Source organism: Chrysemys picta, chromosome 8, assembly GCF_011386835.1.
Source record: "Chrysemys picta bellii isolate R12L10 chromosome 8, ASM1138683v2, whole genome shotgun sequence".
NCBI lineage: Eukaryota > Metazoa > Chordata > Testudines > Emydidae > Chrysemys > Chrysemys picta.
In genome coordinates, this window is record NC_088798.1 from 35521317 (window position 1) to 35584179 (window position 62863).

General features: G+C 41.3%; 1 long non-coding RNA gene across 1 annotated transcript; it reads left to right on the top strand.

Annotated features, from left to right (window-relative positions):
- Nucleotides 1-27110: 27110 nt before the first annotated feature.
- On the top strand, nucleotides 27111-48980 carry LOC122172196 (uncharacterized). The gene is made up of 5 exons (XR_010589705.1): nucleotides 27111-28037; nucleotides 28213-28307; nucleotides 45989-46123; nucleotides 47091-47227; nucleotides 48510-48980. It is a non-coding gene; the product is annotated as an uncharacterized LOC122172196 (long non-coding RNA).
- The last annotated feature ends 13883 nt before the right edge of the window (nucleotides 48981-62863 follow it).

The window sequence follows — 62863 nt, forward strand, 5'->3', positions numbered from 1 at the left end:
TCTAGTATGTTATTGAATCTTATGTTTTAAACCATAAGACCCTTCTTTTTTCCCATAAGGAGGTTTACATGTTATTTTTGTCTCCTCCTTTTCAAATGTCAGTAGCCTCCATTGCTTTTCCTGGATCTCCTGTCATAGACTCCCAGCCACAGTAAATCCTAGCTGCAGCCCTGAAAGTGTTTGAATTCCTTGCTGTCTGGACAGATGCCTTTTCCATCACATGAGATCAATAGGAAAAAAATATCCATTGTCTTTAATTAAATTGGAAATTTCCACTTGCTGTGAGTATTCTGGTGATATATATGTGGCATTATTCATCCATAGTACTTGCAGCTTTTCAGCAATAGAATTGGCAAATAACTTAGTGAAGTGCCACAAACATTTTGTCTCTTGAAAACGGCAGGATTCTTCAGTATCCTGCAACCTTTCAAAATGAATGAAAACGGCAATAATTGTTCCTAATGTTGGTCAGTCTGAATTAAATCTACTAAAGGTAGCTCACTATGCTAGCATTTTTGTCTCCGTTACTTATTTGCATAGAAAAATGTAGTGTTGACAGAGTAATTAATAGAATATGTGCAGGTCCTTAAAAGGCAAATCCTGACCTTTCCATCTCTAGAGGATCAGAGGCCCCTGATCCAATTTCCCTCTCTGGATGACGGGGATAGTATGCGGTGTCTGTGCCTTTTGCTGCACAGCCCTTTGGGGGATCTCTGTACTCTGGGTTGAGGAAAGGTTGGAGGAAGCATTTCTGTGGATCTTGGGAGGCCAATGGATCTGTGACCATATCATTCCATTGGCCAAAGCCCTTCAGTTTCATCCACGTCCTGGGGTGGTGCAATACAGTTTTAGCAAAGCATTTGGGGGAGGATTGCACACTCCCTGGACTTCCCCCAAGCATGTTCTTTTTACTCAGTATGTTCGGTGCAGAATTTAATCTAGAGTGATTGAGTTGCAATTTCTGTAAGCACACGGTTTAATCCATTCTGATATTATCTTGTATTTGCTAGGCCCTAATGCTTATCAAAATATTCACATGTATCACTTCTCCTTTAAAACAACTACTTCCTGTAGTTTCTTAGCCCCTGATCCTGCAAAGACTCATATGCATGTGCTTACTTTTGCACACGTAAGTAGCCTGACTGAATTCAGTGGTAATAATACTCACATGCTTAAAGTTGAGCACATGTGGAATTGAGAGCCTTAGTTTGAATCTCTTGGGGCTGCATTTTTAAATCACTGAATACTTATGTTGTGAAGGCCAAGACTATAACAGGGTTAAAAAAAAGGACTACATACATTTATGGAGGATAGGTCCAACCAGGATGGGCAGGTATGGTACCCCTAGCCTCTGTTTGCTAGAAGCTGGGAATGGGTGACAGGGGATGGATCATTTGATGATTACCTGTTCTGTTCATTCCCTCTGAAGCACCTGAAGTTGGCCACTGGGCTAGATGGGCGTTTGGTCTGACCCAGTATGGCCATTCTTATGTTCTTATATATCTCAAATGTGATGAGTGTCCATGATTTAGGTGTCTGGTGGCCTAATTTAGTATATTTTTAACATGTCTAAAAAATTAACTAACTATATAATTATGTATAAACTTAAAGTGCCTTATGAGGCTATTAAATAGTATTTTAATTAGACTGGCAAAATTGCTTTTGGCTTGTCTTTAAAGTCTCTAGTATTTTATTTCTATTAACAAAACAGTAATCAACACATTAAATTCTAAAATGTAACCAAAGTAGGTCATATTTTTATTAACAGGAGACAGATAATGAACCTGCCCTATATAAAGATTTGGACGAAATCTTCTGAGATGCTGGAGATAGTGTTTTAATTAAGGTAATCCTTATTTGCATCTAACAAACGCTATTGCTACTTAGAAAGTTAAGACCTTAGTGATGCATAATAGTGCATTTCCTCAACAAATCTAATAGAGATTTAATACTTGTATTTGAAGTAGCAATCTGTCATAAATTAAGAGTATTTGCATAGTAAATTCAAAGGATGTTATTCTTTGCAGAGTTTTATATAATTAAGAACACAAACATTAAAATAATATTTTTTAGTGCTAGGAAAGTGAGCTTTGTTAAACTAATCCTCATTTTCATCTACACATGATACAGAAAAGTCCAGCTTTTACAACAGTGTAATGTATGTGCACTCACTGAGCTTCTTCCCTAAACCTTTGAATGCTGATTTAAATATTTAAGGACATCTTAGCATTCAGAATGAAACTTTATAGACAATTCCACTGAATTATAAAACAAGTTTTTAAATTGATTTTTATGCAGTTGGCAGAGAAGATATGATATATTTATAGCATAAGTTATTGTGAGTTCTGAGTTTGGAGCACATAAAGGTTCAGACCCTAAATATTCTGAAGTTGTGATGTAGGCAGAAGGTGCAGTTTTTAATAAAGAACATTACATAAGAACAGAAGAATTGGGTTGTACCAAAGGTCCATCTGGCCCAGTAGCCAATCTTCCGACAATGGCCAATGCCCGATGCTTCAGAGGGAATGAACAGAACAGGTAATCATCAAATGATCCATCCCCTGTCTCCCATTCCCACCTTCTGGCAAACAGAGGCTAGGGTACCATCTCTGCCCATCCTCGCTAATAGCTATCGATGGACCTTGTAACTGTGCCTCTGTGAGTCACAACTGAGAATACCAAATTCAGGACAAACTGCTGAGAAATAGGGCAGATACACCCCAAGACTGGTGGTTATTCTCCCTTAAGATATACCAAACCAGCAACAAAAGTAAACTTCTGTTTCATTACACTGGCTAACACGAAGTCAGAACAGCAGTTTCATTAGGCATTCCAGTCCTTGTATCACCACCAAAAACACTAGACTTTAAGATGAGTGGTTCTTTACAACCAATTTAATCAAATGAAAGGTTCTTCTGATCCTAAAGGACCAGCCACACACCCAGGTCAATATATAACTTAGATCTTACTCAGTAATCATGCTGTTGCCAATCCTTTAGTATCTAAAGGTTTATTTATAAAAAAAGAAAGAAAGGTCAGAGCTAAAATTGGTTAAAGGAGTCAAATACATACAATAAATACAAAGATCTTGGTTCAGGATTGTAGCAGTGGTGGAATAAACTGCTGGCTTAAGTCAAGTCTCTGGCTGCTTCCAAATCATTAGAAGGCCCTCAGTCCCTTTATTAGAATGCTCCCATTAGTATAAGTTCATAGTCCAGAGGTTTGAGCAGGAAAGAGGCTGCAGCAGGAAAGAGGCAAAATTGAAATATTTCTAGTGCCTTTTATAGCTTCTGCCATGTGGAGGGAAATCCATTATTTCAAAGCCCTCAGCACAGCTAGTGGAATATTACAGGTAAAAGATGGAGTTTGGAGTCACATGAACAAGTCTCGTATCCATGCATGATTTTGCTTAGTCATAGCAGGAAATTCCATTAAGAGAAGGTAGGTGTCTTCCATTGTGAGTGAAGTGTTCTTTAATGGGGCATTCTGTTTGAATGCTGGCTAAACATCTTGTTGGTGCTACGCAGAAGCAAATACCGTAGATATACAGGCACGTAGTTAATACTCCTAACTTCATCTACAAAAATGATACATGCATACAAATAGCATAATCATATTCAGTGAATCATAACCTTTCCATAGACACTTTACTTGACATAATTTATACAAGATTTGTTGCAATTATATAACAGTGGTAGCAACAATGATCTACATGGTCAGATTTTATCAGGTAGCGTCACAGACCTATCCTCCATCAATTTATCTAGTTCTTTTTTGAACCCTGTTGTAGTCTTGGCCTTCACAACATCCTCTGGCAAAGAGTTCCACAAATTGATATAACATTGTATTGATATAGACTGATTTTAATTAAAATGACAGATTTAAAAATTTAACTTGTATTAATGTATTAGACAACATAACTGTAGACATTTTGATAAAGCAAACATGGAACACACTTCATTTTTACAGTTGTTCTTTACTGTGGTTTCTAAAAGATATTACTTAATTTTTGAGCTATACATATTTTCTAATCAGCAAAAATAACAACTGCAAAATGGAAGAAAAAAAAGGAAAGGAAATAGTCTCTTCAGTGCCTTGGCATTACAATATTAATAGACTGTTTCTCCAGTACTATTTGGGATTACATTAAAAGAGCTTTTGAGAGACCCTTTGCAGAGATAGAGAGAGCTATGAGAAATGCTAATATTTAAACTATGAAGGCCTGAAGGCTGCACTAGCTTGCATTGGCTGTCTGTAGCCCTGAGGGGTTGTTAGATCAGCTGGGATGAGTGGTGAATAGGGACATACTGGCCATGCCCACTTACTCTCAGCCACAACCCCAGGGCTGCCCACAGGAGTGACCAGCTGCTGTGCTGGCTCTATTTCAGTGAAGGACGCCTCTGCATTGGTGTGATTCGCCCAATCGCCAGCTGCTGTGTCCACTTTGTGCCAATGGTATGATCTTGCTGTTAAAGAAAAATGTCCTAATATTCAACCTTAATTTACATATTTTCATTCCATTGTTCCTCGTTATACTCAAGGGACCATCCTAAACAATTCTGCTCTCTCTTTTCAGTATGGAGTACTGTACAGTACAGTACCCATCATACCTAGTATTTTTCTTCCTCATAGACAGAAAAAGAAACATACAGGCAGGAAAATCATAAGGAGTAGGATTTTCATTGTGCTGTTTCCTCCCAGCATAACCACCACAACCATAAAACAACATCATACTATAAGCTGACATAATAGAATATTCCTATTGGGAGTTTAATGTCATCTGTACTCAATCTTTCCTGAACCTTCTCTTCTGGCCGTTAAACAACCTCCCACCCTCCCGAAGCTCATCATGAGATGCAAGCTCTCCACGGACCAAGATCCACCAGCTCGAAGTGGCACAAGACCCTGCCAGAACAACAGGTACAAAACCTGCAGACATATCTCCACTGCTACGATGATCAACACCACGCACAACACACTTTTAAAGATCCATGCCTATCACAACTTATGGTATACCTCATCCAGTGCACGAAATGCCCCAATAATATCGATGTGGGTGAAACCACACAATTGCTATGCTGTCAAATGAACTACCACACAAAAATGATAAAAAAGACAAAAACACCATATCACTTTTCACAAAACGATCACTCCATATCTGATCTCTCAGTCCTTCTCCTGAAAGGAAACTGGCATAACACCTTCAAAAAATGAGCCTGGGGGCTTAAATTCATAACTTCGGTAGATGCTAAAAATCATGGTCTTAATAAAGATTTGTAGTTTATTACAACAACCTGCTAGACCAACCCTGTAACCCACTAACCCCCATATTTTGTCATATGACTGAAGAAGCATTAATGGGGGCCACTTTGCCATGAATGGTCTCTTAGAATACATGTTAACTACTTATGATAAACAATCTGTTCCACCTTGTACTTAACTGTGACACTCTGAGTACCTTTTCCAGACCTGAAGAACAGCTGCGTGTAGCTCAAAAGCTTGCTTTTTTCACCCACAGAAGTTGGTCCAATAAAAGATATTACCTCACCCACCTTGTATCCAGAGGTGAAAGTAAGCCGGTCCGGTCCGGTATGGCGTATCGGCAAGAGCCAGTACGCTGTGCCGGACTGGACCGGCTTCCACGGCAGTGATTTAAAGGGCCCACCCAGGGCTCCAGCAGCTGCAGGGAGCCCCGAGCCCTTTAAATCCCCACCACAGCTACGGCAGCTGGGCTCCAGCTGCTGCGGGGAGCCCCAGGCCCTGTAAGCGCCGCTGGAGCTCCGGCAGCCGGGCTCGGGTGGGGATTTAAAGGGTCCAGTGCTCCCTGCAGCTGCTGGAGCCCTGGGTGGGCCCTTTAAATCACCGCCGCGGAAGCCGGTCCAGTCCGGCACAGCGTACTGGCTCTTGCCGATACGCCATACCGGACCGGACCGGCTTACTTTCACCTCTGGATACAAGGTGGGTGAGGTAATATCTTTTATTGGACCAACTTCTGTGGGTGAAAAAAGCAAGCTTTTGAGCTACACACAGCTGTTCTTCAGGTCTGGGAGCCCCGGGCCCTTTAAATCCACACCGGAACTCCGGCAGCCGGGCTCGGGCGGGGATTTAAAGGGCCCAGGGCTCTGCGGTGGCTGGAGCCCCAGGCCCTTTAATTCGCCCCTGAGCCCCAGGGCTCCCAGCCGCCTCTGCAGCCGGTAGTTCCGGGGTGATTTAAAGGCCCTGGGGCTCCCAGCCACAGCTGGAGCCCCAGGGCTTTAAATCTTGAAAGGCCCCACCTCTTCCAGTTGAGGCCACACCCCTGCTCAGGACTCCAGCGTACCAATAAGTCCTTTAAATTACTTTCACCCCTGCTTGTATCTGTACTCAAGTAATTTAAAATATTTTATTTGTCATTGTGACTGAATGAATTACAGTATATTCCTATTATAGCTAGGATGATGCATATCATAGTAGTCACAGATGAATATGTCTTTGGGGATAGATTTAAACACTGACCGACTTTGCTATCCTATCTCAGACAGTATAATCAACTTGATATTCTATCCTGTATTTTAGTAAAGACATAAGTAGTACTGGACAGGAAGAGACTATGTAGCATAAAGAGCCAGTCTCCTTCAAATTCATTAGCTTACCTCTGCTTTGTTTTAAAAATTCTTCTCATTAAAAAGTAAGTTTGTCTTTTATACTGATGTGGGCTGTTTGCTTTCAGTGTCGTTAATTGTCAAATTACAATATTCTATCGGTTTACTGCTTCTTGGGTGCTGGAATGGTTCTGCCTTTATTCCCTGTTTGTTTTAGTATTCCGTGTATTGATGGTGAAAATTACATGTTATTGTTGATTCCTTCATAGGGAGACTAAACTCTGTCACAGAAGTGGTGACCTCATCTATTGAGGTCAAAAGTTGGTAAACTTCACTGGATAGCATGGCATAAAGTTCTGCTTTGATGACTGGCACCAGGACTTGAAATAAGAGTAGCAGGTCTAATAGTGTGAGTCACAGTGCTAGGTCTTATGTCTGCAGAGAATTTGTGTGAACTGTTGGCTGAAAGGATTGACAATTTTCCATTAGTAATGAATTACAGTAGTAATTTCATTAATTTCTTCACCTCAGTCAGGATATGTTAGTGTAAGTTGCTTAACCATGCATCAGAGGAACCATTGCATTTAACCTTTAGTCCTTTGCTGTGTAACCAGGGCCAGTTAAGAAGTAAATTAGCGTAACATCCCTTTTAAAAAAATTACTTTAGATAAGCAGCGGACATAATTTTTGCCTGTTTTTAATTTAATAGCAGGTTTATGGTTTTATGCAAAACCATTCATATTACATCTGACCCTTTGGGAGCTGGCTTTTCTCATCTGTGTAATTTGGTGACTTTAATAATCTGCTGTCTGTTAAATCCAGCACAGGCTAGATTAATGAATTGTGATGAACCAATGCATTAATTTACAGGTTTGGTCTAATACCCTAAAAGGCTACATCAGTGTTTGCAGATATTAATGCTAATAAACTGAAGAAAAAAAGCAATATGAGTAGGGGTAAGGGAAAATAATTGTCTTTATTCAGGCATTTATGGTTGGAGCTACTTTCCTTATAGAAGGGGTGTAACATCCCTGTGTACCACACAATATCAAATAGAGCAACCTGATAAAGCTGTAATGTGCGGTAAAGTATTTCCATTCATGGGTCTGTCTGCCACAATGCAACCCTTTTCTTCTTGCAAGTCATTATTCAATATAGCTTTTCGCATTGTATTTTCAGCTACTAAATAACACATAGTTCTGAAATCTACTGGTACTATATTTACAGCAGTGTAACAGTGTTGGGACTCACCACCGCGGCGCCTCCTACTGGTTACTCCGGGAATTAGTTCTGTCCAGAGGAGCGCCCCCTCCTGGTGGTGTCCTGTCTGTTGTCTTGCCCTTGGTTGGCTTCTGAGCCCACGTCGCTCACCAACTTGCGGCGTCCTCTTCTGGACCACTGCCCTCCGGCAGTGCCCCTTAGTCCTTCCACACCCCCTTCTGGGGGGTGTCAATCAGCAGTCTCTATGTCCAGCCACTGTGGTCAACCACGCACAGTCTAATCCCTCCTGTCAGGGATCTGGTGTGGTCTATAGTGGCCGCTCCCTATGGCCAATGGCTGGGTGTACTGCAAGGAGGGTAGGGGGGTACTCAGGCCCGCCCTCTACTCTGGGTCCTGGCCCAGGGACTCTCTAGCGGCAGCCTCACTGTCCTCCTTCTCTCCCCTCGTCTGTCCGCTTCCCTGGGCCGCTTCCCCTACGGCCCCTTGCAACCGCTAGGCCCTTCCCTTCAGGGCCTGCAGCCTGGCAGACCTCAGGCTAAAGCTCCCTGTTTGCTCCCCGAGCCTGGCCAGCACTGCGCTGTCCGTGGTGCTAGTCTCCCTCCTCTGGAGACAGACCATCTCCCCTGTGCAGCCTTCTTATAGGGCTGAGCCTGGCCCTGATTGGCTGTCTCCAACCTGGGCCCTGATTGGCTCCCAGTAAGCCCTTCTCCCATTGGCTGTATGTCTGCGCAGGTCCACTGGCCTGCCGCAGCCCATACTCTCAGGAGTGGGACAGCCGCCCCACTACAAGCAGAAACACTGTTCTGGCTAACAAAGGTCCCTTGTGCAGAGTTCTGGTAGATTTGAAACCAAGTTTTTCTGCATATAATTTAATTGTTTGATTTTTGTTTTGAAATAAGATTTGCTATGATATGGAAACAACAATCAAAAATTATATTAAAGCTTCTTGGATACCTTTTAAAGACCACTAAAAAAAATCTCCCACTATAATTACAAACTGATATTTTGTACGGTTACTGGCTATTCAGTTGTTTATTCTATTTATTCAGAGCAATAGGGTGCACACTGTTACAGTGGGGTCTCTAAGTCTGGAGCAGTGGAGCAAAAGGAACTGTAACTTTTTTCCAGGAAAAAAGTAGTAGCAGCAGGATAAGAAGGAGGCTCCAAGACATTATATTGGTATAAAAACCCTATGAAAAGTTTATTTGATACTGAACATTTAAATTCTGAAAGTAAGATCCCTGGTACAGAAGTTCAAAGGAAGGATTTTGTTTCATCAGCCCTTGGGTATTTTCATGAAGTATTTGAGCCTAGACTTTCTCAAATTATAATTCCAGCTCTGCCTAGTTATGATAAATATAATCTAAGAATTATTATTTTAGACATTGACGTATCCATCTTTTAGTCTGTTAAATATAAGATGACGTTTAAAGCCCATTTTAGCAGTCATGCCTTGGGCCTTTTCTTTCTAGTGGGGTGTAAGAATTTTCATTTGTCCTTGAGATAAATGACAGTGCTCTAGAACTGGCATCTCATTGTCTTGATTCCTGTATCTATGGTACCAAAACAACACGGGAAGTCATGGAATGGTATAGAGAGATCAATATTATTGTTTAGGTTGAGCAAAATATTATCCCCAGCTGTTATCTGTCACTTCCTTACTCTTAGGGGAAGAATAATCTCTGCTAGATCTCTTTGGTTTTAATAGGATTAGAAGTACATGATCACACTAGATATTGTACCTGAGGCAATCTCTAGACTGGTGATAATTACATGCAGAAGTCATTCAACAATAAGGCAATTAAGGTTGATGAACTTTAATAAAGTCATCTGTCAATGCAATAGATATTGCTGGCGAATTTCCTAATCCCATATTTTCAATTTTTTTGAAATTCCCTTATGCTTCATTCTATAATAAATTTCTGTTTTTAATGGCATAAGTAGGCCATGGAAATTTTATGATTAAAAACAAGCCTTGACAATAAGCTTTCTAAATCTGACACAAGTGTCAACAATGATGATAGAAGCCAATCTAGCTATCAGATTTACTCATGTGATGTGACAAGAGACGGAACAGGACATTTCCCTTAACTCTCCAGGCAGAAGATTTAAAAAAAAAAAGTGTTAACTAGAGAAAGCAGAGAACATAAGAATGGCCATACTGGGTCAGACCAATGGTCCGTCTAGCCCAGTATCCTGTCTTCTGACAGTGGCCAGCAAAGGCACTGACTTCTGCTCCCACTGGTGGGTGCTAGACCCCCCTCAGCCCCCAGGCCCTCCTGCCCTGCCCCCTCCCACCCCTTCCCCAAAGCCCTCGCCCCAACTCTGCCCCCTCCCTGCCCCTATTCTGACTCCTTCCCCAATCCCGCCCTGGCCCCGCCTCTTCTCCGCCTCCTCCCTTGAGCATGTCACGTTCCCGTTCCTCCCCATCCCTCCTAGCATGCCACCAAACAGCTGTTTGCAGTGGTCGAGTGGGAAGCTGGGAGGTAGGCGGAGGAGCCGGGATGCAGCACGCTCAGGGGAGAAGGCAGGGGAGGAGGTGGGGTGGGAAGGGAGCTTGGCTGCTGGTGGGTGCAGAGCACCCCCTAATTTTTCCCCGTGGGTGCTCCAGCCCTAGAGCACCCACGGAGTCGGCGCCTATGGTGGCCAGTGCCAGATTCAGACAGAATGAACAGAACCAGGCAATTCTGAGTGCTCCACCTTTTGTCGTGCAGTTCCATCTTCTGGCAGTTAGAGGTTTACACCTCCGTTCTTGTTGACTAGCAGGCATATAGTTATCACTCAGGCGTATACAGGCCATTGTAGTGTAATGTCAATATAAATTATGACCTCACAAGCCAATCAGCATCCAGGATTTCCCAAAGTTCTGGAGTAAACTTACTTTGCTAAAGGGAATTTTTGGTGAATTTCTCAGGATGCTGAAGAATCCTGATTAGTTGGTGGGTGAGGTAAGTTTTTATTATATTTTTATTTTCATTATAACAGCCTTATTCTTGCCTTAAGATATGATAAGCTAAAATACAGAAGATACTGGGAGCGGGATTGATTTGTCAGAGAAGTTGCAAAGGACTCCTCTGTAAAGAAACAGAACGTGTTGCTGGCCATTATGGAAAGAATGAAGGAAAGTATGGAGGAAATCTGAAGGATAACCCCCGCTCCCTCCAGCAGCCCCTTTTACACTGAGTGCAAGTTATGGTCCTTGGTTTCTTAATAGTACTCAGATAGCACTAAACATGTATGGTGCTGTCAAGGCTGGATCCCCACTTTGAACTTTAGGGTACAAATGTAGGGGCCTGCATGAGAAACTTCTAAGCTTAACTACCAGCTTAGCTCTGGTTCGGCTGCCACCATTTCAATAGATTCCCTCCCTGGGAAGCCTTGAAAAACCTTCACCAAATCCCTGGTGAAAACAAATCCAAACCCCTTGGATCTTAAAACAAGGGGAAATTAACCATTCCCCTCCTTCCTCCCACCAACTCCTGGTGAATCAGTTCCAACCCCCCTGGGATCTACAACAGGGAGAAATTAACCATCCCCCCTCCTTCCTCCCACCAACTCCTGGTAAATCAAGATCCAAACCCCTTGGATCTTAAAACAAGGGGAAATTAACCATTCCCCTCCTTCCTCCCACCAACTCCTGGTGAATCAGTTCCAACCCCCCTGGGATCTACAACAGGGAGAAATTAACCATCCCCCCTCCTTCCTCCCACCAACTCCTGGTAAATCAAGATCTAAAACCCTTGGATCTTAAAACAAGGAAAAATCAATCAGGTTCTTAAAAAGAAGGTTTTTAATTAAAGAAAAAGGTAAAAATCATCTCTGTAAAATCAGTATGGAAATTAACCTTACAGGGTAATCAAACTTAAAGAGCTCAGAGGACTCCCCTCTAGTCTCAGGTTCAAAGTACAGCAAACAAAGATAAACACTCTAGTAAAAGGTACATTTACAAGTTGAGAAAAACAAAGGAAAACTAACACGCCTTGCCTGGCTATTTACTTACAAGTTTGAAATAGGAGAGACTTGTTTAGAAAGATGTGGAGAACCTGGATTGATGTCTGGTCCCTCTCAGTCCCGAGAGCGAACACACACACAAACAAAGAACACAAACAAAAGCCTCCCCCCCCCCCCCAAGATTTGAAAGTATCTTGTCCCCTTATTGGTCCTTTAGGTCAGATGCCAGCCAGGTTACCTGAGCTTCTTAACCCTTTACAGGGAAAAAAGGATTTTGGAGTCTCTGGCCAGGAGGGGTTTTATAGTACTGTACACAGGACAGCTATTACCCTTCCCTTTATAGTTATGACAGGTGCTATACAACAGGGAGGCTGTTCCGAACTGAGACCTTGCCTCATAGAGCTCCAAATCTAAAGGCAGCAGTATTGAAACTTGATCATACAGACTCCTTTATGTCTGTACAGACCATGTCTAGGGCCTTCCTGTGGTGTCCTTGATTTTTCCTACTTCTTCCCCTGGGGAAATGCTGCTTTTTCCGTAAGACAGATGATTATGGGGCCTTAGGCAGTCTATCACAGTCACTGAAATTTTCTGTAATTTTCACTCATGCATCCGAAGAAGTGGGTTTTTTACCCACGAAAGCTTATGCCCAAATAAATCTGTTAGTCCTTAAGGTGCCACTGGACTCCTCGTTGTTTTTGTGGATACAGACTAACACGGCTACCCCTTTGATACTTGAGACATTGAAACAGAGATTTTGAACCTTGGTGTCGCCTGTTGGGAGCTCCATTGTGTCAGTACCAGAGAAAGAGGTTTTAAAATGGAGGGAGAGTGAAGAATGGGAAAAAAATGATCTGAGAGAACTAAAGTTGTCTTCAGAGCATCAATGATGGAACTCTGATGCTGACTTTTAAAAAAATTACATTTTGTATTTTTTGTAGACAAACTGACAGCAGTTTAAAATTCCAAAAATCCTGGAACACAGTTTATATAGTGCAGTTTCCTTAGATTATATTCAATAACTTACATTTATTTCATCCATCTATTCCCCCAAATAATATCACAATCTGCTTTAGATGGTATTATTTGGAATGTCCCTATCAGACTCTTTTCCAGTTGGTGATGTTTTGGAACTATCCTTGCAATGTATTTGTAATTGCAGATTTGGGATTTCACAGAGGCAAGTCTCTTTTTGTATAGTTTTCTTGCTTTGCCAAAATGAATTTGAGAATTCTATTTCCTGAGCAGAGACACATTTTAAATACTCTACAACTGTTCTTAAATAGCAGATTTCCAACAACAGGTTGGAGTAGTGCTTGGCCTACTTTTCTACAACAAGAAAGAAACCATTAAGCAAAGATAGGAACGCGTTTGTGTAATTCTGATGCCATTGTCCCCTAAGCTCCACAAGAGGGCTCAGGTTTTTCTCTTTGTGTGCAAAACAGACTCAGCCATCTTGCTGGAGTTACTAGCTACTTTCTACCCCATGCTTCCTTGCCTATGATACAGGGAAGGAGGGCAGGTTAGGAGAGATGATATCTTGCTATGGCCATTTTATTCTTTTTTTCTAAGAAGATAATCAATAGTTTTTAAGGCTGGAGGGATCATTCTGATCATCTAGTCTGATCTTCTGAGCTAACGGGACATGGCCTGGAGTTCACGTGAGATGCTCACTTGTCTCCACACAGTTGTTTGGGCCACCCAGTGCTGGACATTACCTGGTTTACTTCCTTCTTTGTGAACATCCAGGCCCTAGTACATGGACATTATAGGAGTGTAAAAGAAGAGAGTAAGGCAGAGAATCTATGTCAAGGAACCTGACTGATCCAGGAGTTTGAGGGCCGCAGTGTTCCCCATGTATCTGTTGATGTCAATTAACTAGAAGTTTTTAATCAACTAATGCTCTACCTCATGGCATCTTAAAAAGTAGCTCTTTATATTCTTTAAATTGAGTATCTATTCTCCCTGATCTTTCTGAATAATAGTCAAACTGGTTCTGTAACTTGAACTTAGTCTCATCACCCTAATGTTATCTTGCACTCAAAGGAAGGCCCAGCCCAGACATGGAAAGTTAAACAATCTTTTTTACAAATACAGTTAAGCCCAGGCCACTGGGCATTTGCATCTACTGCTCACCTGGCTGGAGGATAGTACAGAAGTGCATTCCAATAGCTGTACTGGTGTGGAGTAGTACAGAACTGTCTCTGCAAAGAACACCCCATTGGAAGAATAGCTGACTGAAAAAACAGGTGCCTGTGACCCAGGAGATCACTTTGTTCTTGATATTCACACACTTGTCCTGTGGGTTCCTATTCAGAAAAGACTTGCATTGAATGACTGCAGGATTGGGTCCCAAATGTCAAATGCACTTGTTCGTAGAAAACTAGTTGCATTGTTTGAGTTTCCACCATTAGATTTTCAATATTGTTCCGAATTAGGATTGTCAACTTTCTACTCACACAAAACTGAACACCCTTGCCTCGCCCCTCCTCTGAGGCCCCGCCCATGATCAGTCCATCACCCCTCCTTCTGTTGCTCACTCTCCCCACCCTCACTCACTCGCTCATTTTCATGGCTCAGGGGACTGGGGTGTGGGAGGGGGTGAGGTCTCTGGCTGCGTGTGTAGGCTCTGGGGTGGAGCTGGGAATAAGGGGGTTGGGGTGCAGGAGGGTGCTCCAGGCACTGCTTACCTCAAGCAGCTCCCAGAAAGAGCGACATGTCCCCTCTCCGCTCCTATGTGGTGGAGCGGCCAAGCAGCTCTGCATACTGCCCCATCCGCAGGCGCCATCCCTGCAGTTCCCATTGAGCGTGGTTCCCAGCCAATGGGAGCCGCAGGGGTGGTGTGTGGGGCAGAGGCAGCGTGCGGAGCCCCCTGGCTGCCCCTACGTGTAGGAGCTGGAGGGGGGACATGCTGGCTGCTTCCTGGGAGCCAAGCGGTGCGGCGGCTTGCAGGGAGCCTGCCAGCCTGCTGCGCGGCGCTGCCAATCAGACAGTTGACGGCCTGGTCAGCGGTGCTGACTGGAGCCGCCAGGATCCCTTTTCGACTGAGTGTTCCGGTCGAAAACTGGACACCTGGTCACTCTGCTCCGAATTCATAAGCTCCAGTCTTGCCCTTTAAAGTCCTCATGTTAAAGAATAGTGTTGCTAATGAGAGGACTTTATCTGGATAGAAGAGAATCTGTTTTGAACATTTCCTGTTTAGCTTTCTCTCTCAATACACCATCAGTGCCAGAAGTTGGAAATTGGGTGGGACTGTGGAGAGAAGAAGTAATCTTTTCTAGACTTTCAGCAGGGCAACTAAATGCTGAAGTGAATTCTCTTTCTCTTGTAAAATGGGTTTAATTCAGTATGTGATATCCCCACTGTACTGGTCTATAATGCTGAATTCCAGGGGGCAATCACATTTCCTGGGTTAGCAAGACTTTTTCCAGAGGGCACACAAATTATACTCTATAGCAGCAATATCAGTAATAAAGGGACTATATTTTCTTCAAGGCATATAACTTCCAGTGCCTTCACATGCATTCTCACTAAAAACTGCGCCATTCCACAGAGTGACCCAAACAACTTCTTTTTTTGCATATATTACAGTTGTTTTGTATTTCTCATTTGTAAAGATGCAAAGCAGAATCCATCATAATAGGTGCTAAACAAAAGCTCATAATAGGCTTATGCTTGTGCAATCTCTTGCTTTGACTTGAGCCGTGGTAAGCATTATTCAAAAGTACGTCCTCCTGTATTATTTAGTAGGTAATTATTGGTCTTCATGCATAAAATGAATGTGACATTCCAGACAGATGTTTATTGTTGGTTATATATTTTTTCAAAGTGACAGCCACTGAAATTTAGAACGATTACCATGACAAAGGCCTGCATTTGTATGTTCTGGAGGTCACATTCTTATTACTGACATGCCAGTAACAGCGCTTCTGTGGGACTGCATATATACCCTAGCATAATTTGCCCTTTTTAATGCAGTTTCAGTGTGCTGCTTTCGCAGTTTTTTTTGGTCTTGCAAGCAACAGTGTACAGTGCGATTTTTACAGTGCTGTCTTTTTCCACTAGGGGCTGCTGTTGAACTTCTAAAGAAACTGATGTTAAAAAAAAATTCTAGAAGAAAAATCTGACAGCACCAGTCTTTCTGATGCTGTACATGGAATGTTTCGGAAGTGTCAGTAATAAATACTTCTATCAGAAATCTTCATATTCTATATATCTGTATATCATACCCCAAGGAAAGCAATACAAAGACATTGCTGGCAGTGTCTAATTTTGGCTTTTCAAACTATGTGGGGGATGTAAGGGTTATTTTCCCATGTGTGACATTTATCTTCTTTCACAAACAAATGAATGCAGGGTTTTAATTAATTTCCAAGTGCCTCCCAGGATGATTTCCCCCCTCTAATATATTAATACAATGATTTAAACTTTCATTCTAGAACAGGCGGTTTGTTGGAAAGGCTTAGCTGTCATTCAGTCTTATCAATAATCTAAACATTAACGTGTTTACAGGGGAGAAATAATATGTCTCTTTCTTTTAAGCAACATCAATGTGATTTTTATCTTGAACATATATTAAAGAAAGCATTATGCCGCCTGATCTTTCTTTCATCTCCTTTGTTCTGAGAAGGTTCCTGTGCCCTTTCTGCCTCTTGCATGTAAAAGACACAGTTTTAAAAGTTCCTGCTTTCACAGTGAAATTCTTAAAAATGCCACCATTCAAAAAGGTTGATTCTTAGTTGAAGAGACAGAAATAGTAGGCTGTGGTAATTTATAAGGTAATGGGGCATTAAGTAATTTAATTTTTACTTTCACTATATCCCACTATTAATAGTTAATGAGGAATGAAAACAAAACAAAAACGCTAAGAGATATGGCTGATCAGAATAAAACTAACAGCAAACAAGGCACAATATTGTACAGATTTCAATGGAATTAATAAGGAAAATGTTCGGGTAGCAAATGAAAATGTTATTTCATTTTTTTATTGTAAGTGAAAGCCATAGTTAGTTATGGTATTTCTGTGATATAATATAGAAGAAGTTTACAATGAAATCAAATATCTTGGCTAATATTGTTCCCAGAGCTTCTTCTTTACATATACCTAATAGTTGCAAGGGTTACAGCACAGCTCTTTAAGGATTTTGGAAAGAAAAGCTATTCTGTTTGTCATGGTTTTAGTTTTTGGGTGGCTTTATGGAGGTTATTTAACTGCTAGGCTGTGGTTGTAAGTTAACGGTTATATCTAACAATCCGTTAGCTATGTATTCTGTTAAAAATCTTAAGAAACACTTAAGAGAGTTTCATTATAAAAGCAGGTTTTGAAAACAAGCAATAATAAAGGATTATTTTAATTTACAGTAATACTCTCTAGTGAAAAGATTGTGTGTCATTTAAACATTCCAGAAAATATGTGAAACTGCTTCTTTTTAGTATGGTTAGGAATTCCATGCTGTTTGGATTTTTTTAACATGCTTTCTAAGAGTTTTCTAAGTCAACACCTTTCATGTGGCCAGCTGGGAATTTCAGTAACAAAATATAAAATCTATCTTGTGAAAAAGAAGTTTATATTGTACAGTTGTCTTGTCTTGATGGTGTGTTTCTTCTGTCTTGCACCTTAGACATAAGCACCAAGAAATCACTTTAAAAAACAATCACTTTAACACAGATAGTCTGACAGGTTTTGTGCACAATGATTTCCAAGATTTGGGGTAGTAATGCTGCAGAACTTAAACAGTTCTCTCTCTTTAGGGTTTTGTTTGTTGTTCTTTGTTTCTTGACATCTTGTACATTAAATCAGGAGTGTTTTAGGGACAGGAAATGACAGCTCCTTCTTCAAAGCATGATTCTATGTACTGATAGATTTGCCCTTCTCAAGCAGGCAGGTTGCTAATGCCTGTTTCTGAAGAACCTTATTGTGTGATAGCCCATGTCATCTGGACCCACAGCCTTAAACTGCAGGTTAATCACTAGGGCGACTGAAGTAAATTCTCCACTATTCTGCTTCCTATATAAGAGGTAAAAATATTTAACTTTTACAGAATTGTGAATCAGCTTTAGCATATTTTTGAGGAGGGTCACAAAAAATCCTATTGAGACATCTTGTGTGATAAATAGGAGCCCAAAAGTTGTGTCATATTTGAGTCCCTAAGCTGACAATGTCATCTTCAGTGAACATATAAAGTGGCTGACATCTGACTCTAGCATATCCAATAAGCCTCCTTTATTCCCCTGAAACTTGACAAACATTGGTTGAATTATTATTATGTTTTAATGGTAGAAATTGGAGTAATTTAAAAACATATACATTTAAATATTTAGAAATCAAAATGGGATGACATGCACCAATGTTATAGCAGGATACAAAATGCTGCAGCAGCTCGGACTGGTGCTGATTTTGTATACTATAAAGAAAACATAATAAAAATAATTTAAAAAGGGTAAGCTACCAAGAGGTGGATTCCTGGTTCACTTTTCACTTCTACCTAACTCTTTGTAACTTTACAATAAAAGAGTCAGAAATTGGAGCCAATTACCATAATATGTGGTGGTTTGGTGGGAGCATGTTCTACATCAGACAGTTAAAAGGTTTTATTGCTATTAGGAGCATGTTAATGCCCTTGATAATGTCTCTAGTTGCTTTGTAATGTCTCTTGTTGAAGTATAGAATTCTTTTATCTTCTTATTACATTATGCAGAAACTTGAATTGAAAAGATATTTGCAGGAACATTTAAAGTAGTGCATCAATCAGTTCCAAAGAAGAGAAAATGTTCTCAGAATAGCTTATAAAAGGATAACTGTCAGTTTTATTTTGGATGAACAAAGAAATCAGCGTAAAAGGCACTTTATTGTAAAAGCGTACTGTGCAATTCAATAAATATTCCATATAAATATAAGGGAGAAGAAAGTTCATAATTACCTGATGACTTAAATGTAATTTAAGTTATACTTTCAGAATACAGCAAGCAGTGAAGAACTCTTCTTCTTTCCAGTGTATTCCTAGTACTAGCTCAAGCCATCAGGAAGTGCTAACTTAAATCTCCCTGATAATGATTTGAATAGATTAAGTATAATTATAATTTAACAATATCACCGAGGAATGTAAAACTTTCAACAAACCACCTAAATCTATTAGAAAAATACCATCATCACTCTCTTTTTGTCCAAACATGATTTCTTGCTATGCGTTTATTCCTCCTTCTGGCAGTCCTCACCTTCTTTAGTACAAGGTTATTTTGAGTATTTATGCAATTTAATTGTAAACCTTTTATGTGATTTAGGTATAAAACACTTTAAAATGGTATCATTATCCAGGAAGCCAGTTTTGGGTAGTGTATTCTCTGAGTCAGAGGTGTCTTGCTAGCCTACATGCAATACAGTGTTGCAGCCTGTAATGCAGGGAAGGCTTTTTTGCTACTTTCTAAAAATGGGAAAAGGCTGAAGATGTTGAGTTGTAAGTTTGGTTGCTGTGCTCATGCTGCAAACACTTTTCAGAAGAAATTTAACGTCATGTTTTATCCTTTGGAGGTATGATTTCTTCAAAAATCCATTGTTCACGCCACTTGACTAGAGGAGGAGAATGGAATGAATTTCTGGCTAACAATTCTGGGTTTGTTTCCTGGAAAACATTTGATACAATAAAATCATCTATATGAAATGCACATTCAAATTTCTATAATGAAGTAATTCTATGCAGGAATGAGTTTTAATTCTTTTTTTACAATTCTAGGAGTGTGCAGAGCATTCATGTGAAATATGAAACTGTTTTTCACTCCTACAGCTTAAAAAAGGAACAATTATTTTTATTTGAACATTATTGCTAAAAATAAACACACTTTCTTCTTGTTCTGAACTTTGCACTTAGTTTCAGCCTAGAGCAAATTTTCACTCTCAGTTTTACACTGATTTTTTTTAAAATTACATGCTATTAATAATTCCCTGAATATATGGGTTTATAATGGAAATGCTGTCAGACACTGCAAGAACAAATCAGTCAATTGTATACATAACATGACTGGCTTAAATTTTATTTTCATAGCACTGCTTTTCTGCATAATTCATTCAAGTGGTTTCTCCTTATTTCAGTGGGAGTTACATGAACTCTCTGAAGTAAATAGTGTACAATGTGCTGTTACTACCAGTGTTCCTCATTTCCTGCCCACTCATTCCCTATTGCTTCTATGTGGACCTTTCAGATCTCCATGATTTCTTGGCACAGGTGGAATTACAGTATCCCAAAAAGGGTTTATTTAATAACAACAAAACTTCAAACAGTTTCCAGAAAGGAGACTTCATAAGTTATTGAACCCCTGAGAAAGCAATAATTTACAACCAGCAAGTTCGTGGGTTGTACACATCTGTGTATTCTGCTTCAGAAAATAAAGGTTGTTACCATAGCAACTGCCACATAGTATGGAACATACGTTACTTGTGAGATTCAGAGCTTCATGTTAAGAAACCTCTCCTCCTGGCTCCCCCATATGTTACATGAATTGGTGCCCTTCTGCAGGGTTTGCTAGTGTTTGCATGCTTTTCATCAATATCTATTTTCTTTGCCCCCTTTTGTTCCTCTTGTTTGTAAAACTAAATTATTGTATCTGTATTTCTGAAAACAAAAGCAAATAATCACCAAGCTTTTAAAGATGATACAAGAATGCAGTCAAGCCCAAAATAACCTTGCAGTTTTGTTACCAAAATTGGAACTTGTTCCCTCAATCTACTGTTCATACCTCTCTTTATTTCATAATGTGTATTTGACACTACTTTAATATTTTTGCTTATTTACTAGCACAGTTAGGGGTAGAAAAAAAGTACCATAGCAGTTTCTTTATAAACACACATCTAAGGCATGGTTTTGGAAATATAGGTAGAATACACTGAAAGCTGCTTATAATTGATCTAATATGGACTTTTCAGGGCTTCATGATTCTGTAGTATGTGTGATATTAATTCTTTTGTTATAACTTTTATAATCTATATATCTCTAATTCTCCTAACACCATGGTACCTCGATGCCAAACAAATTCTTATTTGATGCCATTTCCATGCAAGAACTCTACACATATATCATGAGTATTGGAGGTCAATTGCACTTCTGCAAATGTTACTCCTGGGAGAATTCTGCGCCAATGCGCAATGCAGAATTTTGCAGAAATTTACGTTGTTCACGCAGAATTTCCTTTCCCCCACAAGAAATGGGCTGCAGTGGTGCTAGCTGCCAGTAGGGGCCACTGAACTCAGCAGAGGCCAGCTCGCACACAGAAGACGCTGCTGGGGGGAGGGAGAGGGAGCTAGAGCAGTGGTTCTCAAACTAGGGCCGCCGCTTGTTCAGGGAAAGCGCCTGGCAGGCCAGGCCAGTTTGTTTACCTGCCACATCCACAGGTTTGGCCGATCGTGGCTCCCACTGGCCGCGGTTCGCCGCTCCAGGCCAATGGGGGCTGCAGGAAGCAGCGCGGGCCGAGGGACATGCTGGCCGCCCTTCCTGCAGCCCCCATTGGCCTGGAGCGCCGAACTATGGCCAGTGGGAGCTGTGATCAGCCAGTTTATTTATCTGTGGACACGGCAGATAAATAAACTGGCTCGGCCCGCCAAGGGCTTTCCCTGAACAAGCGGTGGCCCTAGTTTGAGAACCACGGAGCTAGAGGGTTCCTGGCAGCTGCAGTTCCCAGCATGTCCTGAGGGAAGGAGAGGGCGGCGCACAGGAAACTCTGTGCAAGCCTGGGACTGAGCATCCGGCTGTTTCTCCCTCTGAATCCCTGGGCTCTGGGGTGGAGAGGATGCGGGTATCTAGGCCGGGGTGTGTGTGTGTGTGTGTGGCCCGCAGCTGGGCTCTGGGGACGAGGGAGTTTGGATATATTGGCTGGGGGGCCCTCGCAGGTGGGCTTGGGGTGGGAAAGGGTTGTGGGTGTCTGGCCCCTGGCTGGGCTGTGGGGGGGTGGGAGATAGGGCAGAGAAACAGGAACTTGGTCGTAGGGGGGGTTTCTTTAACTCTCTATTCCCGGGGGGATTTTTGTGCGAGTCTGTATTATTACAGACATACTTGCTGTCAGGTATTTTGAAATAAATTACCAAAATAATTGCAACTGGCATGATTATGTAGTTATTTTGACAAATAGAATTTGCAGAATTTTAAAATATTTTGTGCAGAATTTATAATTTTTTGGGGCAGAATGCCCCCAGGAGTAAAATGTATAAACACTAGTGCTATTTGATGGGAGAAGTGAACTAAACAAATAAAAAAATACATTGACACAAGACGTTTTCAGTCTAAGGTGTGAGTTGGGTAAAATATGAAACAAACTCTGAGCACAGATACAATATGAATGGAACAGTGAGAAGGCTATGGTGTTTAAGGAATTGCACAAACATTTGATGGCATATGGCGGTTATAAACTTAACTGGAATACTTCATGGAAAAGGTGTGGCTTTAGTGAATTTTAAAAGAAAAGAAAGGGGGAGCTTGGCCTTCATTAGCTGGAGAGGTCTTTCTGATATATATATTGGCTAGAGAAATGGAAAGTGGACAAAGGAAACAGTAAGAAGGGAAACTTATGTGGAGCAAAGGAAGTGGGAGGGATATAGTAGGAGATCAGGGCACAGATGCAAACAAGATGTGTTATGAAGGATTTGGAATGTGAGAAGGAACATTTATAATTTATTATTTGTTTAACAGGAGCACAGAGAGGCCCCAACTAAGATCATGGCTGAGTTAATCTAGGTGCTGTGCAGACACATAGTAAGATGCAGTCTCTGCCCCAAAGATCTCAGTCTAAATAAACAAGACAAACGAAAGGTGAGAAATGAGAGGCACTGACTTTATGCAGAAGGGAAACAAGTACAGCAAATCATGAGCTGAGGGGCTTTGGATAGAGCTGCAGGCAGGAGGAAGATTAACTTGAGTTGGGGAGATAGGAGATGGATTTGCCAAACAGGAGACAACTGAAGTAGTCAAGATGCAAAATTGTAGGAGCACAGAGGTAATGTCTTGGCAGTAGAGCTGTGAAGGAAGTGACAGATTTTGAAAATGCTGTAAAGAAAATTGAGAGATCACACAGGGTATGACAAACTCTGCTCTCAGATGCCCATACAGCTTTGTTGGCTCCACTGGAGTTTTATGAATGTAACCGAGTACAGAATAAGTCCCAATCTGTGTAATTGTATTCTCCACAGAGAAAGCCCCCTATCTCTGTAAGCAAAGTTGAAACTCCTCTCGGAATGAAAATAATTTCAAAAAGACACCTCTTTGTGCCAAAGATAATAAAGGTCAAACAAGGAGTTCTAGAAAATAATGAAGTGTTTACATCGAGTCTCTTAGTTTTACAGGCAGAATGATGACATTAAAATACTAGAGAATTTTAATTGGTGAAGAGAAAGAGGAAACATCTCAGCTCTTGAACTGTCATTAAATTCATCCTCTTTCATAGCCCCTACGCTGTTTTCCACCATTGATGCACAGGACCATTCGGTCGCTTCCTCAAGTTACGTGCTGTTGCAAACAATAACCCTTCCTGCTGGGTTTAAAATACAACTTCAGCTTTCCTTCTAATGGAGCTCCGCCAGAGCAGGCAGCACTGGAATGACTTGGCTGAGGGATGCTCCAATCCTCTGTAAACGTGTTCATTCGGATTTATGGATGGGCAGCGCACTTAAGAACAACCATCTCTTTTGGCACATCACAACCTAGAAACTCTGTGATCACTCAGTTGTTGTAGCCTGCAAGCATTAACCCTCTGTGCTTAGCTTACAGTGCTGACTGCCATGTATGGACATTTCTAATTACTTTGGAGGCACTCTATTTTGTAGTGCATGCATAATTAGCTAGTTATTTACATTTTATTTTAGTTTCTTTCCTATCCAGGGCATTAATGAAATCCCATTGTGACATCACAACCTTCCAGTTGAAGCAGGTCTTCCCTTTAGGGATCAACCACCCTTTTAAATTAATGAGCCTCTTTGCAGAAGCTGCTTCATAATTTTATCAGTAGTGTCTGTAAGGAGATGTGCAAATTGCCCAACTCCTTTCTCAGGGACTGATCCAAAGCCCATTGAAATCAGAGTAAAGACTTTTATTGGCTTAATGAGATTTGGATCAGCTCCTGCTTGTATTTTCTTTTTGAAAATGTAAGAAATCAAAGGGAAAGGAGCCATTAAATCTTCCCACATGAACAAAAATATGTGGGAAGGGGAAGGAGAGATGTGCGAAAGCTGAGTAGCAATGGAGATCATTGAAGTGTAGGATAGGCTGTATGAAAGAAGTGATAGCATCATATTATTATTAACAAACAGGCTATCATTTATTTTTCTGTGAAGAGTCAAAAGCATATAGGAACCAAAACTGCACAGAACCTGGGCTCCCATAAAAAATGAGCTGCTTTTGTGAGGTATTATTTGGAGAAAACTTGAAAATCTTACTTCTCAACCTCTTTTGTTAGGGAAACTTTGATAGCATTAGCAAAACTTTAAGAGCTCACTTCTGCCTCTATTCACATCCAGAACATCCTGGATTTTTAAAATGTAATTTGAACAACAACAACAACAAAAATGTTGCTAAGCAACAACCTCATTCGAATGATCTGAAATAAGTATTCATACTAAACTTTGTAAAGCATCTCAGGGAACTTGCCAGGTATGCCAGGTGAGAAAAGAAAAGAGAATATGTCCAAAATCAAGCAGAGTATGCATCTACTAGGAGAGGACTGACCTGGACAAATCAGTTGCTGTGCATGTATTGTTTGAACCAACTTTATTTGAAATATTGGTTTAGTAACATAAATTAAGTGTCCCCGGTTTCAGTGTGTGTCATTGGTCAAGGTTTCAGGAATAATAGAAGTCCTGCTTTTCTACAAATAAAAGTGGACAGTTTCTAAAGTGCAATCTTAAGTATGTGTTTTTTTTCCTTCAAACTCAAGCATGCTTGACTTCAGTTTCACTCCAAATGTTTTATTCAACAAACAGAATGAACGCTATGGAGGTTATTAGAAAGCAACTCCCACTCATCAACAGTGAGGCTGGGAGTACAGGAGCATGTTCCTCATTGGTCTCTCTTATCTGAATTCTCCTTAGAAATTCCAGTTCAACAGAAAAAAGGAAAATATTAATGACCAAATTCCAGAAGAGATTGTGTGTGTGTGTGTGTGAGAGAGAGAGAGTCAGGGTGAAGGGGAGGAGAGTGGGAAGGTTACGTGAGGAAGAGGGGAGCTCTGAAACTGATTATCCTAATTATGCGATCCAGAGCATGCCCTTTTCTCATTTCTCGGGAGCAGCGGCACTCAACCTCGAAGACCTGGAGAATGGTTTAATCACTGGTGATGTTGCAACAAGTCACAACGTCGTGGTGTCTGATGTCCTCTGGCACTGTACTCACTGTTTGTGCTGTAATGTCCACATAATGTTATCACTTCCTGATGCCATGTCACGTTGAAAACATGACTGCCAGGCTGTTGTGTCACAATAGTTTTGTGACTTGACCTCCATTTTAACATTTTGGAAGCTTCTTCCCTTCCGATCCTGAACGCTGGGAGGCAGTGGAAAAGTGTGTCTCACCTATTTCTCTCCTGCCCAAGACACCCAATTGGCTGCTCAGAGGGATAGAGAGGGCTCCCAGTGTCTCCAGTCTATTTTCTCAGCACTTCCCTGTAGCTGTGTCAATGTCAGGCAGCATATGGAGGGCTCCTGTTTTTGGCATTCATTTCATGTAGAACAGGCACATGTGGGTCCTTGAAAAGTTGCATGCCATGCTAGAGCCATGGGTATAGTATTCTTTTTATTCCTAGTTCAGAGTAGAAACAGCCAGTGATTTTGTTAAGCATCATTGTTGATACATGCTAATGAGGCAAGTCCCCTTCCCCCCAGGAATTCAGTGGGGTTTTTTTTTGCATAACAAAGGTGGCAGCACGTTCACCTCTTTCTGGCAAAATAACGTCAAATGTAACTTCTCTTATGTGATACAATGAAAGAATTCCCATGATCTTAATAAAACATCTTCTACTTATTTAAATGCACCATCTTCTACTTATTTAAAATCACCTACTCCTGCCCATACTACACACAGTCTCTAGTCTGGAGAAGGATGCCTTTCAACTAACACATACATCTCCAAAGGAGAAGATCTGTGGGAAAATGGGTAATAAAATCCAGAAGAGAGAGCCCTGAAAGAGAATACAGTGTATTAGAGAAGTGACCAGAGCTCACAGATACTGAGCATGAAATTAGTTAAAATTCTGCTACACATCCTCTTTGTAGGGTGTGTGTGTATGTGAAGGAGTGGGGAGGGGGGCGGGGGAGAGTTCCTGTATGATTTGACTTGCCAATTCATTTGTAGAAACAATTATAAAATGCAAATATTTATGAATCACTGTATATGTTGTAATCTTATTTTCAAAACAAACATTGCCTTATACTGTAGTTCTGTGATGGTGTGAGATTTTTCCAACATTTATCCCATTTCAGGCAATGAGGTGCAGGGGATAAATGCTGCTGCTCAGACAGAGGGGATGTATGGTAACTCCTAGAGCATGTGTTTCTGGCAAGCTATTGCCCCCATCTAGCATGTGTTTTTGAAAATATTCAAATTAGGTTTAAGATGTATAATGATATTTTTCATATTTTAATTGTGACTTATGCAAATGTTATAGCCAAGCTGTACAAATAATATTCACAGCAGATGACAACATTCACATTTAAGTCTGGGCATGTAACACCCTGACACAAGGTTCTGTGCAAGCTGCTCTTTGATTCATAAGGCAGGGAAGCTTTCTGTTAGATGTAGCTTGTGTTACTTTTACCCGGCAGTTAAATATATATTGCAAAGTGCTACAGACAGAAGGCAGTCGACAAGTCAAGAGTAAAAATTATTGAGAGGGGTGGGCCAAAGGAAAGGGAGTCAAATGGGAATGAATTAATGCGGTTTTGGAATCATGGCTATCAGAATGTTGAACCACCCAGTGAATCACCTGAGCAAGGTAGAAGGTCTGCTGGTAGGAAGGGGTAACACTTTACAAAGCTGGCTGGAGTTATGACATCACCCTTTATTGCAGGCCTCAGTCTTTGTGACTACCAAGCTGCTATCAACTCTTGGGGCCCTTCTGGACTATCAACTGCTCTTAGGTACCCAAATAGCATTGTCCAGAGAATGCCTTTCTCAGTGTTTGCTTACCAGGAGACTATGGCATTTCCTTTCAGATGTGAACTCAACTACAGTAATCCATGGCTTTGTCACCTCCAGGCTAGTTTGCTGCAATGTTTTCTGCTCAAATTGATTGTAGAGGCTACACGTTTGCTCCAGTTGGTTCAAATGTCAACAGTCTGTTTTTGAGGGAAGAAGGATATTTCAACAAACACACATTAAGTCATTGCTCCATGCTGTATTACACTGACTCTATCCATTTCCAAGCACACACTTTGGCATGGCTCCATGCTTCACTACATTGACTGTATCCAATTCCAAGCACAGATTGTGTCATTGCTCTGTGCAGTATTATGCTGACTGTATCCAGTGCCAAGCACATACTATAGCATTGCTCCATGCTATTCTATGCTGATCTTATCCACATCCAGGTATCCATTACAGCAATGCTCTGTGCTGTTCTACGCTAACTGTATCCAGTTCCAAGCACACATTACATCAGTGCTCCATGTCATTCTATGCTGACTGTATCCAATTCCAAGCACATATTACAGAAATGCTCCATGCTATTCTATGCTGACCGTATCCAATTCCAAGTACACATTACCTCATTGCTCCATGCTGTTCCTTGCTGACTATATCCAATTCCCAGCACATATTATGTTATTGCTCCATGCTGTTCCACGCTGATTGTATTGAATTCCATCCACATATTTTGTCATTACTTTGTTCTGTACTACTCTGACTACTCAGTTCCAAGCACACATTATGTTAGTGCTCCATACTGTTCTATGCTGACTGTATTCAAATCCAAATACGCTTTACATCATTGTTCCATGCTGTTGTGTGCTGACTATATAGCCAGTTCTAAGCTAACATGATGACGTTGTTCCATGCTGTGCTACACTGAGTGTATCCAGTTCCAAGACACATGACATCTTTGCTGTACACTACTATGATGACTATCCTGTTCCAGCACTGCCTCCGGATCCTGACTGTAATCTATAAAACTCTGGGGTAACCTTTTCCTTCTGCAAGCCAAGACAATTGCTCTCAATGGGAATTGTGTGTGATGGTCTCCAGAGTACCCACCCATCCTCTGACTTACAGGACATCCCTTATAGGGTGCCTACGTTCCACCAACTGTGTCCGAGAGCTGGTAAAAGCATTTTATCAGATAAAAAGTAAAGTTCCAGGCATTAATCATGTAAACACTGATGCAGTGACACACATACAATTTTATAGTATGAATAAAGCTCTGTGGGATACTAGCTCTTAAATATTTATTGTCTCCCTTTTTTCATACCAGTGTCCTTTGTTCTCTTGAAATACAGGTGGTCACTTGGTCTCTGGGTGAGATACTTGGGAGCTGTGCAGGATGATCTCAAGGAGCCTCTCAGCTGTGGAATTCCCTATCAGCAGAGACAGGGTAAGCCAAAGCATTGCTATCTTTGTGGCTCAATGTTAGACCTATTTCTTCAGCTACATGAGGATGGGAAGAATTAACCAGCCCATGTTTCTCCTAGAAACAAACCTTAAGTATAATTATCGCCTAAACAAGTTGTATAAATAAGGGAAAGGTGCAAAATATGACCACCTGAAACTGAAATGCTGCTGTTCTTCATGTATATATGAGGGCTGGACACTACAGTGATGGGTGCATTAGAAAGACATAGTGCAGATGGAAAGATAGGTTTGGAATTGCATATCCCACAGGTGTGTTATTGAAAGGATTCTCCTTATGGAACGAATAAGAAGGGCTATTATGAATTGCAGAATAGGATGCTTTATAGAATATAAAAACTGCAAACCACACTTTTCCTGCATGCTGGGTTTTCAGATCATAAGGATATTTGCTCCTAATGAAATAAACCATTCTTAAATGTAGCACCTTGTTCCTATTAATCTGAATGTATTTACTTTACATTTTTTAAACATGATTTTGATAAAGTCTTGGTGTGCAGGGCTCTCTTTTGTGTGTTCTTCTTTGTGTCTGCACTGAGTATTTCTTTCACTATACAATATCTGTGGGGTGGACAAAAACTATTATAGTTCCGACTAGTTCTTTTCACTATATTTTTTCTTCTTTTACTAAATCAGACAATTGTTCAGCACCTTATTTTATGGTCAAAGTATTGTTCTTATAACAGTATCTTTCTTTTATCAGATATTTTGTAAAGAGCATTTTATGATGTATGTGTAGGGTCAAATCTGGCTTTTTAAAGTGAAAGCCACTCAAAAAGTTGGCACTAACCTATATACCATACAGTTGCAATAATTGAAACACAAGGTCAGTCTGGTATCAGGCGAGATGTGTGCCTAGGTGTGAATGGAGGTTTGGGTTACACGTAGGAAATAAACATATCTATAGGCATAATTTGCTCTATGAGGAGTATTGGATGGTATGCACAGAAATATACTGCATGAGATATTTCAAGCAGGATACTCTTATCCTGAGTTTTAGGCAAGTTGCACCAGCTTTTCCCCAAGTCATGATCCTTCTCACTGCTAAGAGCTCTTATTCAGTTAGTACTTGTGGGCTTGACGCTAGAAATATAGTACACAGAATATGGAAAATGAAACCATCATTAATCTACCCCATTGCAGCAAGAGTACAAAGAAAATGTAGTCAAATAGTTTCCCAAATATAAAATTATTTTTGGAACTGATAGGAATTATGCATGAGGTTTTTATAGGGGATTTTTGCAGCAATACACAAGTCATAAAAAGCTAAATCTTTTGTCAGGATCAGAGAGATGGTGAGAGCAAAGGCAGTAAAGGGGAGTCTTATGAGACCAAAAATAGTTTTTCATTGAAACAAGCAAAACATGATTCTGTATCCAAGAACAGTGTAGTGAGTAAAGCCACCATCATCAAGTTATAAAATGAATATCACATTGCAAGATGAGTTCTGCTGTCTTGTTGCCTTGAGTATATTTCTTCCAATAAAGGAAAATGTTCAGGCTTCTTGCAGCCAGACTTCTAGGTATGAAAATTTATCAACCCTCCAGCTAGTATATTAAGAAATATGAAAGACCAAAAGGCTGTCTAAGGTCAAGTACAATATCCTTAGCCAAAATATGATGCAGAGTTTCTCCCATTCCTAGTGCACTGACGTACCTTGGTCCCTCCTATTCTCTATCTTGGACACATGGTAGTCTAGTCTCCTGTGGGCTGTAATACTTTGGTCTAATTTCGGTTGTTGGTTTTGGTATGTAGGTGCTCGGCGGTGTTGGTAGCCTGTGATATATAAGAGATCAGTGTTTCCCAAACGTGGGACGCCGCTTGTGGAGGGAAAGCCCCTGGCGGGCCGAGGGACGTACTGGCCGCCGCTTCCAGCAGCTCCCATTGGCCTGGAGCGGCGAACCGCGGCCAGTGGGAGCCGCGATCAGCCGGACCTGCGGACGAGGCAGGTAGAGAAACCGGCCTGGCCCGCCAGGGGCTTTCCCTACACAAGCGGCGTCTCAAGTTTGGGAAACCCTGGTCTAGATGATCTGGTGCTCCCTTCTGGCCTTAAACCCTATGATTCTCTGAGTTCTGATGGAGTGTTGCATTTTGTGTGGAAAGCATCATAAAAGCATTTAACATTAGTTGCCTTCTCCCCCTTGCTTTAATTGAATAGGTGGAAAGATAATAAGAGAGGACATTTACCTCCAAATTGATGTGCAATGCATTTTAAGAGAGAAATTCTTCTCTGTGCAGAAAGCCATCAAAATGGGTGTTGCATAGGCTTTGTGCTAGCTTTGTGACCAGGGGTGAATTTTACCTTATGTATAAATGCGGTCTGCTACTGCACACTTATTATTTTTGTGTGTGTATATGCCTGAGCGATTCTCACTCCTGAGCTGGTCACATAGGATCTGGATAAATCAGGACATGAATTCTTTATCAGATTTGAGTTGTATAATATATATGCATCTATAACACCAGTATGTAATGCAAGTGTATATATAAAGTCTACAAACATATTATATAGAGTTTTTATTAAAATCTATCATTTATATATTTCTATAATGGTAGATCTTTTTCTCAACTGCTTGTGAGCCCCAGGATATGCCATATCCATTCATTTGTGCAGGGCTACACTCTGATGAAACACTGATAAAAATGAAAATGCTGCTAAGAAATGTGGGCCCCCAGGATAGTGGGAAGCAGCCATTTCAGAGGCTAATACACTTTTTTATCTAATAAATTGACTTCTCCTTTTCCTTTTTTTAAAAAAGAGATCTTCTGTAAAACACCAACAAAGAACATAAAATCTGTGTACACACAGTGCATTGCAGAGAATGCCAAAAGGTAAAACTTTATGTAACTGGGATGGAATATTAGATATTTAAGATGTAGGGAAATAATTCAAATAAAAGTCCTATTTCGTATTATACATACTAAGGTTGTCCACTGTGCTCGACAATGCTCCTTGTTTTAAAAAAAAAAAAAAAACCACCACAGAAATTCCACCTTACTTTTAAAATCATAGACATGAGAAACAGGAAAGACCTGTTAGGTCTCTGACACACTGAATCCAGATCTTATGTCTTTGATGGTTACTGGGAGGGTGCTCAGCTTTTCTTAGGATGTGGCTCTTCAAGATATTCCACCACAGAATGAAAACTTCTCCAGCACTTCAAAAGCTTAGAAAAATCTTTGACACAAATTGTAAGTGAAGTGAGTTAACCATTCTTTGTAATATGGCATTAAAATTTTAAAAACATTATCAACACACAATTAAGGGGTAAAACACTCTATCACATATTTTTCACTACTACTGTTGATGCTACAGATCCCCACATAAAGTACTTTTTCAGGATGTAGTCCTGTAGGTGCTGAGTGCCCTCAGCTTCCATAGACACTGATGTTACTTTTCAAAATGGGTTCTTCCCACTGAAAAGGATATTAATAACTGCTAGTGTTGCATTCTTCAGATTTAGCTAGGCTCTTGTTTTCATTGGCCATTTATAGGTTTTAATAAAGGATAACAGAGAATTTTCCTAGTTGTATGATCAGAGAGACTAAAAAAGCAGAATTTTACTTGAACTACCTACAATTCCATGGCCATCATAATCATTTTTCTGTTTGTTTAGACATTTAAACTTTCCCTTATTCCTACAAGGACTTTTCTCGTACCCAAGATTGAACAGACAATAACATATTAACAAATGGTAAATGTTTCTCTTTATAGAAATAACAATAAATTAGGAGAGTAAAAGGTTTTATTTCTTTGTCATTTTTCAGTGTGTTTTTTATTTAAGAGGCAGTCAGTTTTAGATCTTTCTTTTCATTAAGTAGAAAGCAATTTCACTGGTAAATGCTTCTTTTTACTTATAGCAAAAATAGTGGTGCTGGTTGAGCAAAAGTAAATGAATTATTATTACTTATTATTTGTCTTGGAAGAGCAAGAAGTTGGTAAGGAAGACTTCCTTTTACTTTACTGCAATATTTTTCTATCAGTTTTGTGGAAAGAAAGACTAAATACCAAGGAAATAAATGTTTTTGGTAGAATTTTATGGCAAATAAACAACAGAAAATAATGCTCTCGCCTCATTGCCATCACAAGTGCACTTCTTGGTAAATAGAAAATGCAATGGGTTGAAGTTTGATCCTGCTGGGGATAGACCATATGCAAAACTTAAACAATACATGCTGTTTGTAACATGATGGCTGTTATTGCTTGCTGAGAAGTTGATTTATTTTCAGATACCTTCGCGTTCCTCTGCTTTTGTCTGATCTGACTACTTTACAAGTATGTGTACAAAGTCAGGCTTAAAAATTACAGGTTGTGTAATACAGAAAATGGAACAATTGCCTTCGCTTAGTCAAAATTGTTTTTCTTCAGTCATCATGTGGTACCTTATTTTTAAAAAAAGATGGAGTGTTGAATGACGGGTTCTGGGCTTGTGCTTAATCATTTTCTCCTACAAGAGCAAGGAAATACAGGACTTTTTATTTCATGTTATTAGCTGGGCTATCACTGGGCTGCTGTATGATTATAGGTCTTTTCCCTTTGCCTCATCAGTTTATGTCATAATGGAAATAACATGGTAGTGCTGAAGGAAGCAACCAGTCATACGGATGGGATGGAATGGTAGTGAAATACTGTAGGAAGAAACTATTCAGACATCCTGCCCCACTTAGCAGATACCGTCTTTATTCTGCAGCACATTAGGGTTGAGGGGGGAACAAAGAGAGAGAGAGAGAGCGCATTATTATTCCTTTGCAGCACAGCAGTGTATGCACAAATTTGAATAATGTTAGAAGGAAGACAATATTTTGTATTAAATATATAACCTGATCCTGCAAACTGTTACTCACACACGCAAGCTACTGAAGTCAATGGGAATCCTTGCATGAGTGAACGTGCAAGGTCGTCATCGTCTTATTTTTATTACTTATTATTTGTATTTTTGTAGCATGTAAGAGTCCCATTAATGGGCCACAACCCCACTGGTAGGCACCATATTTTATTAATGGTATGTCGTAAAAATGGCTTCCTCCAAAATGCGATCTTCCTGGTGTAGAAATTGCGGAAGGAATTAAATCTGGGGAAGGTTTTAGGTCTATGGAATACACAGTTTTTGCAGGTTTAGGAAGTCACTTCACCCATGGCACTCTTAAAATATGTTGTAATGACTACTTTGTCTGGTATCCTGTATTCAGAAAAAAGGGATAACCACAAGAAAGGCCACCCAGACCTCCAGCACGGCCTTCACCTGGGTCCCAATTCAAGAAGGTATTTAAAGACATGCTTACGTCCATTAGTGGGTGCTCGTATGAGGATTTAGCCAGACAGCCAGAGTAAATTAATACTTTAAAATCTAAATTCAAACAAGAGGTTGAGAGGCAGAGACTTACATACTTGAAATGTTTAGTCCCGTGTAGCTCATAATAATTAGGTAATTGCCTTGACTGGAGCCTGAAAAAAATGTGGGTGGAGTGCTTAAGGGTCGAAGCCTATATAGCCTCTGTATTCCATTACTAATGTCCTGAGCCAAGTCACAGGTTTGACTCCAGCTGTAGCTGGGTAGTGACTAAAAGTTGTGAGCATTTGTTGGCTGTTTGGTGGCATGTGAGAAAGCTACAAATGATTTTGGAGAGTGAGGATCTTTTGGAGAGAGAGGACTAAGAAAAAGATTGCCTTGGCAGAGATAAATCTCCAGTTCCAGGAAATCATTAAGGCCCAGGGAAGAAGGAAGGAAAGGAACTGGCAAGTCCTTGGAGGAGATGGAAATGAAAAAGAGTTGGCAGAAGCAAGGTAAGGGACTGGTAATTCTTTGGAAGAGTCAGAAGCAGTCTGGTTGTAGTTCTAAGATACAGGTCATATATAGGTGCTGGAATTGGGAATGCAGGGGGTGCGGCAGCACCTCTGGCTTGAAGTGGTTTCCATCATATACAAGGTTTACAGTTTGGTCAGTGGCTCTTGGCACCCCACTATACAAATTGTTCCAGCACCACTGGGTTCAGAAAATAGGCAATAAACTTGGAATTTAATGGTTCCTGGACTGATTAATGCACCCAAGAGACTTCACCTCCTAAATAAGTATCTAGCAAAAGCCCTTCAACAAGGGATGATTTTTGAAGCCGTTTTTATAACATATTTGATTCTGAACTGGCAAGAGGTGAAATTAAGACTGTACAGTATGTTTATTTTTCCTGACAGTTGCTATAACAATAGATTTGAACTATTAATACAGATACCAGTAGCTATATGGTTGTGTAAAGCAGCACTATAGGAATAACCACATATTATTTGTATGGGACTGTAAATATGTTCTAGTGCACACATATTTACTAGCATCTAGTGGTCTGTAAATGTTTGTTGTTCTGCTGACTTTCAGGAATTTAGCAGCCTCAAGGGTCCAAACGTTGGCAGCAGATTTTTTTTTCTTGTGACTGTGCAGTTGTATAGAAGAGGCTCAGCATGAAAGTGTATGGGAAAACCAGAGTAATAATGTGGTGCTATGGAAATTCAAGGGAAGGGAGTGGAAAAGAAATGGAAGTGGGGAGAGAGGATACCTGGCAGGGGCTTGGGAAAAGTAATAATCAAGACTAGTGTCACCACGTGCTACTCTTGTGCTGTGTTGAATCTGAAAATCAAAAGAATAAGTTGTTTGGCGATAGACCATCCAAAGAATCTAAAAAGCAGGCAAGAAATATCCCAAACCAAATTGAGATGTGACACAAAAGTGCACTTCATTCATTTATTATCATCTTTAAAGTGTCCAACTGCAAAACAGGAGTCAATTCTAAATAGACAACAAAAGAGAGATCTGCCAGTTCAAACACACATTATCAAAGCATTTTGCTAGCAGCACAATATAAAATTTCCAGGCTTTTTGCAATTTTTTAAAGAACAGGTATCCAGTACTCCTGCTTAGTTGCCTAAACTGCCATTTGCATTGTATCTTCTGGTGCTAAACTCCTCTGACTGATTTGAACAACTCCTTGTAGTCCCTCAAGCTGACCTTTTGCCCTCTGGGTCGCCTGATACAGCCGTATTATAGAACCAAAATATTGTTTTCCTTCACCTCGTTTTAATTATTCCCTAGTTTTTCATCAGTGTCTCAAAAAGAGAGAAAAGTTTGAGGTGAAATGGTCAGGTGTCTTCACACCTCTCAATTTTACTATTTTGCTGTTTCTTACAGGACTGCAATAACAAAGGTATGGCTAATGAGGCCTCCCCAATTGTTGGTCACATGGGCAACCTGTCCCTCTCTTTTACCCTTCACCTTTTATAGCTTTGCCATTTCCATGCTGAAATCTCTTTTGCAGATAGGCTCTAAATTCTCTTCCCATTAACTGGTGCTTCAGCTGTTACCTACCTCTGAACATCCTGACTCTTAAATCTCAGCAGTACTGTTGCTCTAATGTGGTATGTTTGTGTTTGATTTTCTTGCTTTTAATAGAGACAGATTTGATACAATAGAATGTGGAAACTCTAACTCAAGTGAACTAGAGGTAGGTCAAACTAAACCTTGGATCAGAACACACTGGGACTTTGGGAGTGTTCCAAAGTTAAACCTTGATCTGGATTTTGTAAATGAGCCCATCTTTATGATGGGCCAAACGAAAACCCTAGATCCAAACAACTGGGAAAATTCCCCTTGTTCAAAATCCAGATCTGTTCCAGATGACTGGAAAAGGGCAAATATAGTGCCAGTCTATAAAAAGGGAAATAAGGACAACCTGGGGAACTACAGATCAGTCAGCTTAACTTCTGTACCTGGAAAGATAGTGGAGCAAATAATTAAGCAATCAGTTTGCAAACATCTAGAACAGTGTTTCCCAAATTTGGGACGCCACTTGTGTAGGGAAAGCCCCTGGCGTGCCAGGCCGGTTTGTTTACCTGCCGCGTCTGCAGGTCCGGCCGATCGCGGCTCCCACTGGCCGCGGTTCGCTGCTCCAGGCCAATGGGAGCTGCTGGAAGTTTGGGAAAAAACTGATCTAGAAGATAATAAGGTGATAAGTAACAGTCAGTATGGATTTGTCAAGAACAAATTGTGTCAATCCAATCTGATAGCTTTCTTTGACAGGGTAACAAGCCTTGTGGATGGGGGGAAGCGGTAGATGTGGTATATCTTGACTTTAGTAAAACTTTTGATACTGTCTCACATGATCTTCTCGTAAACAAACTAGGGAAATGCAACCTAGATGGAGCTACCATGACGTGGGTGCAAAACTGGTTGGAAAACGGTTCCCAGAGAGTAGTTATCAGTGGTTCACAGTCATGCTGGAAGGGCATAACAAGTGGGGTCTGGCAGGTATCAGTTCTGGGTCCGGTTCTGTTCAGTAGCTTCATTAATGATTTAGATCAGGGGTGGGAAAACTATGGCCTGCCGTCAGGGCTTTGGATCCAGCCCGCAGGATTGCCACCCCCGTGGCACCGCAGGGCTAAGGCAGGCTCCCTGCCAGCCCTGGCCCTGCACTGCTCCCAGAAGTGGCTGGCACCACGTCCCTGCAGCCCCTGGGGGAGGGGGGCACCGCCCCCACAGCTCCCATTGGCTGGGAACGGGGAACCGCGGTGAATGGGAGCTTTGTGGGAGGTACCCACAGGCGAGGGCAGCGCGCGGAGCCCTCTGCCCCACCTCTCCCAGGGGCCGCAGGGACGTGGTGCTGGCTGCTTCCGGAAATGGCGCGGGGCCAGGGCAGGCACGGAGCCTGCCTAAGCCCCGCAGTGCCACGGGTGTGGCAATCCCACTGCGTGCTGCTACCACCCCAGAGGCACTCAAGGTAAGAGGCGCCGGTCCGGAGCCCGCACCCCAAACCCCTCCTGCACCCCGCACCCCAACCCCCTGCCTTGAGCCCCCTTCTGCGCTCCGCAACCCGCACCTCTCCTGCATCCCAATCCCCTGCCCTGAACCCCATGCCACACCCTGCACCCCTCCTGCAACTCAATCCCTTGCCTTGAGCCCCAACCCCCTGCCCTGGGTCCCCTCATACACCCCGCACCCCTCCTGTGCCCCAATCCCTGTCCCTGAGCCCCTTCCTGCACACCGCACCCCTCCTGCACCCCCCCCCCCCGCCCCAGCCCTACATTCATGGCCCTGCATGCAATTTCCCCACCCAGATGTGGCCCTCAGGCCAAAAATTTTGCCCACCCTGATTTAGATAGTTGTATAGAGTATTCTTATAAAGTTTGTGGACGATACCAAGCTGGGAGGGGTTGCAAGAGCTTTGGAGGATATGATTAAAATTCAAAATGATCTGGACAACCTGGAGAAATGGTCTGAAGTAAATAGGATGAAATTCAATAAGGACAAATGCAAAGTACTCCATTTAGGAAGGAACAATCAGTTGCACACATACAAAATGGGAAATGACTGCCTAGGAAGGAGTACTGCAGAAGGGGATCATAGTGGACCATGAGCTAAATATGAGTCAACAGTGTAACACCGTTTCAAAAAAAGCAAACATCATTCTGGGATGTATTAGCAAGAATGTTGTAAGTAAGACACGAGAAGTAATTCTTCCTCTCTACTCTATGCTGATTAAGCCTCAACTGGAATATTCTGTCCAATTCTGTGTGCCACATTTCAGGAAAGATGTGGATAAATTAGAAAAAGTCCAGAGAAGAGCAACAAAAATGATTAAAGGTCTAGAACATATGATCTATGAGGGAAGATTGAAAAAATTGCGTTTGGTTAGTCTGGAGAAGAGAAGACCGAGAGGGGACATGATAACAGTTTTCAAGTACATAAAAGGTCGTTACAAGGAGGAGGGAGAAAAATTGTTCTTCTTAACCTCTCAGGATAGGACAAGAAGCAATGGGTTTAAATTGCAGCAAGGAAGGTTTAGGTTGGACTTTAGGAAAAACTTCCTAACTGTCAGGGTGGTTAAGCAATGGAATGAATTGCCTAGGCAGGTTGTGGAATCTCTATCATTGGAGATTTTTAAGAGCAGGTTAGACAAACACCTGTCAGCAGGGCCGGCTCTAGGCACCAGCAAAACAAGCTGGTGCTTGGGGCAGCACATTTTTAGGGGCGGCATGGCTGGCGCCAGAATGCCGCCCCTAAAAATGTGCCCCGGCCACCCTAGCTCACCTCCGCTACTGCTGCCACGGCGCGCGAAACAGCTGAATCGCGCGCCGCGGCGGCTTGTGGTCTCCCCCTCCCTCCCAGGCTCTCAAACCTGGGAGAGAGGGGGAGATCCCGAGCGGCCGTTTTGCGCGCTGCTGCTCCCCCTCCCTCCCAGGCTTCCAAGCCTGGGAGGGAGGGGGAGCAGCGGCGCCTGCGCCGCGGCCACTCAGAGTCTCCCCCTCCATCCCTCCCAGGCTCTCAAACCTGGGGGGGAGACTCCGAGTGGCCGCAGCGCGGGCACCGCTTCTCTCCTCCCCCCCCTCCCTCCAAGGCTTGAGAGCCTGGGGGGAGGAGGCAGGGCTGGGGATTTGGGGAAGAGGCAGAGTTGAGGCGGGGCTGGGGCTGGGGTAATTAAAGAACCGGGGGTGGCCAAAATTGTTTTTGCTTTGGGCGGCAAAAATCCTAGAGCCAGGATTGGTCTAGATCAGGGATCAGCAACCTTTGGCACACGGCTTACCAGGGTAAGCACCCTGGTGGGCCGGGCCGGTTTGTTTACCTGCCACCTCCGCAGGTTTGGCTGATCGCGGCTCCCACTGGCCGCGGTTCGCCGCTCCAGGCCAATGGGGGCTGCGGGAAGCGGCGGCCAGCACATCCCCTCAGCCCGCGCTGCTTTCCGCAGCCCCCATTGGCCTGGGATGGTGAACCGCGGCCAGTGGGAGCCGCGATCAGCCAAACCTGCGGACACGGCAGGTAAACAAACCGGCCTGGCCTGCCAGGGTGCTTACCCTGGTGGGCCACGTGCCAAAGGTTGCCGATCCCTGATCTAGATAATACTTAGTCCTGCCATGAATGCAGGGGACTGGACTAGATGACCTCTCGAGGTCTCTTCCAATCCTATGATTCTGTGTTTTGACTTGAGCCTGTCTCTAAAAGAAACAGATTAGCACCACTGGCTTCAGTGGGAGATGAACTGACATGTCTCTGAGTACAAAATTTGGCCCATTGAGTACATTTGTTGGAATTATCAAACAGTTGCACATTCAAACAAATGCTCTGAGTGTGCTTTTTATTTGAATGTTCTCTCACTAATATAGGAGTGTTTATGCATTTATTTGAATGTATAATCCTTGAAATTAAGTGCAGCTGTGTTTATTTCAAATGTGTGATGCTCCAGATATAGCTTTGCTTGTGTATGCCTATATCTGAGCATTGCTTGTGTACATATACATCCAAGCATTGCTTCTCAGTGCATTGTTAAAAAGTTAATAGAGTAGAGCATACAGCATCTTCAGATGTGCATAATTTTATTTTTAATCAACATTTATTTTAAAATCCCCAAGCACCGCTCTTAAGGGAGGACTAAAGTCCATGCCATGTTTGAAGTGTAAGAAAAGTTTTTTTGGTTATTGAAGTGTAACCCTTTAGTCAGTGTGTATGTGTCCCCCTCTGTGTTTATTCCACAGAGGATTTGAGTGTCATACACCCTCCAACAACATTGGTGCGTCAGCATTGCTCACACAATAGAAGTAATAATACCCTTAAATTTATGGACAGGCTCCCATATGGGTAAAGAAGAAATATAAATCCAGAAAACACTGACTGAGCATGCCCTAAAAAGTTAATCACTAACTCTTAGGAGAGTTTGGCTCACATACAGGCAGGTTTTGCTGCTGAAAACATAGGTGCTGTCTACACTAGGAAAATGTTAAACAAATTTCCCACCATTTCTAACAGTGATTCAGTTCCAACAGTGTTAACAACACAGGGAGCCCATCACAGACAGGTCCCTAGCTATCACAATTTTAAGTACCATGTCATCTTACCCTGCATTGGCAGCTGGAGACCCAGTGTTAACACCTGTGGTCAATTTTTGAAAAATGCCCCTAATATAGGCTGGGCTGTATAGTCTGGAAGTTCTTACACTTGGAAAATAGACTCCTATCTGTTGTGGTATCTTTCATTTTTACATTTGTACCACACCTTCCATCCCAAAGGAGCCCTTATTTTACAAACCATAGCTTTGATCCTGCCAGGGCTCTGCTTCGACAGACCCTTGTGCCCATGTGGAGTCCCATTGATTTCGGTGCAGGTGCAAATGTCTGCTTCTGCATTACATTTTGCAGGATCCTGGCCTATATATATAGGAATTATTTCACCAACAGCATCCATGAAATGCAGCCACTTCTGGAGGTGTTGCAGTTTAGCTTTATAGAAAAACTACACAACAGTTCAGGTGGGAAGTAAAGAAGAATACCATATCCAACTGAAACCACAAGAGGAAGTAAGAAAGTCCGGATATAAATGCCCAAATTGGCGGTCAGGACACTGAAGTGTAATATTTCTATTCTTGCAAAAAATAAAAATAAAAAAATTCAAACAAGATCTTTAATAGACACAAATGTTCAGAACTCAGATATTGTTGTTCTTCCGAAAGATACCAGGTCTAGTGCAGAGTCAGACCTGCCTGGGGTATTGTTTCAGTAGTGATGGCAGGTCTACACCTAAACATTAGATTGACCTGTGAAACTTTTTTTTTTTTTTTTTGGGTGCCCTGTGTGACGTAGCCCCCAGTAGATACAGCTAGGGCCATGGAAGAATTCTTCTGGCTACTGCCTCTTGAAGAGATGGATTAACTACATTGACAGAAAAACCCCTTCCATCAGGGTACATTATGGTGCTACAGTGTCACTGTAGCCGCTGTCATGTAGACATATCCTTTGAGGGAGGAATGTCTACTACAGTAATGCTTCACCAATATCATTTCTTTGCAATGCAATTTTTAGGGTGCACATAAGATTTGATAATTAACCTTACAGGGTTTTCTCAACCACTCTTGTTGCTTTTCCATCTCCGTTCAGCAGCTGTGCTCTGCCAGTTGTTAAGCACTCCATATATGTGGTTACTATTCTGAGGATTTAGAGGCTTGAGCTCCATCTATTTCTCTTTGTTTATGTTAAAGAGGAAATGTAGCCCTAGATAAAAAAGGCAGACAGGCTGAGCACCTGGGAAAGTGCAAAGTATAATGATTTCCTAGAACTAAAACCTTTTTGTGTTTTCAAATGGAAAACAGTACATCATTTCCTAATACAATAAGCACAAGATTTTTCACTGGTTTTAGAAAACACACACATGGCTTGTGTACCAGAATTAAATAGTAGTGCAGGATTTTGATCAGTGACAGATGGTTGGGCTGCTCCAGCACAGCTGGCCTTACATGATATAACACCTTGAGCAAGCCCCAGTTCTGCACTTATCCCTTGATTTTTATCTCAATCCGTGAAAAATTTCCTTTGGTATCTCTGCTTAAATTTGCTTAATCGGAGAATAGAAGTGGGCTGGTAAATGGAGTAAAGAATACAGATATGACATTCATGATGTATTTTAAAAGCATTCAAAGTTTCTGTGTGGGGTGGGACTGCACGTAGGCATAGGAATGAGTTTCTACAGAAGTAGAGTGAAACACTGACCCGTATCTTGTAATGTAGTATATAACTCAAAGGACAGGTTTGCTTTCAATGTGGTTCGTAAAAGGAAGCCTGGGAGTAAAGCTGATACAAGTGTGAAGACACAAACAACATGGCTATGTCATGTTTTACTGATACATTAGAAACAAGAGGATAACCAAGTACAGGGTAGGCCCATTACTCAATGAGGGGGCAAAGAAAATAACAGAAAATGTAGAAAAGGCTGAAGCGATATATGATTTTTTTGTTTGTTTTCACCCAAAAGGCTAGTAGCAATTGGATGTCTAACATAGTGAACGCCAGTAAAAATGAGGTAGAATCTGAGCCTAAAATAAGGAAAGAACAAGTTAAAAATTACTTAGACAAGTTAGATGTCTGCAAGTCAAAAGGGCCTGCTGACATGTACCCTAGAATACTCAAGGAGCTGACTGGGCAGATCTCTGAGCCATTAGCAATTATCTTCAAAAACTCATGGAAGGCAGGAGAGATTCCAGAAGCCTGGAAGAGAGCAAATAAAGTGCCCGTCTATAAAAAGGGGAAGACGGCAACCCAGAGACTTAACTTCTGTACCCGGAAAGATAATGGAGCAAATAATCAAGAAATCAATTTGCAAACATCTAGTAGATAATAAGGTGATAAGTAAGGCTGAGAATCTCTCACTGAGGTCACAGAAGTCACGGATTCCGTGACTTTCCAGGACCTCTGTGACTTCTGCAGCCGGCAGGTGTGACGGAACCCAGGGCTGCCCGAGCAGCTTGGGTGGCCCCGGGGCCAGCTGCACCACCCCCACCCGGCAGTGGCGGCGGTTCCTGGACACCCTCCCCACCAGCAGCAGCCCTGGCGGTCCCAGGCCTCCCCTCGCCAGGAGTGGCAGCAGCGGTCCCGGGCTGCCCTCCCACCCCCAGCACCAGCGGGCATCCAGGAGCCTCCCCCCAGCACCAGCAGGTGTCCAGGACCCTCCCCCCAGCACCAGCAGGCGACCCAGAGGCCTCCCCCCAGCACCAGCAGATGCCACGGAACCCCCAGCACCAGTAGGCACCCCAGAGCCCCCCATCCACAGCAGCAGCTGTGCCCCCGGAACTCCCCCCGAGCACCCAAGATTTAGTCGGGGTATATAGTACAGGTCATGGACAGGTCACGGGCCACAAATTTTTGTTTATTGCCTGTGACTTGTCTGTGACTTTTACTAAAAATACCCATGACTAAATCTTAGCCTTAGTGATAAGTTATAGTGAACATGGATTTGTCAAGAACAAATCATGTCAAACCAATCTAATAGCTTTCTTTGACAGGGTAACAAAGAGATGGGGGGGAAGCAGTAGACATGGTATATCTTGACTTTAGTAAGCTTGTGATACCATCTTGCAGGACCGTCTCATAAACAAACTGGGGAAATGCAGCCTAGATGGAGCTTCTGTAAGGTGGGTCATAACTGGTTGAAAAATAGTTCCCAGAGAATAGTTATCAGTAGTTCACAGTCAAGCTGGAGGAGCATATCGAGTGGGGTCCCACAGGGATTGGTCTTGGTTCTATTTCTGTTCAATGTCTTCATCAGTGATTCAGATAATAGCATAGAGAGTACATGTATAAAGTTTGTGGACAATACCAAGCTGGGAGGCGTTGCAAGTGCTTTGGAGTATAGAATTAAAACTCAAAATGATCTAGACAAACTGGAGAAGTAAATAGGATGAAATTCAATAAGGACAAATGCAAAGTACTCCACTTAGGAAGGAACAATCAATTTCACACATTCAAAATGGGAAATGACTGCCTAGGAAGTAGTACTGTGGAAAGGAATCTGGGGGTCATAGTGGATCACAAGCTAAATATGAGTCAACAGTAGAACACTGTTGCAAAAAAAGCAAACATCATTCTGGGATGTATCAATAGGAGTGTTGTGAGCAAGACACAAGAAGTAATTCTTCCACTGTACTCTGTACTGATAAGGCCTCAACTGGAGTATTGTGTCCAGTTCTGGGTGCCACATTTCAGGAAAGATGTGGACAAATTGGAGAAAGTCCAGAGAGGAGCAACAAAAATGATTAAAGGTCTAGAAAATATGACCTATGAGGGAAGATTGAAAAAACTGGGTTTGTTTAGTCTGGAGAAGAGAAGACAGAGGGAGGACATGATAACAGTTTTCAAGTACATAAAATGTTGTTAGAAGGAGGAGGGTAAAAAATTGTTCTCCTTAACCTCCAAGGATAGGACAGGAAGCAATGGGCTTAAATTGCAGCAAGGGAGATTTAGGTTGGACATTAGGAAAAGCTTCCTGTCAGGTTAGGTGAGCACAAATTGCCTAGGGAGGTTGTGGAATTTCTGTCATTGAAGGTGTTTAAGAACAGGTTACACAAACATCTGTTATGAATCGGCTAGTTATTACTTAGTCCTGCCTTGAGTGCAGAGGACTGGACTAGATGATCTGCTGAGGTCTCTTTCAGTTCTACACATCTAATATTCTATGATCTGAAGCATGGCCATGCAGTGTAACGTCTGACAGTGGTACTGGCATAGCTAGATTTCATATTATCCTATCTTCATATAGCTTACAAATAGAAGTATGTTGTGTCTATAGGGAAATAAAACCCCCTTGGAATGCTCTGAAGTGATTCCCAACGTCTGATTTTAAGAAACATGTACAGCTGAGGTGAGGACAAACTGCTGGTTGAGAATCAGGGCAGGGAATGTTTCATTGACACAAAGATAGAAGCTGCTGCTGTGACTGTTCATAGATGTCTGTTTCTGGTGAAAGACTGAGAGAAATTCAGTTAGATAAGAAACTGACTGGATCCCTTAACTATTGCCTGTGAACATTTTGGATGGCGAGAATTAAAACAAGTCATTTTTTTTAAAGTCATCCTGTTTTTCCACATCAGGAATGAACAGATTGTTTGAAGAGGTACAACCTATAAGCGAGTGGGCGTAGTTATGCCATGAGTATTAAAGATGGATTTGATAAAAATGTATTCTTCTTCCCCTCAGGGATTGAAGGTTGTCTACAAGGGCACAGACATTATTTACTGGCTGGGAATGAATGCAGCATTTAGGGAATTTGAGCTGTCTTGTGACATATGCCATTCCTGGACAAATGACCCATCCAAAGAAACGGTTCATCTGCCAAGGAACTTTACAGATTAGCAGCAGTGACTGAGTGAATGTACAACCGGTACACAAGCTAAGTACTGGCAAAAAACTTGAGTTTTCATAAGAGACACAAGCAGAAGGTGGCCCCAGTGTAAGCGGAAACATAGATTATGAGAAATGGACTAGTTTAGAGAGAGCCTAATAATATGAAGAGTGAAGAATCTTCATATTATTAGGTAAATGACCAAGGTATGATGAACATTTAACAAACTGCTCATTTAAAGACTGTGTACGAGCTGGCAGTACACACAAGGTGGTTTGGTTTTGCTTTTCTTCACTGATGGTTTGCTATCAAATAATGTTCTGAATTATATTGTAACAGTGGGATTTTCAAAAGCATGTAGTTTTGGTTTAACTCTGTGTCCACTGAAGTAATGGTAAAACTTCAATTGATTTCAATGATGTAGTGTTAGGTCAGTGTTGAGTGTTTTGAGAATCCCATCCTAAGTGACTTCAGAGCAGTTATTAAAGTAAAATATTAAGTGAAAAAGAGCTACTGCAAAACAATAGGGTCTCTGGAAATAGGAGAATACCATTTCCTTTGGAGGAAAAGGGTGTGGCAATATGAATTACAATACTTTTGATGGTGGTGTGTAGGCTTCTTGCTTTGGTGCAGGTTTTACTACACTTAGGGCTTTTCTGACTAATCTAGCCACTTAAAAGTTCAGACTGGTTGTGCTGTTACATAATTCACTCAGAGTTACACCATTTACTTCTCCTGAACTGCCTGGGTAGTTAGGAATCCAAATTAATAGGACCCCTCCCAGCTTAGGTTTGCCCCAAGAGTATCTATCAACTGTCAGCCTCCCACCTCCACTAACCTTCCCCTACAGTGAAAAGTATCACAATAATATACTAAACAAAATGGATTTTATTAACAAACCACTCAATAGGTTTAACACAACAAAGACATGAAGCCTGAACCCAAACCTCAAAACAAGAGTGGACAACAAGTATATAAAGCCCATAAACACAATACTGTATCCATGCAGGAACCAAGGTGAACACACCAGACGGACCAAGAACCCTGAACTCTCTGACCAGGAACCATCAACAGGAACCTAGAGCCACTGCTCAGGAACTCGCCGTCAGGAACAGCTCCGCCAACGACAGGATCAGGAACGATGGTAAGTCACACGGGTCTTCTCCTTCTCTGACCTTCTTCAGTACTAACAGAGCTACCCCGACTTTCCCTGAGTCCTGTAGTACTAACCAGCTAGCCTTGCTTTCCCCTGATGAGACTAGGGTTGCCAATTTTGGTTGGACGTGTTTAATCACATGACATAATCTTTAATTAAAGATTAATCTTTAATACCGGGAGACTCCAGGCCAATCCTGGAGGGTTGGCAACCCTAGATGAGACGTAGATACAGGCTCCCCTAGGATATAGATTTTCACACTGATTACTTGTCCTTTCCCACTCTTTCTGGTTACTGGGCAGACTTGTCAGCAGTATCCAGTCAGATTACAATATCTGTTACTTACACAACCGCCTAAAGAATTTCAGACAAAGCTGTGACTGTCCAATCAGGGACAAGTACTTGGAAAAAGGTGCTAAATTGGACCTAAGGGACAACAAGTAGCCTGTCCAAGATGAAGAACAGAGGAGGGTGAGAATACCCAAAATGGCGATTTGCTGTTTACAGTGCTGTGTAATATTAAACACCAGAACATTCCAACTGCAGGCAATTTTTACTCTCCAAGAAGTTTATTCTCAATCCCAACTTGGTGGTGGGTGTGGTCCTTCATATGTATCCACCAGTTACTCATGGCACTGCCATCGTTACTAGTCACTACTTCTACCTAAGCAATTATCTTTGATTGGATAAAGAGGGGGCTCTTTAAATAAAGTGGCCTAATGGGAGCAGCTCTTGCAGGTAGGATTATGGAAGCTTTATGTGTGATGTGTATGAGTAGGGGATCCATGTAGTTCCTTGCAAGGAGACTGGTTTGAGAGCTCATGCATCCTCAGCTAATGTGGAGGAGCAGTTCTGGCCCAATGCCATGTAGAGGAGGAGGTGGCTGTGTGTGTGTGTATTTCTTGTAGAGTATGTATAAGCCACACAGGAAAAGACACACTGTTTTTTAAAGTAGTAGATTCCTGCAGAAGTGGAGTCCAGTTGAAGAGACACAGATGGGATTTGGGGGCAAAGGAGCTGCAGAACTGGCAAGACTGGAGCAGGACAAAAAGTAACAAGTGGCAAGATTCAGGAGTTGGATGTACTATAAATGTAAGTCTGTTTATTGGGAATGGGGTGTATGTGTGAAAACAGAGAGAACAAAAAAACGGAGAGATGAGACACAAAGGGACAGAAGGAGATGCAGGGAAAAAATTTCAAAAGTTGGTTTCTCCAAAGGGTCAGAGAATTCCCCATTACAAGTCTAATTTTCCACACAGTTTTGTGGGTGAATGCTTCCTGACACGTCCCTGCCCGCTTCTTGCCCTCTTCCACCTCCATGTTGTCTAGGTGGCTGCAGCACTCACCTTGAGCAGCATTTCTAATGCCTCAGAGTGGAACTTTTGTGTATTACTCTCCAGGCCCTGCAAGACCAATAGGATTCTTCCCTGTCTGAATGAAGCAATGGGGAATTTGAGCTCCAATTTTTATTTCTGAGCCAGGGCTCCTATCTTTGAGTCATGCTTCAACAAACACTCAATTAAAAGAAAAAAAGATAGCTGATGGAATCTATCCTATCACAGCATAGTAGAAAATAGCACAGGGAATGTTTACTGAGTACAGCTCCTCCTCTGTAGTACTAGGAGCATGTGGGAGATTTGTGAGCCAGTTTGGCCTATAGCAAATCAAAACTGAAATCAGAGGTTAAACTTCTGCATTTTTATCATCAGCTGCTATAAACTTGCCTAGCCTCACAAAAAGTAACTAAATAGAGTACACAAAGGAAGAAGCTTCTCTGGAGGCAGATATGCCCAAGGGTAATATTTTTGGCATTATTCTTTCCAAATGAGAAGTCAGAATTGCTTTTATTAAATACTCACAGCTCATGGCTGTGATCTAAAAAAAAAAAAAAATTCACATTTATTTTCCTGAATACAGAGGTAATCAGAATTCAGTCAAGTGGGATGACTCTGTGAGTCCTGACATCAAAGGGCAGTACTGTTTGATTGATATCAGTCAGATGGCAATATTGTTTGAAGAAATGTAGTCAGAAGACTGGCAATTTAAAGGCTGTAAAAAGTTACAGGAGATGTGAGTGCAGTGTTCCATACTGATTTCCAGTGTACAAGACTATGTATTAGAGAATTGGCAGTAACATGGCAATCTTGTCTCTCAGACACATACATCCTTTCAAAGGACAGAGAGGAAGAAAATCTAGCTCATAGTTTCCAGGCAAGCTATTCAGTGAGGCATTAAAAGTACTGTAGTAAATAATTTTTTCATTGTTTATGTTATAGGCTACGTAAGATTGGGTTGCACATTTTGGTTAAAAATTTATAGCACATACTACTACTGAACGTTAATAAGCAATGCAGAAGTTTTTTCCTTGGTACAGGTTTATTTGAAGAAATGTATTGATTGAAGTTCCTGCATATAGAGAATTTTAGAACAACAACTCCATTACAACTTTCTGACAAATATCAAGAATTGGCTCTATAGATAAGTAATTTTTCTTCTGTTTCCAACCTAGGAGGCTTTTTAAAGTATAAATAATGGTACCCTGTCTCTTAAGTATAAATAGTTCTTCTGCTTAATATGTTACGTCTCAGTAACAGCGCTGTTCTGCATAATCATTATTCCCTACAGGTTTAAAAACAATGCCAAAAACAAACAAACAAAAACCTACCTAATGGATTAGAACCCTCTAAGCAGAGCAGGGAAACAGAAATTGGTACAATTTACTTTAAAACATTTTTACTTCTGGCAAAATGGACCAATATTCCATCAAAAAGATGAGAAAAGTAAAAAAAAAAAAAAAAGTAAGTGGTACAAATAAGACATTATTATAAGAAGTTGGCAGAGTAGCTGAGGAATAATGGAAGATAGAAAGACATAGGATGTGGGGGAAAAGAGTAAATGGTTATTTTAGAAAAATTGGTTGATACAGCTTGAGGTAGGAATGCAAAACTGAATTGTAGGTTGTAAACATTGATGTTCAGTGTACTGATTTGGGAGGCAAAAGAATAGAAATTACTGAAGGAATTCAAATTACATGGTGTTCCTGCTACTTAAATAAGGGAGATACCTAATAAGAGCACAGTGCTGAGGTAGTTTAACAAAAAGCCTTGATTAATAAGCATCAGTCGTCTTCACTTGATATTTCATCTTTCTAATTATATGTATTTGAGACCAGCATGTAACCTTCCACTTTAGCTGTGGACTGCTCAGATGTACAGTAGATTGTTAATTCAAACCGAGCCACAAACAAATTTTGTTTTAGTTGTGTGTGTATATATTGCTAGAAGAATACTTCCTAAAGATTGTACAGTAGCTTCCTGCAGTCTTGGTTTGAGAAATTTATCCAGTCTTAAAAAAATTGTCTCATGCTTTTATATGTCAGTTTCACAACATTTATGGAAATTTCATTTATGTTACTGTAAGTAGGGTTGAGTGAAATGGTTTGGATAAAATAAGAATTGATCGATGTTTTCATCCTAAACTGAAAGTGAACCCTTTTGTGAGATTCAAAGAAGTTCAGATAACTTTAAAATATTGTTTATTAATATTAATAATAATAATACCTAGCTCTTACATTTAGCTAACCACCCAAAATTTGAGTATTTAATTTGATCCTACTTCTAATGTTTTTGAAATTCACTATTTATAAAGTGCAATATCTTGATGGAATATAGCCTTGTAGGGCCTGATCCTGTAAAATATGAATGACTTTGGGAAGTGCCGAACATCCTTAACTCCCGTTGGCTTTGATGAGTTTTGAAGACACTGAGTAATTCACAAGATGGGGCATGTTTTGTTCTTATTCAGATATGCTCTTCATTAGGGAACATGAGGACAACAAGGTGGTCCAATGGTTGGGCACTGAACTAGAAGTCCTTTATATTCCTTGGACAAATCATTTTAACTGCTCTGTATTTCAGTTTCTCTCACCAGTGATCAGGAAGAGGGAAAGCATTATATAAATACTACTATTTGTTGTTCAAGACAGCTGCACATTTACCTGCCCAGATCTGGAAGTCAGAATTTGAACTACAAAGAGATTTTAGTGGAAATTACTGCAGTTTCAGACAGATTACTGAAGCACAGTCTGAAGTGGAAGTGAGAGGGGGCATTTTAACAACATTTAAAAGCTTTCTAGAAGTTTGTATGATTTTCTGTGGGAGTTTAGGGCATTCATATGTTCCCTCTCCCCAGATAACACTGGTCTACAATTTTTGAGAAGTCGTCTGCTTCAGAGATAAAATGTGCTATTTATTATGTATTTTGATGTGCTGAATTCAAATATGACAATTAAAACAACTGATTGGCTACTGTTTCTAAGATATTTAAGTTTTTACTTTTTATGTCTATGTATATTGTGTAGATAGTAGAGTTTTAATCATAAATTGTAAACCTAGGTCTTTTCATGTGTTTATGGTTGCTTTACATCAGGATCAGCAACGTTTGGCACGCGGCTTGCCAGGGTAAGCACCCTGGCAGGCCGGGCCAGTTTTATTTACCTGCTGACGCGGCAGGTTCGGCCGATCGTGGCCCGCACTGGCCGCGGTTGGCCAATGGGGGCGGCGGGAAGCGGCGCAGGCGAGCGATGTGCTGGCCGCGGCTTCTCGCCGCCCCCATTGGCCCGGGACGGCGAACCGCGGCCAGTGGGGGCCGCAATCGGCCGAACCGGCTGCGTCAGCAGGTAAATAAACTGGCCCAGCCCGCCAGGGTGCTTACCCTGGCGAGCCGCATGCCAAACGTTGCCGACCCCTGCTTTACATGATAATATTTCACCTGTCCTGTTTATGTAACACTTTAAAAATCAGCAAAGCGGCTATATAAATAAAATTTATTATGAAACAAAAGGCAAAAAACTATTATGTACATAGTTTAGTCCTATTCAGTGTCTACTCGGCGCTTCTTGGCTTGTCGCTTGTATTCATTAAATGGAACATCTCTTGTCACTGTCCAGCAATAGTCTGCGAGCATTGATGGGCTCCATTTGCCCTGATAGCGTTTCTCCATTGTTGCAATGTCCTGGTGAAATCACTCGCCGGGCTCGTCAGCACTGCTCCGCAGTTCGGTGGAAAAAAATCTAGATGAGAGTGCAAAAAATGTATCTTTAGTGACATGTTGCAGCCAAGGCTTTTGTATGCCTTGAGGAGGTTTTCCACCAACGACCTGTAGTTGTCTGCCTTGTTGTTTCCGAGAAAATTTATTGCCACTAACTGGAAGGCTTTCCATGCCATCTTTTCCTTGCCATTCAGTGCATGGTCAAATGCATCATCTCGAAGAAGTTCACGAATCTGGGGACCAACAAAGACACCTTCCTTTATTTTAGCTTCATTTAACCTTGGACATTTTCCACGGAGGTACTTGAAAGCTGCTTGTGTTTTGTCAATGGCCTTGACAAAATTCTTCATCAGACCCAGCTTGATGTGTAAGGGTGGTAACAAAATCTTCCTTGATTCAACAAGTGGTGGATGCTGAACACTTTTCCTCCCAGGCTCCAATGACTGTCAGAGTGGCCAATCTTTCTTGATGTAGTGGGAATCTCTTGCATGACTATCCCATTCGCAGAGAAAACAGCGTACTTTGTGTATCCAGTCTGCAGACCAAGCAAGAGAGCAACAACCTTCAAATCGCCACAAAGCTGCCACTGATGTTGGTCATAGTTTATGCACCTCAAAAGTTGTTTCATGTTGTCATAGGTTTCCTTCATATGGACTGCCTGACCAACTGGAATTGATGGCAAAACATTGCCATTATGCAGTAAAACAGCTTTAAGACTCATCTTCGATGAATCAATGAACAGTCTCCACTCATCTGGATAGTGAACGATGTTGAGGGCTGCCATCACACCATCGATGTTGTTGCAGGCTACAAGAGCACCTTCTATGAAGAAGAATGGGACAAGATCCTTTTGACGGTCACGGAACATGGAAACCCTAACATCACCTGCCAGGAGATTCCACTGCTGTAGTCTGGAGCCCAACAGCTCTGCCTTACTCTTGGGTAGTTCCAAATCCCTGACAAGATCATTCAGTTCACCTTGTGTTATGAGGTGTGGTTCAGAGGAGGAGGATGGGAGAAAATGTGGGTCCTGTGACATTGATGGTTCAGGACCAGAAGTTTCATCCTCTTCCTCTTCCTCATCTGACTCAAGTGAGAATGATTCTGGTGCATCAGGAACCGGCAGTCCTTCTCCATGGGGTACTGGGCGTATAGCTGATGGAATGTTTGGATAATGCACGGTCCACTTTTTCTTCTTTGACACATCTTTCCCAACTGGAGGCACCATGCAGAAGTAATAATTGCTGGTATGATCTGTTGGCTCTCTCCAAATCATTGGCACTGCAAAAGGCATAGATTTCCTTTTCCTGTTCAACCACTGGCGAAGATTTGTTGCACAAGTGTTGCAGCATATGTGTGGGGCCCACCTCTTGTCCTGATCTCCAATTTTGCAGCCAAAATAAAGGTGATAGGCTTTCTTAACCATAGTGGTTATACTGCACTTTTGTGATGCAAAAGTCACTTCACCACAAACATAGTAGAAGTTATCTGCACTGTTCACACAAGTACGAGGCATCTCCGCTCACTTTGGCTAAACAGAAATGTGTCCCTTTGCAAAATCAAACACTGACAAATAAAAGAGCACGACACTGTATGATTTCTAGAGCTGATATAGGGCAATTTGTTCTGCAGAGTGATGTAAGCTTTGTTATGATTGCATCATCCATGACTTCTAGGAATAACATGATGCAATTCATATCATGTATGACACAATACCAGCTTCAGATTGCATCATTCATTGTTTTGCCTAAAAAGCAAGTACTGTCCAAACCCAGTCATAGATTTATTCATAGATCCAGTCAAAGATGTATTTTAGTCATTTCTGGTTTAAATTGAGATCCCTTCCCTTTATAACTCACTTATCCTCCGCCATTCCCAAGTCCAGGGTCGTATATACTGACCCAATAGCATATCTTGAAAACTAGAGCCAATCAACAATTTTAAGCATCATTTTCGTTCTCAGTGACCCAGAATTAGTAAAGTTTGACTACATTTATTTCAGAAGCATTTTGGCTGTAGAGCAGTGATTAGTGAGCTTTGTTGCCAGATTTCCATTTTGGAGTTGTAGAAAAACTTTTCAGATAAAAATGAGATATTTCAAACTGGGAAAGTTCAAACATTTGTGCATCTTGAATATTTATAAAACATTATAAGATCTGCTTGACCTTTGCTTATATTTACATGCTTATCTTAGCAGGACTCTGCGAGTATGTATGACTGTATCCAGGAGGAGCCACTGGCCCACCTGCATGCTGGACAGTGATAAAGTGCTGGGCCCATGCAAAAGTCTGAGTCACAATCCTGACTCCAATGAAATCCATGGGAGTTTTGCTATTGACTTCAGTGGGGTCAGGATTTTGGCCTCGGGAAGGATAAAGTGGGCTTAAACTCATTTTAAGATTGCTGTAGAATAAATGCAGGATGCTCTTTTTTCAATCTTGACTGTATTATACTCAATGGACCAGATTTAGATGACCTGCTGTTTGGCCCCCAGCATAGGCCATGAGAAAGGGGACCACAACAGCCATCTCTGTAGCTCTTAGGTTTTCAGACTGCTGAACACCAATCCAGTACCATTGAGCAATTTCGAGCATAAAGGTAAAAAAATGCAGCTAATTGTATACAGGGTCTATTGGGACAAAGAAAGGAGAGGGAGTAAAATAAGAATAAAAAAAACAAGCTTGTGTAAAGATTGTATCATATTCTGTTACTACTATTTGAGAAAAGTAAGTCATCCTGTAATTAACTAATGCATTGGATTGCTTATACACAACTTTGCCAGTTCCTGGCTCTTCAGTGCTGAACCAGGCTAACATGCCATTCTTTTAATGCAGCTTTTTTGCATCTGAGGATAGAAGCATTAACATGAATTTTTAGTTTGGCAAAATGACTGCCTTCACTGTAAAAAAGAGATTCATTAGTATGTCAAAAACAGATTAGGATTGTCGTAATGTATACCTGATTAGTATCTCTTCAGTAACAATTAGGTGCTGGTAAACTTGTTAACCTGAAGTTTTGCGCATTTTTTCTCTCTCTCTCTCTCTCTCTCTCTCTCTTTTTATTTAAAGAAGTAGAGTTTGGAAACTCCTGTGGATATCTCAGTGTAGTTTTGTTGCCAACAAGCTGGGGGATGCAGGCTGACATGCAGCCTGTTTCTAATAGCACACACACTGTTTCTTTATTTAGAGCCTCTTTACCAGTATCAATTAAACCCCAGTTAAATTTGACACATCTTAACCTTGCGTTGGATCCAATTCATTGCTACAGCAGAACCCATATGGCACTGAGACAGTTGCAGGCATCAATTCATTGCTTATGTAGAGTTACTGGCTGAATGCCAAGCAGTAATCACTGCTTTTTGTTAATAGACATGTTTGCTTTTGCAGTCATTTCTATACACAGTGCTCTAGATTAATTAGAACAAAATCTGTCATCCATCTAAAAAACAACCAGAACACTATCTCTCTGTATTTTTTTCCCTTCAGATTTAAAGAGAGATGAATTCAGGCAAAATAGATTTACTTTAGTCTGGAATAACCTATTGTGCTTTGCTGAACATATATGTATTTGTTATTCAGATTTAATAAATAATTTAGTAGAAAGAGAACTGGGAAAAAAGAGCTGGAGATCTAAAATATACACATTCCAGAGATGAGTGGATTTCCTCAGAGTGAATTTATATTAAGTGGGAGATGGTATCCTTCAAAAATTAATATAGCATGTGTTTTTCATTAAATAAACAGATTTGTCATTTTATTGAAATATTATGTTTTTTCATAGGCGATCCACTCAAATCATTAGTGTGCGTATGGCGATCACATGGCAAGATTGTATAATCATCCCTGAGGTTTTAAAATGGGTCCTTCCATATCCTTTTGAATAATGCCCATTTATCTGTTTGAAATTACATCAATGATAATGGACAGGAATGTAAACAGCTTTAAAAAAATATTTCCTAAGTTACTGATACCAGATTTTAGACCAGATATGATTGTTGTGATTAAATACCGTTCTTTTCCTCCTGTGTGTGAATAATCAACACAAGACTGGTATAGCCAGTTGTGCTCTCTAAACCATTCTGACTTCTTGACTACTGCTTTCAGACCACTTTTATTTTAAATCCAGGTCGAACACTATGGTGGACACTATCACTTTTCACAGACAAAACTTTAAAGTACATTGTTGAATTGCATTTATTATGCAATATGTTTTGTACTCAACTTAGTACTAGAGTATTTTACAAGAATAAAATAGTGCCACAATGGTGTCATCGTACAATCTATTTACCTCTCCAGGTTATTACACTGGTGCATTACAGCACCATGATATCAGAAGACCCCATGTTTTTGGGACAATGAATTGGTGTGTCATGTGTTGATTTTTAATACGGCTATGAAGAAATTGCTATAGTATTTTTCATTTCCACTCTTTTTGTCTACATTCATAGCAAACTATTTTGATCCTTGTGTTGTTCAAGGATCAGTTAGATGACATTTTAGCATGTTTGATTTGTCAGGTGCTTTTGAATTAAACCCTCCCCCTGCTTGCACACTTGAAAATAGGACAACAGACATGGGGCTTCATTCAAAGCCCACTGGAGCCAATGGGAATCTTTTAATCTACTTCAATGGGTTTTGGATCAGGCCCACTATTCTGAAATTTTAGTATTGCTTTCCAAAAGTACATTAGACTATTGTTAGTCAAATTGATGAATTTTGAATAGCTGTCCAGTACTCTTTAAAATAATCCACTATTAACATATTGAATACTGCATACATTTTTAAGTGTTAATGATTTAGATCAGTTTTCATTTAACAAAATCAATAAGCTAAGTTTGTAGCCTGTTATGTATTTCTGTTTATTTTAATGATTTAACATGACTTGTACTTTAGTATAAGATTATTTAAATAGAAATCCTTGCCTCCTCCTAAATCTCTGTAATCATGTTACTTGTTATATGTTACATATAACTTGGTTTTGGATGGAAGAAGAGTGGAAAATCTACGTTTGCTGGAAGTTAAAATCCTTTTCAAACTTTTTTTTAAAGTGTTCAGTTTATGTTTTAGTATTCCAATACTGTTGGTCCATTGTTTGATACTACAGCTTTATCAGCAGAATGTGCGGCAGATGGTTTACATTTGCATTAGCCTTCTGGAAAAGGAATAAGCTACCACCAACATAAGCTGCAGCTTTTCTTTTCAAAATTTATAACAAATTGGTCAGAATGGCATTTAAAAAAACAAACAACCAACATTAGCACCACTATCTCCCATTCCTTTTTTGAAGAGGAATAATGACTCCCACTCCAACACTGTCATTTGCACATGTTTTCCCCCAAAAATGTTTGTTAAAATGATTTAGGTGTTTCATTATGCAAAATGACTTTTATAAAAAGACCTTCCTTTTTGCCCCACAGTCACACTTAATTTCATTTGTCACTTGTTATAGAGTGGAATTATATGAAGCCGGGCTATATTATTTGTTCTAGCCTGTATTGGATAATTTATTACATTAAGAAACCAATAATTTTTAAATTTAATCAGATTTAAGTTTTAATAAGATTCATTCTCCTATTCACACTTGCTTAATTTAAGGATATTAAATCTGCTCAGGAATGAGCTGCCTCTCAAAGCCTCATATGTCTATTAAAGGATTTTATTCCTGATGTGTTAATAGGATTTAATTATATTAGCCCTATAGTCCAGAGACACATCACAGTTTTTAAACTGATAAAGCAAGCAAACATCATGCTAAAAAAGTAATGGTCAGCTATCTTTTAAAAAGAATATTAAGGCTTGATAATTTTTACTGTCTCTGTGTTGTGTGAATTTTCATCATACTGAAATTTAAAATTTAGAATGCTGAACACAGTGGAAGGTAACCTTCCTTTTCTAAATGAATTTAAAACAAGGTTAACACAGAAGTTAACAAATCCAGTTTAAATGAATGCTCTATCTCTAAATTGTTCCTTATCTCTGATTCAAAGAGATTTATTTAAACAAACTTCTAGCTTTCTTTCACCTTTCTTTTGACTGTTGAACTCAGGGTTTTGTGCATGAAACAGAACTGCAGCAAGTTGTTATGAAAACTGAAGATATTAAATATTGCCTGGATTTCTTTCTTTCCTGTGGCTAATTAGGTTTAATGACAAACAGTGGAGGAAATGGAAAACAATTGCTTGGGGACCGTCTACTGTGGCATGGTGGGAGAGACAGGCAGGGGAGGGAGGCACAGACTGCTGTAGTCTGTAAATCTTGTCAATTTCTCCATCAGCATTATTTGCATCGATCAAAAGTGTTGGCTCTTGTCAAGTTCATATGAAAGCTAAATGTACAGAAGTCAGTGTTTCTGATGGCTGCATATAACTCTGAGATGGAAAAAACTACAAGATTTGCATAGAATCACAGAGAAGAGGAAAAAAAACCCATAGCAATATCCTATCCAGTTGGATACTTTGCTTCCAAAATTAGGTTGACGCATGTTATGGCACATTTCCACCAGTAATCACAGACACACCGCATATATTTCAGGAAGATGTAGGCCTGATTTTTCCTCTCATTTATACAGAGCTAGACTTTGAGCCCCCCTTTGAGCACATAGCGTGGGCTGCTTTTATTTGGGGAAACTAGAAATGTAAAGGAGGATCTTAGCTTTCTTTTTTTTCCCCCCAAAGTAATTTTCTGGCACTTCTCCTTGCCAAGATAGCCTTGAAAATGTAAACTGGTATAAACAGACCTCTAGCTTAGGAAGGGACAAACAGCTGGACTGTACTTTTCCAGCAGAAGGTTGGCGAGGAGGATATAAAGATTTTGCGTCAGGTTATCATTTTTGGTTTGGCCCCTTTATGCAACTAGAATGGAACAATGGACCAGTAAGCTGGGTGAGGTCAGCTTAGAATTCTGGCAGGATTGGGAGGTGTAACAGGGTGAGGGTGAGCACGCTCTGTGGACCCTCAGGCTGGGGATATCCAGACCCTTTTGTTACCAGAGGGCCACATAATCTCAGCCAAGAACAGGGCTTTTGCTTTTGTTATTGTTCTGCATTTCCTTTTGTTTTGTATTGGAATATAAACAGAGCCTTGAAAAAAGGGGCTATAAATGGAACTGGGTGTGGCTGATTGTTTGTCCCAGACTGATGATCCAATCCACAAGTATACAGGGGCATAACTGACTCTTGCCCCATTGCCCAGTTCTGCCACAGCACTTGGGCATGTTGAGGTGGGGGAGACGTCGGACTACAGAGAAAAGCTTGAAAACCTGAACCCTAAAGTCTAAACAACCAGAAGGTAAATAGAAAGAACCTCACATGTATTATTTGTTTTAAAATCTCATGGTCTTTAAACCAGTCTCATGATTTTAAATACTTGAGATTGACAATTCTGGGAGTGTGGCTAATGCATCCTGTGCACCAGCTGTGCTTAAGGGCTAGTTCTCAAGGGAGTGCAGATCAACCGGGAGAAACAAGAGGCCACAGTTAACTCTTTGACAGCCCTATGAGCACCTCAATGAATTTGGGTTTCCCTCTCAACATGGTAAGGCTGGCTCTGCTTTTATTCCCACATAACTTCTTTGACTTCAGTGATGTTACTCCTGATTTATGCCTGTGTAAATGGATAGTGTATTAGGACCGTGATGTAGCTTTTATGTTAAGAGTTTTATTAAAAATTGATTAGATTGTTAATTCAGGTATGTCATCACTTGCTCGAGAGGTTTTATTTCTCTGTTTATATATGTGTATGTATATATTAAATGTCAGCAGAGTCAGGATGAGCTCTACCCTGACATCTGGTGGTGAATTATGGCGAGTGTGGAAAAGAACTCCAGGGGCTGATCTTGTTTGCATAGGCACACCCACTTGCCTAGCATGAAACAACAGCAACTCAAAGTGGTTACTTTGGCTGGTGTGGGATCCCCAGTTTTCTCTGTTATTGGGGCAGGAAAAATAAAGTTTTGTTACCCTGATTCTGTGAATCAAGGCCAGTGGAACTGTTGTATGACAGAAGGACTGAGTGAGTCCTTCACCATTACCTAAGTAGCACTTGCTTGACAAGGGACATGGGTTACAAAACTCAGTGAATTGAGAGAGGGTGGGGACAGGTATTTGTACCTGATGGGATGGGCCCCCTCTGAGGGTTTGAAACACCAATTGCACTACATCCTCTCTCCAGTGTTGAATATCAGAGCTAACTTTGATTCCATTAGGAGTCTAGTTACAGATTGCTGAGCTGAATTCACTTTGGGCCAATGGTGCACTAGCACTGGGGCTCCCCTACTATGAGCTGAAATTGCTAAGAGCTGAAATCACAAAAGAGCTAAAGTTATTAAGAGCTGAGATCACTGAGTGCTATGTTAACTAGTGGGAGAGCCTGAAGCTATATTGCTAAGCAGCTGGCGGAGCAATTTGTGGGGACGACTGGAGGAGCAGCGAGCAGCGCGTAGCCTTGCGGGGCCGGTTGGAGCGGCCCAAGGAATGGCGAGCGGAGCTGTTTGTGGGGATGGCTGGAGCGGCTCACAGGTCGGTGAGCGGAGCGGAGCAGCTTGTAGAGTGGAGCAGTTTGTGGGACGGCAGGAAGCGGACTGGCTCGTGGTGAAGCCTGCGGCGGAACCCCACAGAGAGACGGCCGGCTGGCCTCGGATCACATAAGGTGCCCCTTAACACCCTGCGTCCCCCACCTTTTACTCTGGGGCTGCACTGACCAGGGACAGAGACTTTGGGGTTTGTTGGACATTTGGGACTTTGGGTGGTTGCTGGACCCAAGAGACTTTTGGGGGGGTTGGACTTTGGGGACTCTGGGTGATTTTTGGGTTGCTGGATTCAAGAACCAAAGGGAAAGGACACAGCCCAATTTGCTGGGGTGGGTTTTTTGCTCATGGTTTGTGTTATGAATCCTGTTTGTGGTGTTTTTCCAATTTAATGCTGATGTCATTTACCTCATGTTATTAAACATTTTCTGCTACACTCAGACTCCGTGCCTGCGAGAGGGGAAGTATTGCCTCTTAGATGCACCCAGGGTGTGGTATGTAATTGTCCCAGGTCACTGGGTGGGGGCTCGAGCCGGTTTTGCATTGCGTTATTGAAATGGAACCCCTAGATACAGAACCCGGCCCTTGTTGCTGCCAACTTAGATGGGCAGAAGGGTTACATAAATATTACATAATTTGCACTGTGAACTCAAGACCTTTAAGTTTGTGCCTGAAGTGTCCACGCAGTGGAGTTATAGTGCAGCACTTCGGTGCACACTGCTATTCACCTCCCCTTACTCCAAACTGTGAGGTAGTGTAGATATGTCTTAAGAACCAATAATGGAAACTGTACTAGCCAGGAGGAATTTAATGGAGTGTGCTTTTCCCTGTTTGTCAGAAACAAAGAAAAGAAAACGCCTATTTTAGACTTTTAAAGATAATCACACAGTTCCACCTCTGGAATATTCATTTGGCTGTGTTCAGCAACCTATAAATATGCATTGTGAAAGAGCAGGAGAAAACTGGGAATATGTCTTCACCATGCCACATGGCATGGAAATCTTCCCTTTAAACCTGCTCTTGTTATGTGGGGAAAACTGGTTCAACATCTAACTTCTGCATATTACCATTTTGGCTTCTGGTAATGGTGTTGGCAGTGGAATAACTCACCTTTATTACATGTTTCTATATGGTACATCTGGATTCTGGAATATGATGGAGGATCTGCCTAAGGAAACACTACTGTGGAAGAAGATTCTAAATTCAGACTTGGGTGCTATAAGCAATGTTAAAGAATTCATCCATAAAAATGGAGAAGTCTTCATAGGCTGATCAAAAGGCAAACAGGTGACCAGTATGTGAATGGAATTCTAAAGTTTCAGGGTGTGGTACTAATGAAGAGCACATTTATCGATTGAGAAATAATAACAAAGCTTAAAAATTAGTTTGCTTGGCTAGCTAGAGTGATATAAAATACACTATTGTTTAATTATACTCCCTATGTTTATAAAATCAAAGTCCTGCTAGAGGTGGCAGGAAGCTGTATATGGTACTTTTCAGAGTTTCATTTGTGTATGTGTCTATAAAAGAGAGGGAGGAAGGAGTATGTCAGGTACTTGGCATTGGTGAAGTTCTACCTTTTGATTTTTGTCCTCATTTTAATTGAAAAAAATGATGACATGACCCTTTGTCCCTTACGTCACAGAAGGCAGACAAAGGATGAGATTCACCAACATAGAAAAGTTAGGAGATCAAACAGTTGGGAGGGTATATATAATATTTATTAGTATTAAGACTGATGCTGCATTATTAAGACTAATACGTGTTTAACGTCTACTGTAAGGAAATCAAATTATATTTGCAAAACTTTATTATTGTTTGAGTTATTAGAAAGTAGGGAGACAAGGTGGGTGAGGTAATATCTTTTACTGGACCAACTTCTGTTAGTGAGAGAGACAAGCTTTTGAGCCATGCAGAGCTCTTCTTCAGGTCTCTGGGAAAGGTATTCCCAGCGTCACAGCTAAATGCAAGGTGGAACAGATTGTTTAGCAAACAGGGCCGGCTCCAGGCACCAGCCGAGCAAGCTCGTGCTTGGGGCAGCAGATTCTAAGATGCGGCTTCCTTCCAATCCTTTTCCAATCCGTAGGTTTTTTTTTCCTTTTTGGTTCGCCACCCCGGTCACCCTGTAGGGGGCGGCAGCATGGAGGAGGGGAGCACCCTGCTGGGAGCGGGCTGCGCGCTATGTCTGCCCCAGCTGGTGCCAGGTCTGCAGCCTGCGTCCTTCCCTGCCTGCCGACCGGAGCGGCGCGGAGCCCTCCCGGCAGGCGGTGCGGCGGGAGGGGCCGCGTGGTGAGCGCCCCACTGAAGGAAGCCCTGGCCACCCCCCTTTTCTCTCCCCCCCCGCTCCCTCCCCCTCCTCCTGCTAGGTGGGGTGTGCACTCCGCTGCCCAGGGCATGTTTAATAGGCAGAGGGACTCCCTGCGCTGCAATTTCATTTGGTGACCCCTAGTTCTTGTATTATGGGAATAAGTAAATAACTTTTCCTTATCCACTTTCTCCACATCACTCATGATTTTAAATACCTCTATCATATCCCCCCTTAGTCTCCTCTTTTCCAAGCTGAAGAGTCCTAGCCTCTTTAATCTCTCCTCATATGGGACCCATTCCAAACCCCTAATCATTTTAGTTGCCCTTTTCTGAACCTTTTCTAGTGCCAGTATATCTTTTTTGAGATGAGGAGACCACATCTGTACACAGTATTCGAGATGTGGGTGTACCATCGATTTATATAAGGGCAATAATATATTCTCAGTCTTATTCTCTATCCCCTTTTTAATGATTCCTAACATCCTGTTTGCTTTTTTGACTGCCTCTGCACACTGCGTGGACATCTTCAGAGAACTATCCACAATGACTCCAAGATCTTTTTCCTGACTTGTTGTAGCTAAATTAGCCCCCGTCATATTGTATGTGTAGTTGGGGTTATTTTTTCCAATGTGCATTACTTTACATTTATCCACATTAAATTTCATTTGCCATTTTGTTGGCCAATCACTTAGTTTTGTGATATCTTTTTGAAGTTCGTCACAGTCTGCTTTGGTCTTAACTATCTTGAGCAGTTTATTATCATCTGCAAACTTTGCCACCTCTGTTTACCCTTTTCTCCAGATCATTTATGAATAAGTTGAATAGGATTGGTCCGAGGACTGAGGGAACA